This window comes from Oncorhynchus keta, chromosome 3 (genome assembly GCF_023373465.1).
Source record: "Oncorhynchus keta strain PuntledgeMale-10-30-2019 chromosome 3, Oket_V2, whole genome shotgun sequence".
NCBI lineage: Eukaryota > Metazoa > Chordata > Actinopteri > Salmoniformes > Salmonidae > Oncorhynchus > Oncorhynchus keta.
This window is the reverse complement of record NC_068423.1, coordinates 7797249-7866926: the sequence shown is the minus strand read 5'-3', so window position 1 is coordinate 7866926 and position 69678 is coordinate 7797249. Positions and strand designations below refer to the sequence as shown.

The window sequence follows — 69678 nt, the reverse complement described above, 5'->3', positions numbered from 1 at the left end:
GGATGAGAAGCGTGCCCTGTTACTCAGGCCCACATGCTCGGATATGCATATAATTGGTAGATGTGGATAAAAATCACTCTAAAGTTTCCAAAACTGTTAAAATCCTGTCTGTGAGTATAACAGAACTGATACGGCAGGCGAAAACCTGAGGAAAATCAATCCAGGAAGTGGGATTTTTTTGATGTGGGTAGTTTTCAATTGAATGCCTATTGAGTTTCTAATGGGTTCGGACCCAGATTGCAGTTCCTATGGCTTCCACTAGATGTCAACAGTCTTTAGACATTGTTTCAGACTTCTTTTCTGAAAAATTAAGAAGAACGAGACCTTTCTGTCAGTGCTTAGGAAGCATGCAATGCTGGTTTGCGAGCGTGACCGAGTGCGCACCCTTCGTTGTTTTTCCTTTCTATTGAATACGCTATTGTCCGGTTGAAATATTATCGATTATTAAGACAATCGACAACCTGAGGATTCATTTTAACATGGTTTGACATGTTTCGACAAACTTTATCGGTACTATGAGGATGTCTTCAGACTAAGCTGTTTTGGTTCTGGGAGTGTTTTGTCCACAGTTCGAACATGTCATGGAAAGTCAAGTAAAATGCATGATCAGAAAGACAGTGGAGTGAAGAAATGTGAACATTAAAGCATCGCCATAACAGGGACTTGAACTCTGGACCCTCAGATTAAAAGTCTGATGCTCTACCGACTGAGCTATCCGGGCTCTGCTTTTGCTTATTTTCATACACCTAACCTGCCGGGTAGAGGCACGTGCTGACGAGGGGGCATTGTCAGATGGTACAGTTCCCCAGAGAACCAGGTCTTCATTCCAAATGATACAGTCAACAAAATCTGAACTAGGCATCCCCTCCAAAAAACACATTGTACAAGATCTCGTGGCGCAAAGGTAGTGCGTCTGACTCCAGATCAGAAGGTTGTGTGTTCAAATCAAGTCGTGTTCAGGGTTTTCATGTGTGCATTATCTGCCTTCTTTACACAGCGAAGTCAATGAATCAGCACATTAACAAATGTGGCTTTACATAAACCACCAAACCAATGCTGCTTAAGATGACAATTGTCTCTCACAGAAGCATGGCACACTGCAAATTCCTAAATCAGATGATGCTGTGTGATTGACAGACTTAAATCATTATTCGAACAAGGAGTTCAACTTCTTTTGGCTTGGAGGCAGAATTTCGGCATATGGATGAGAAGCGTGCCCTGTTACTCAGGCCCACATGCTCGGATATGCATATAATTGGTAGATGTGGATAAAAATCACTCTAAAGTTTCCAAAACTGTTAAAATCCTGTCTGTGAGTATAACAGAACTGATACGGCAGGCGAAAACCTGAGGAAAATCAATCCAGGAAGTGGGATTTTTTTGATGTGGGTAGTTTTCAATTGAATGCCTATTGAGTTTCTAATGGGTTCGGACCCAGATTGCAGTTCCTATGGCTTCCACTAGATGTCAACAGTCTTTAGACATTGTTTCAGACTTCTTTTCTGAAAAATTAAGAAGAACGAGACCTTTCTGTCAGTGCTTAGGAAGCATGCAATGCTGGTTTGCGAGCGTGACCGAGTGCGCACCCTTCGTTGTTTTTCCTTTCTATTGAATACGCTATTGTCCGGTTGAAATATTATCGATTATTAAGACAATCGACAACCTGAGGATTCATTTTAACATGGTTTGACATGTTTCGACAAACTTTATCGGTACTATGAGGATGTCTTCAGACTAAGCTGTTTTGGTTCTGGGAGTGTTTTGTCCACAGTTCGAACATGTCATGGAAAGTCAAGTAAAATGCATGATCAGAAAGACAGTGGAGTGAAGAAATGTGAACATTAAAGCATCGCCCGAACAGGGACTTGAACCCTGGACCCTCAGATTAAAAGTCTGATGCTCTACCGACTGAGCTATCCGGGCTCTGCTTTTGCTTATTTTCATACACCTAACCTGCCGGGTAGAGGCACGTGCTGACGAGGGGGCATTGTCAGATGGTACAGTTCCCCAGAGAACCAGGTCTTCATTCCAAATGATACAGTCAACAAAATCTGAACTAGGCATCCCCTCCAAAAAACACATTGTACAAGATCTCGTGGCGCAAAGGTAGTGCGTCTGACTCCAGATCAGAAGGTTGTGTGTTCAAATCAAGTCGTGTTCAGGGTTTTCATGTGTGCATTATCTGCCTTCTTTACACAGCGAAGTCAATGAATCAGCACATTAACAAATGTGGCTTTACATAAACCACCAAACCAATGCTGCTTAAGATGACAATTGTCTCTCACAGAAGCATGGCACACTGCAAATTCCTAAATCAGATGATGCTGTGTGATTGACAGACTTAAATCATTATTCGAACAAGGAGTTCAACTTCTTTTGGCTTGGAGGCAGAATTTCGGCATATGGATGAGAAGCGTGCCCTGTTACTCAGGCCCACATGCTCGGATATGCATATAATTGGTAGATGTGGATAAAAATCACTCTAAAGTTTCCAAAACTGTTAAAATCCTGTCTGTGAGTATAACAGAACTGATACGGCAGGCGAAAACCTGAGGAAAATCAATCCAGGAAGTGGGATTTTTTTGATGTGGGTAGTTTTCAATTGAATGCCTATTGAGTTTCTAATGGGTTCGGACCCAGATTGCAGTTCCTATGGCTTCCACTAGATGTCAACAGTCTTTAGACATTGTTTCAGACTTCTTTTCTGAAAAATTAAGAAGAACGAGACCTTTCTGTCAGTGCTTAGGAAGCATGCAATGCTGGTTTGCGAGCGTGACCGAGTGCGCACCCTTCGTTGTTTTTCCTTTCTATTGAATACGCTATTGTCCGGTTGAAATATTATCGATTATTAAGACAATCGACAACCTGAGGATTCATTTTAACATGGTTTGACATGTTTCGACAAACTTTATCGGTACTATGAGGATGTCTTCAGACTAAGCTGTTTTGGTTCTGGGAGTGTTTTGTCCACAGTTCGAACATGTCATGGAAAGTCAAGTAAAATGCATGATCAGAAAGACAGTGGAGTGAAGAAATGTGAACATTAAAGCATCGCCCGAACAGGGACTTGAACCCTGGACCCTCAGATTAAAAGTCTGATGCTCTACCGACTGAGCTATCCGGGCTCTGCTTTTGCTTATTTTCATACACCTAACCTGCCGGGTAGAGGCACGTGCTGACGAGGGGGCATTGTCAGATGGTACAGTTCCCCAGAGAACCAGGTCTTCATTCCAAATGATACAGTCAACAAAATCTGAACTAGGCATCCCCTCCAAAAAACACATTGTACAAGATCTCGTGGCGCAAAGGTAGTGCGTCTGACTCCAGATCAGAAGGTTGTGTGTTCAAATCAAGTCGTGTTCAGGGTTTTCATGTGTGCATTATCTGCCTTCTTTACACAGCGAAGTCAATGAATCAGCACATTAACAAATGTGGCTTTACATAAACCACCAAACCAATGCTGCTTAAGATGACAATTGTCTCTCACAGAAGCATGGCACACTGCAAATTCCTAAATCAGATGATGCTGTGTGATTGACAGACTTAAATCATTATTCGAACAAGGAGTTCAACTTCTTTTGGCTTGGAGGCAGAATTTCGGCATATGGATGAGAAGCGTGCCCTGTTACTCAGGCCCACATGCTCGGATATGCATATAATTGGTAGATGTGGATAAAAATCACTCTAAAGTTTCCAAAACTGTTAAAATCCTGTCTGTGAGTATAACAGAACTGATACGGCAGGCGAAAACCTGAGGAAAATCAATCCAGGAAGTGGGATTTTTTTGATGTGGGTAGTTTTCAATTGAATGCCTATTGAGTTTCTAATGGGTTCGGACCCAGATTGCAGTTCCTATGGCTTCCACTAGATGTCAACAGTCTTTAGACATTGTTTCAGACTTCTTTTCTGAAAAATTAAGAAGAACGAGACCTTTCTGTCAGTGCTTAGGAAGCATGCAATGCTGGTTTGCGAGCGTGACCGAGTGCGCACCCTTCGTTGTTTTTCCTTTCTATTGAATACGCTATTGTCCGGTTGAAATATGATCGATTATTAAGACAATCGACAACCTGAGGATTCATTTTAACATGGTTTGACATGTTTCGACAAACTTTATCGGTACTATGAGGATGTCTTCAGACTAAGCTGTTTTGGTTCTGGGAGTGTTTTGTCCACAGTTCGAACATGTCATGGAAAGTCAAGTAAAATGCATGATCAGAAAGACAGTGGAGTGAAGAAATGTGAACATTAAAGCATCGCCCGAACAGGGACTTGAACCCTGGACCCTCAGATTAAAAGTCTGATGCTCTACCGACTGAGCTATCCGGGCTCTGCTTTTGCTTATTTTCATACACCTAACCTGCCGGGTAGAGGCACGTGCTGACGAGGGGGCATTGTCAGATGGTACAGTTCCCCAGAGAACCAGGTCTTCATTCCAAATGATACAGTCAACAAAATCTGAACTAGGGATCCCCTCCAAAAAAACATTGTACAAGATCTCGTGGCGCAAAGGTAGTGCGTCTGACTCCAGATCAGAAGGTTGTGTGTTCAAATCAAGTCGTGTTCAGGGTTTTCATGTGTGCATTATCTGCCTTCTTTACACAGCGAAGTCAATGAATCAGCACATTAACAAATGTGGCTTTACATAAACCACCAAACCAATGCTGCTTAAGATGACAATTGTCTCTCACAGAAGCATGGCACACTGCAAATTCCTAAATCAGATGATGCTGTGTGATTGACAGACTTAAATCATTATTCGAACAAGGAGTTCAACTTCTTTTGGCTTGGAGGCAGAATTTCGGCATATGGATGAGAAGCGTGCCCTGTTACTCAGGCCCACATGCTCGGATATGCATATAATTGGTAGATGTGGATAAAAATCACTCTAAAGTTTCCAAAACTGTTAAAATCCTGTCTGTGAGTATAACAGAACTGATACGGCAGGCGAAAACCTGAGGAAAATCAATCCAGGAAGTGGGATTTTTTTTGATGTGGGTAGTTTTCAATTGAATGCCTATTGAGTTTCTAATGGGTTCGGACCCAGATTGCAGTTCCTATGGCTTCCACTAGATGTCAACAGTCTTTAGACATTGTTTCAGACTTCTTTTCTGAAAAATTAAGAAGAACGAGACCTTTCTGTCAGTGCTTAGGAAGCATGCAATGCTGGTTTGCGAGCGTGACCGAGTGCGCACCCTTCGTTGTTTTTCCTTTCTATTGAATACGCTATTGTCCGGTTGAAATATGATCGATTATTAAGACAATCGACAACCTGAGGATTCATTTTAACATGGTTTGACATGTTTCGACAAACTTTATCGGTACTATGAGGATGTCTTCAGACTAAGCTGTTTTGGTTCTGGGAGTGTTTTGTCCACAGTTCGAACATGTCATGGAAAGTCAAGTAAAATGCATGATCAGAAAGACAGTGGAGTGAAGAAATGTGAACATTAAAGCATCGCCCGAACAGGGACTTGAACCCTGGACCCTCAGATTAAAAGTCTGATGCTCTACCGACTGAGCTATCCGGGCTCTGCTTTTGCTTATTTTCATACACCTAACCTGCCGGGTAGAGGCACGTGCTGACGAGGGGGCATTGTCAGATGGTACAGTTCCCCAGAGAACCAGGTCTTCATTCCAAATGATACAGTCAACAAAATCTGAACTAGGCATCCCCTCCAAAAAAACATTGTACAAGATCTCGTGGCGCAAAGGTAGTGCGTCTGACTCCAGATCAGAAGGTTGTGTGTTCAAATCAAGTCGTGTTCAGGGTTTTCATGTGTGCATTATCTGCCTTCTTTACACAGCGAAGTCAATGAATCAGCACATTAACAAATGTGGCTTTACATAAACCACCAAACCAATGCTGCTTAAGATGACAATTGTCTCTCACAGAAGCATGGCACACTGCAAATTCCTAAATCAGATGATGCTGTGTGATTGACAGACTTAAATCATTATTCGAACAAGGAGTTCAACTTCTTTTGGCTTGGAGGCAGAATTTCGGCATATGGATGAGAAGCGTGCCCTGTTACTCAGGCCCAGATGCTCGGATATGCATATAATTGGTAGATGTGGATAAAAATCACTCTAAAGTTTCCAAAACTGTTAAAATCCTGTCTGTGAGTATAACAGAACTGATACGGCAGGCGAAAACCTGAGGAAAATCAATCCAGGAAGTGGGATTTTTTTTGATGTGGGTAGTTTTCAATTGAATGCCTATTGAGTTTCTAATGGGTTCGGACCCAGATTGCAGTTCCTATGGCTTCCACTAGATGTCAACAGTCTTTAGACATTGTTTCAGACTTCTTTTCTGAAAAATTAAGAAGAACGAGACCTTTCTGTCAGTGCTTAGGAAGCATGCAATGCTGGTTTGCGAGCGTGACCGAGTGCGCACCCTTCGTTGTTTTTCCTTTCTATTGAATACGCTATTGTCCGGTTGAAATATGATCGATTATTAAGACAATCGACAACCTGAGGATTCATTTTAACATGGTTTGACATGTTTCGACAAACTTTATCGGTACTATGAGGATGTCTTCAGACTAAGCTGTTTTGGTTCTGGGAGTGTTTTGTCCACAGTTCGAACATGTCATGGAAAGTCAAGTAAAATGCATGATCAGAAAGACTGTGGAGTGAAGAAATGTGAACATTAAAGCATCGCCCGAACACGGACTTGAACCGTGGACCCTCAGATTAAAAGTCTGATGCTCTACCGACTGAGCTATCCGGGCTCTGCTTTTGCTTATTTTCATACACCTAACCTGCCGGGTAGAGGCACGTGCTGACGAGGGGGCATTGTCAGATGGTACAGTTCCCCAGAGAACCAGGTCTTCATTCCAAATGATACAGTCAACAAAATCTGAACTAGGCATCCCCTCCAAAAAACATATTGTACAAGATCTCGTGGCGCAAAGGTAGTGCGTCTGACTCCAGATCAGAAGGTATTGTGTTCAAATCAAGTCGTGTTCAGGGTTTTCATGTGTGCATTATCTGCCTTCTTTACACAGCGAAGTCAAAGAATCAGCACATTAACAAATGTGGATTTACATAAACCACCAAACCAATGCTGCTTAAGATGACAATTGTCTCTCACAGAAGCATGGCACACTGCAAATTCCTAAATCAGATGATGCTGTGTGATTGACAGACTTAAATCATTATTCGAACAAGGAGTTCAACTTCTTTTGGCTTGGAGGCAGAATTTCGGCATATGGATGAGAAGCGTGCCCTGTTACTCAGGCCCAGATGCTCGGATATGCATATAATTGGTAGATGTGGATAAAAATCACTCTAAAGTTTCCAAAACTGTTAAAATCCTGTCTGTGAGTATAACAGAACTGATACGGCAGGCGAAAACCTGAGGAAAATCAATCCAGGAAGTGGGATTTTTTTTGATGTGGGTAGTTTTCAATTGAATGCCTATTGAGTTTCTTCCTAATGATGTCAACAGTCTTTAGACATTGTTTCAGACTTCTTTTCTGAAAAATTAAGAAGAACGGACCCAGATTGCAGTTCCTAGGCTTCCATAGATGTCAACAGTCTGGTTTCAGACTTCTTTTCTGAAAAATTAAGAAGAACGAGACCTTTCTGTCAGTGCTTAGGAAGCATGCAATGCTGGTTTGCGAGCGTGACCGAGTGCGCACCCTCCGTTTTTTTCCTTTCTATTGAATACGCTATTGTCCGGTTGAAATATGATCGATTATTAAGACAATCGACAACCTGAGGATTCATTTTAACATGGTTTGACATGTTTCGACAAACTTTATCGGTACTATGAGGATGTCTTCAGACTAAGCTGTTTTGGTTCTGGGAGTGTTTTGTCCACAGTTCGAACATGTCATGGAAAGTCAAGTAAAATGCATGATCAGAAAGACAGTGGAGTGAAGAAATGTGAACATTAAAGCATCGCCCGAACAGGGACTTGAACCCTGGACCCTCAGATTAAAAGTCTGATGCTCTACCGACTGAGCTATCCGGGCTCTGCTTTTGCTTATTTTCATACACCTAACCTGCCGGGTAGAGGCACGTGCTGACGAGGGGGCATTGTCAGATGGTACAGTTCCCCAGAGAACCAGGTCTTCATTCCAAATGATACAGTCAACAAAATCTGAACTAGGCATCCCCTCCAAAAAACACATTGTACAAGATCTCGTGGCGCAAAGGTAGTGCGTCTGACTCCAGATCAGAAGGTTGTGTGTTCAAATCAAGTCGTGTTCAGGGTTTTCATGTGTGCATTATCTGCCTTCTTTACACAGCGAAGTCAATGAATCAGCACATTAACAAATGTGGCTTTACATAAACCACCAAACCAATGCTGCTTAAGATGACAATTGTCTCTCACAGAAGCATGGCACACTGCAAATTCCTAAATCAGATGATGCTGTGTGATTGACAGACTTAAATCATTATTCGAACAAGGAGTTCAACTTCTTTTGGCTTGGAGGCAGAATTTCGGCATATGGATGAGAAGCGTGCCCTGTTACTCAGGCCCACATGCTCGGATATGCATATAATTGGTAGATGTGGATAAAAATCACTCTAAAGTTTCCAAAACTGTTAAAATCCTGTCTGTGAGTATAACAGAACTGATACGGCAGGCGAAAACCTGAGGAAAATCAATCCAGGAAGTGGGATTTTTTTGATGTGGGTAGTTTTCAATTGAATGCCTATTGAGTTTCTAATGGGTTCGGACCCAGATTGCAGTTCCTATGGCTTCCACTAGATGTCAACAGTCTTTAGACATTGTTTCAGACTTCTTTTCTGAAAAATTAAGAAGAACGAGACCTTTCTGTCAGTGCTTAGGAAGCATGCAATGCTGGTTTGCGAGCGTGACCGAGTGCGCACCCTTCGTTGTTTTTCCTTTCTATTGAATACGCTATTGTCCGGTTGAAATATGATCGATTATTAAGACAATCGACAACCTGAGGATTCATTTTAACATGGTTTGACATGTTTCGACAAACTTTATCGGTACTATGAGGATGTCTTCAGACTAAGCTGTTTTGGTTCTGGGAGTGTTTTGTCCACAGTTCGAACATGTCATGGAAAGTCAAGTAAAATGCATGATCAGAAAGACAGTGGAGTGAAGAAATGTGAACATTAAAGCATCGCCCGAACAGGGACTTGAACCCTGGACCCTCAGATTAAAAGTCTGATGCTCTACCGACTGAGCTATCCGGGCTCTGCTTTTGCTTATTTTCATACACCTAACCTGCCGGGTAGAGGCACGTGCTGACGAGGGGGCATTGTCAGATGGTACAGTTCCCCAGAGAACCAGGTCTTCATTCCAAATGATACAGTCAACAAAATCTGAACTAGGCATCCCCTCCAAAAAACACATTGTACAAGATCTCGTGGCGCAAAGGTAGTGCGTCTGACTCCAGATCAGAAGGTTGTGTGTTCAAATCAAGTCGTGTTCAGGGTTTTCATGTGTGCATTATCTGCCTTCTTTACACAGCGAAGTCAATGAATCAGCACATTAACAAATGTGGCTTTACATAAACCACCAAACCAATGCTGCTTAAGATGACAATTGTCTCTCACAGAAGCATGGCACACTGCAAATTCCTAAATCAGATGATGCTGTGTGATTGACAGACTTAAATCATTATTCGAACAAGGAGTTCAACTTCTTTTGGCTTGGAGGCAGAATTTCGGCATATGGATGAGAAGCGTGCCCTGTTACTCAGGCCCACATGCTCGGATATGCATATAATTGGTAGATGTGGATAAAAATCACTCTAAAGTTTCCAAAACTGTTAAAATCCTGTCTGTGAGTATAACAGAACTGATACGGCAGGCGAAAACCTGAGGAAAATCAATCCAGGAAGTGGGATTTTTTTGATGTGGGTAGTTTTCAATTGAATGCCTATTGAGTTTCTAATGGGTTCGGACCCAGATTGCAGTTCCTATGGCTTCCACTAGATGTCAACAGTCTTTAGACATTGTTTCAGACTTCTTTTCTGAAAAATTAAGAAGAACGAGACCTTTCTGTCAGTGCTTAGGAAGCATGCAATGCTGGTTTGCGAGCGTGACCGAGTGCGCACCCTTCGTTGTTTTTCCTTTCTATTGAATACGCTATTGTCCGGTTGAAATATTATCGATTATTAAGACAATCGACAACCTGAGGATTCATTTTAACATGGTTTGACATGTTTCGACAAACTTTATCGGTACTATGAGGATGTCTTCAGACTAAGCTGTTTTGGTTCTGGGAGTGTTTTGTCCACAGTTCGAACATGTCATGGAAAGTCAAGTAAAATGCATGATCAGAAAGACAGTGGAGTGAAGAAATGTGAACATTAAAGCATCGCCCGAACAGGGACTTGAACCCTGGACCCTCAGATTAAAAGTCTGATGCTCTACCGACTGAGCTATCCGGGCTCTGCTTTTGCTTATTTTCATACACCTAACCTGCCGGGTAGAGGCACGTGCTGACGAGGGGGCATTGTCAGATGGTACAGTTCCCCAGAGAACCAGGTCTTCATTCCAAATGATACAGTCAACAAAATCTGAACTAGGCATCCCCTCCAAAAAACACATTGTACAAGATCTCGTGGCGCAAAGGTAGTGCGTCTGACTCCAGATCAGAAGGTTGTGTGTTCAAATCAAGTCGTGTTCAGGGTTTTCATGTGTGCATTATCTGCCTTCTTTACACAGCGAAGTCAATGAATCAGCACATTAACAAATGTGGCTTTACATAAACCACCAAACCAATGCTGCTTAAGATGACAATTGTCTCTCACAGAAGCATGGCACACTGCAAATTCCTAAATCAGATGATGCTGTGTGATTGACAGACTTAAATCATTATTCGAACAAGGAGTTCAACTTCTTTTGGCTTGGAGGCAGAATTTCGGCATATGGATGAGAAGCGTGCCCTGTTACTCAGGCCCACATGCTCGGATATGCATATAATTGGTAGATGTGGATAAAAATCACTCTAAAGTTTCCAAAACTGTTAAAATCCTGTCTGTGAGTATAACAGAACTGATACGGCAGGCGAAAACCTGAGGAAAATCAATCCAGGAAGTGGGATTTTTTTGATGTGGGTAGTTTTCAATTGAATGCCTATTGAGTTTCTAATGGGTTCGGACCCAGATTGCAGTTCCTATGGCTTCCACTAGATGTCAACAGTCTTTAGACATTGTTTCAGACTTCTTTTCTGAAAAATTAAGAAGAACGAGACCTTTCTGTCAGTGCTTAGGAAGCATGCAATGCTGGTTTGCGAGCGTGACCGAGTGCGCACCCTTCGTTGTTTTTCCTTTCTATTGAATACGCTATTGTCCGGTTGAAATATGATCGATTATTAAGACAATCGACAACCTGAGGATTCATTTTAACATGGTTTGACATGTTTCGACAAACTTTATCGGTACTATGAGGATGTCTTCAGACTAAGCTGTTTTGGTTCTGGGAGTGTTTTGTCCACAGTTCGAACATGTCATGGAAAGTCAAGTAAAATGCATGATCAGAAAGACAGTGGAGTGAAGAAATGTGAACATTAAAGCATCGCCCGAACAGGGACTTGAACCCTGGACCCTCAGATTAAAAGTCTGATGCTCTACCGACTGAGCTATCCGGGCTCTGCTTTTGCTTATTTTCATACACCTAACCTGCCGGGTAGAGGCACGTGCTGACGAGGGGCATTGTCAGATGGTACAGTTCCCCAGAGAACCAGGTCTTCATTCCAAATGATACAGTCAACAAAATCTGAACTAGGGATCCCCTCCAAAAAAACATTGTACAAGATCTCGTGGCGCAAAGGTAGTGCGTCTGACTCCAGATCAGAAGGTTGTGTGTTCAAATCAAGTCGTGTTCAGGGTTTTCATGTGTGCATTATCTGCCTTCTTTACACAGCGAAGTCAATGAATCAGCACATTAACAAATGTGGCTTTACATAAACCACCAAACCAATGCTGCTTAAGATGACAATTGTCTCTCACAGAAGCATGGCACACTGCAAATTCCTAAATCAGATGATGCTGTGTGATTGACAGACTTAAATCATTATTCGAACAAGGAGTTCAACTTCTTTTGGCTTGGAGGCAGAATTTCGGCATATGGATGAGAAGCGTGCCCTGTTACTCAGGCCCACATGCTCGGATATGCATATAATTGGTAGATGTGGATAAAAATCACTCTAAAGTTTCCAAAACTGTTAAAATCCTGTCTGTGAGTATAACAGAACTGATACGGCAGGCGAAAACCTGAGGAAAATCAATCCAGGAAGTGGGATTTTTTTGATGTGGGTAGTTTTCAATTGAATGCCTATTGAGTTTCTAATGGGTTCGGACCCAGATTGCAGTTCCTATGGCTTCCACTAGATGTCAACAGTCTTTAGACATTGTTTCAGACTTCTTTTCTGAAAAATTAAGAAGAACGAGACCTTTCTGTCAGTGCTTAGGAAGCATGCAATGCTGGTTTGCGAGCGTGACCGAGTGCGCACCCTTCGTTGTTTTTCCTTTCTATTGAATACGCTATTGTCCGGTTGAAATATTATCGATTATTAAGACAATCGACAACCTGAGGATTCATTTTAACATGGTTTGACATGTTTCGACAAACTTTATCGGTACTATGAGGATGTCTTCAGACTAAGCTGTTTTGGTTCTGGGAGTGTTTTGTCCACAGTTCGAACATGTCATGGAAAGTCAAGTAAAATGCATGATCAGAAAGACAGTGGAGTGAAGAAATGTGAACATTAAAGCATCGCCCGAACAGGGACTTGAACCCTGGACCCTCAGATTAAAAGTCTGATGCTCTACCGACTGAGCTATCCGGGCTCTGCTTTTGCTTATTTTCATACACCTAACCTGCCGGGTAGAGGCACGTGCTGACGAGGGGGCATTGTCAGATGGTACAGTTCCCCAGAGAACCAGGTCTTCATTCCAAATGATACAGTCAACAAAATCTGAACTAGGCATCCCCTCCAAAAAACACATTGTACAAGATCTCGTGGCGCAAAGGTAGTGCGTCTGACTCCAGATCAGAAGGTTGTGTGTTCAAATCAAGTCGTGTTCAGGGTTTTCATGTGTGCATTATCTGCCTTCTTTACACAGCGAAGTCAATGAATCAGCACATTAACAAATGTGGCTTTACATAAACCACCAAACCAATGCTGCTTAAGATGACAATTGTCTCTCACAGAAGCATGGCACACTGCAAATTCCTAAATCAGATGATGCTGTGTGATTGACAGACTTAAATCATTATTCGAACAAGGAGTTCAACTTCTTTTGGCTTGGAGGCAGAATTTCGGCATATGGATGAGAAGCGTGCCCTGTTACTCAGGCCCACATGCTCGGATATGCATATAATTGGTAGATGTGGATAAAAATCACTCTAAAGTTTCCAAAACTGTTAAAATCCTGTCTGTGAGTATAACAGAACTGATACGGCAGGCGAAAACCTGAGGAAAATCAATCCAGGAAGTGGGATTTTTTTGATGTGGGTAGTTTTCAATTGAATGCCTATTGAGTTTCTAATGGGTTCGGACCCAGATTGCAGTTCCTATGGCTTCCACTAGATGTCAACAGTCTTTAGACATTGTTTCAGACTTCTTTTCTGAAAAATTAAGAAGAACGAGACCTTTCTGTCAGTGCTTAGGAAGCATGCAATGCTGGTTTGCGAGCGTGACCGAGTGCGCACCCTTCGTTGTTTTTCCTTTCTATTGAATACGCTATTGTCCGGTTGAAATATTATCGATTATTAAGACAATCGACAACCTGAGGATTCATTTTAACATGGTTTGACATGTTTCGACAAACTTTATCGGTACTATGAGGATGTCTTCAGACTAAGCTGTTTTGGTTCTGGGAGTGTTTTGTCCACAGTTCGAACATGTCATGGAAAGTCAAGTAAAATGCATGATCAGAAAGACAGTGGAGTGAAGAAATGTGAACATTAAAGCATCGCCCGAACAGGGACTTGAACCCTGGACCCTCAGATTAAAAGTCTGATGCTCTACCGACTGAGCTATCCGGGCTCTGCTTTTGCTTATTTTCATACACCTAACCTGCCGGGTAGAGGCACGTGCTGACGAGGGGGCATTGTCAGATGGTACAGTTCCCCAGAGAACCAGGTCTTCATTCCAAATGATACAGTCAACAAAATCTGAACTAGGCATCCCCTCCAAAAAAACATTGTACAAGATCTCGTGGCGCAAAGGTAGTGCGTCTGACTCCAGATCAGAAGGTTGTGTGTTCAAATCAAGTCGTGTTCAGGGTTTTCATGTGTGCATTATCTGCCTTCTTTACACAGCGAAGTCAATGAATCAGCACATTAACAAATGTGGCTTTACATAAACCACCAAACCAATGCTGCTTAAGATGACAATTGTCTCTCACAGAAGCATGGCACACTGCAAATTCCTAAATCAGATGATGCTGTGTGATTGACAGACTTAAATCATTATTCGAACAAGGAGTTCAACTTCTTTTGGCTTGGAGGCAGAATTTCGGCATATGGATGAGAAGCGTGCCCTGTTACTCAGGCCCACATGCTCGGATATGCATATAATTGGTAGATGTGGATAAAAATCACTCTAAAGTTTCCAAAACTGTTAAAATCCTGTCTGTGAGTATAACAGAACTGATACGGCAGGCGAAAACCTGAGGAAAATCAATCCAGGAAGTGGGATTTTTTTGATGTGGGTAGTTTTCAATTGAATGCCTATTGAGTTTCTAATGGGTTCGGACCCAGATTGCAGTTCCTATGGCTTCCACTAGATGTCAACAGTCTTTAGACATTGTTTCAGACTTCTTTTCTGAAAAATTAAGAAGAACGAGACCTTTCTGTCAGTGCTTAGGAAGCATGCAATGCTGGTTTGCGAGCGTGACCGAGTGCGCACCCTTCGTTGTTTTTCCTTTCTATTGAATACGCTATTGTCCGGTTGAAATATTATCGATTATTAAGACAATCGACAACCTGAGGATTCATTTTAACATGGTTTGACATGTTTCGACAAACTTTATCGGTACTATGAGGATGTCTTCAGACTAAGCTGTTTTGGTTCTGGGAGTGTTTTGTCCACAGTTCGAACATGTCATGGAAAGTCAAGTAAAATGCATGATCAGAAAGACAGTGGAGTGAAGAAATGTGAACATTAAAGCATCGCCCGAACAGGGACTTGAACCCTGGACCCTCAGATTAAAAGTCTGATGCTCTACCGACTGAGCTATCCGGGCTCTGCTTTTGCTTATTTTCATACACCTAACCTGCCGGGTAGAGGCACGTGCTGACGAGGGGGCATTGTCAGATGGTACAGTTCCCCAGAGAACCAGGTCTTCATTCCAAATGATACAGTCAACAAAATCTGAACTAGGCATCCCCTCCAAAAAACACATTGTACAAGATCTCGTGGCGCAAAGGTAGTGCGTCTGACTCCAGATCAGAAGGTTGTGTGTTCAAATCAAGTCGTGTTCAGGGTTTTCATGTGTGCATTATCTGCCTTCTTTACACAGCGAAGTCAATGAATCAGCACATTAACAAATGTGGCTTTACATAAACCACCAAACCAATGCTGCTTAAGATGACAATTGTCTCTCACAGAAGCATGGCACACTGCAAATTCCTAAATCAGATGATGCTGTGTGATTGACAGACTTAAATCATTATTCGAACAAGGAGTTCAACTTCTTTTGGCTTGGAGGCAGAATTTCGGCATATGGATGAGAAGCGTGCCCTGTTACTCAGGCCCACATGCTCGGATATGCATATAATTGGTAGATGTGGATAAAAATCACTCTAAAGTTTCCAAAACTGTTAAAATCCTGTCTGTGAGTATAACAGAACTGATACGGCAGGCGAAAACCTGAGGAAAATCAATCCAGGAAGTGGGATTTTTTTGATGTGGGTAGTTTTCAATTGAATGCCTATTGAGTTTCTAATGGGTTCGGACCCAGATTGCAGTTCCTATGGCTTCCACTAGATGTCAACAGTCTTTAGACATTGTTTCAGACTTCTTTTCTGAAAAATTAAGAAGAACGAGACCTTTCTGTCAGTGCTTAGGAAGCATGCAATGCTGGTTTGCGAGCGTGACCGAGTGCGCACCCTCCGTTGTTTTTCCTTTCTATTGAATACGCTATTGTCCGGTTGAAATATTATCGATTATTAAGACAATCGACAACCTGAGGATTCATTTTAACATGGTTTGACATGTTTCGACAAACTTTATCGGTACTATGAGGATGTCTTCAGACTAAGCTGTTTTGGTTCTGGGAGTGTTTTGTCCACAGTTCGAACATGTCATGGAAAGTCAAGTAAAATGCATGATCAGAAAGACAGTGGAGTGAAGAAATGTGAACATTAAAGCATCGCCCGAACAGGGACTTGAACCCTGGACCCTCAGATTAAAAGTCTGATGCTCTACCGACTGAGCTATCCGGGCTCTGCTTTTGCTTATTTTCATACACCTAACCTGCCGGGTAGAGGCACGTGCTGACGAGGGGGCATTGTCAGATGGTACAGTTCCCCAGAGAACCAGGTCTTCATTCCAAATGATACAGTCAACAAAATCTGAACTAGGCATCCCCTCCAAAAAACACATTGTACAAGATCTCGTGGCGCAAAGGTAGTGCGTCTGACTCCAGATCAGAAGGTTGTGTGTTCAAATCAAGTCGTGTTCAGGGTTTTCATGTGTGCATTATCTGCCTTCTTTACACAGCGAAGTCAATGAATCAGCACATTAACAAATGTGGCTTTACATAAACCACCAAACCAATGCTGCTTAAGATGACAATTGTCTCTCACAGAAGCATGGCACACTGCAAATTCCTAAATCAGATGATGCTGTGTGATTGACAGACTTAAATCATTATTCGAACAAGGAGTTCAACTTCTTTTGGCTTGGAGGCAGAATTTCGGCATATGGATGAGAAGCGTGCCCTGTTACTCAGGCCCACATGCTCGGATATGCATATAATTGGTAGATGTGGATAAAAATCACTCTAAAGTTTCCAAAACTGTTAAAATCCTGTCTGTGAGTATAACAGAACTGATACGGCAGGCGAAAACCTGAGGAAAATCAATCCAGGAAGTGGGATTTTTTTGATGTGGGTAGTTTTCAATTGAATGCCTATTGAGTTTCTAATGGGTCGGACCCAGATTGCAGTTCCTATGGCTTCCACTAGATGTCAACAGTCTTTAGACATTGTTTCAGACTTCTTTTCTGAAAAATTAAGAAGAACGAGACCTTTCTGTCAGTGCTTAGGAAGCATGCAATGCTGGTTTGCGAGCGTGACCGAGTGCGCACCCTTCGTTGTTTTTCCTTTCTATTGAATACGCTATTGTCCGGTTGAAATATTATCGATTATTAAGACAATCGACAACCTGAGGATTCATTTTAACATGGTTTGACATGTTTCGACAAACTTTATCGGTACTATGAGGATGTCTTCAGACTAAGCTGTTTTGGTTCTGGGAGTGTTTTGTCCACAGTTCGAACATGTCATGGAAAGTCAAGTAAAATGCATGATCAGAAAGACAGTGGAGTGAAGAAATGTGAACATTAAAGCATCGCCCGAACAGGGACTTGAACCCTGGACCCTCAGATTAAAAGTCTGATGCTCTACCGACTGAGCTATCCGGGCTCTGCTTTTGCTTATTTTCATACACCTAACCTGCCGGGTAGAGGCACGTGCTGACGAGGGGGCATTGTCAGATGGTACAGTTCCCCAGAGAACCAGGTCTTCATTCCAAATGATACAGTCAACAAAATCTGAACTAGGCATCCCCTCCAAAAAACACATTGTACAAGATCTCGTGGCGCAAAGGTAGCGTGTCTGACTCCAGATCAGAAGGTTGTGTGTTCAAGTCACGTCGTGGTCAGGGATTTCATGTGTCCATTATCATCTGCCTTCTTTACACAGCGAAGTCAATGAATCAGCACATGAACCAATTTGGCTTTACATAAACCACCAAACCAATGCTGCTTAAGATGACAATTGTCTCTCACAGAAGCATGGCACACTGCAAATTCCTAAATCAGATGATGCTGTGTGATTGACAGACTTAAATCATTATTCGAACAAGGAGTTCAACTTCTTTTGGCTTGGAGGCAGAATTTCGGCATATGGATGAGAAGCGTGCCCTGTTACTCAGGCCCACATGCTCGGATATGCATATAATTGGTAGATGTGGATAAAAATCACTCTAAAGTTTCCAAAACTGTTAAAATCCTGTCTGTGAGTATAACAGAACTGATACGGCAGGCGAAAACCTGAGGAAAATCAATCCAGGAAGTGGGATTTTTTTTGATGTGGGTAGTTTTCAATTGAATGCCTATTGAGTTTCTAATGGGTTCGGACCCAGATTGCAGTTCCTATGACTTCCACTAGATGTCAACAGTCTTTAGACATTGTTTCAGACTTCTTTTCTGAAAAAGTAAGAAGAACGAGACCTTTCTGTCAATGCTTAGGAAGCATGCAATGCTGGTTTGCGAGCGTGACCGAGTGCGCACCCTTCGTTGTTTTTCCTTTCTATTGAATACGCTATTGTCTGGTTGAAATATTATCGATTATTAAGACAATCGACAACCTGCGGATTCATTTTAACATGGTTTGACATGTTTCGACAAACTTTATCGGTACTATGAGGATGTCTTCAGACTAAGCTGTTTTGGCTCTGGGAGTGTTTTGTCCACAGTTCGAACATGTCATGGAAAGTCAAGTAAAATGCATGATCAGAAAGACAGTGGAGTGAAGAAATGTGAACATTAAAGCATCGCCCGAACAGGGACTTGAACCCTGGACCCTCAGATTAAAAGTCTGATGCTCTACCGACTGAGCTATCCGGGCTCTGCTTTTGCTTATTTTCATACACCTAACCTGCCGGGTAGAGGCACGTGCTGACGAGGGGCATTGTCAGATGGTACAGTTCCCCAGAGAACCAGGTCTTCATTCCAAATGATACAGTCAACAAAATCTGAACTAGGCATCCCCTCCAAAAAACACATTGTACAAGATCTCGTGGCGCAAAGGTAGTGCGTCTGACTCCAGATCAGAAGGTTGTGTGTTCAAATCAAGTCGTTTTCAGGGTTTTCATGTGTGCATTATCTGCCTTCTTTACACAGCGAAGTCAATGAATCAGCACATGAACCAATTTGGCTTTACATAAACCACCAAACCAATGCTGCTTAAGATGACAATTGTCTCTCACAGAATCATGGCACACTGCAAATTCCTAAATCAAATGATGCTGTGTGATTGTGATTGACAGACTTAAATCATTATTCGAACAAGGAGTTCAACTTCTTTTGGCTTGGAGGCAGAATTTCGGCATATGGATGAGAAGCGTGCCCTGTTACTCAGGCCCACATGCTCGGATATGCATATAATTGGTAGATGTGGATAAAAATCACTCTAAAGTTTCCAAAACTGTTAAAATCCTGTCTGCGAGTATAACAGAACTGATACAGCAGGCGAAAACCTGAGGAAAATCAATCCAGGAAGTGGGATTTTTTTTGATGTGGGTAGTTTTCAATTGAATGCCTATTGAGTTTCTAATGGGTTCGGACCCAGATTGCAGTTCCTATGGCTTCCACTAGATGTCAACAGTCTTTAGACATTGTTTCAGACTTCTTTTCTGAAAAATTAAGAAGAACGAGACCTTTCTGTCAGTGCTTAGGAAGCATGCAATGCTGGTTTGCGAGCGTGACCGAGTGCGCACCCTCCGTTGTTTTTCCTTTCTATTGAATACGCTATTGTCCTGCTGAAATATTATCGATTATTAAGACAATCGACAACCTGAGGATTCATTTTAACATGGTTTGACATGTTTCGACAAACTTTATCGGTACTATGAGGATGTCTTCAGACTAAGCTGTTTTGGTTCTGGGAGTGTTTTGTCCACAGTTCGAACATGTCATGGAAAGTCAAGTAAAATGCATGTTCAGAAAGACAGTGGAGTGAAGAAATGTGAACATTAAAGCATCGCCTGAACAGGGACTTGAACCCTGGACCCTCAGATTAAAAGTCTGATGCTCTACCGACTGAGCTATCCGGGCTCTGCTTTTGCTTATTTTCATACACCTAACCTGCCGGGTAGAGGCACGTGCTGACGAGGGGGCATTGTCAGATGGTACAGTTCCCCAGAGAACCAGGTCTTCATTCCAAATGATACAGTCAACAAAATCTGAACTAGGCATCCCCTCCAAAAACACATTGTACAAGATCTCGTGGCGCAAAGGTAGCGTGTCTGACTTCAGATAAGAAGGTTGTGTGTTCAAGTCACGTCGTGTTCAGGGATTTCATGTGTGCATTATCTGTGTTCTTTACACAGCGAAGTCAATGAATCAGCACATGAACCAATGTGGCTTTACATAAACCACCAAACCAATGCTGCTTAAGATGACAATTGTCTCTCACAGAAGCATGGCACACTGCAAATTCCTAAATCAGATGATGCTGTGTGATTGACAGACTTAAATCATTATTCGAACAAGGAGTTCAACTTCTTTTGGCTTGGAGGCAGAATTTCGGCATATGGATGAGAAGCGTGCCCTGTTACTCAGGCCCACATGCTCGGATATGCATATAATTGGTAGATGTGGATAAAAATCACTCTAAAGTTTCCAAAACTGTTAAAATCCTGTCTGTGAGTATAACAGAACTGATACGGCAGGCGAAAACCTGAGGAAAATCAATCCAGGAAGTGGGATTTTTTTTGATGTGGGTAGTTTTCAATTGAATGCCTATTGAGTTTCTAATGGGTTCGGACCCAGATTGCAGTTCCTATGGCTTCCACTAGATGTCAACAGTCTTTAGACATTGTTTCAGACTTCTTTTCTGAAAAAGAAAGAAGAACGAGACCTTTCTGTCAATGCTTAGGAAGCATGCAATGCTGGTTTGCGAGCGTGACCGAGAGCACACCCTTCGTTGTTTTTCCTTTCTATTGAATACGCTATTGTCTGGTTGAAATATTATCGATTATTAAGACAATCGACAACCTGAGGATTCATTTTAACATGGTTTGACAAACTTTATCGGTACTATGAGGATGTCTTCAGACTAAGCTGTTTTGGCTCTGGGAGTGTTTTGTCCACAGTTCGAACATGTCATGGAAAGTCAAGTAAAATGCATGTTCAGAAAGACAGTGTTAGTGAAGAAATGTGAACATTAAAGCATCGCCCGAACAGGGACTTGAACCCTGGACCCTCAGATTAAAAGTCTGATGCTCTACCGGCTGAGCTATCCGGGCTCTGGTTTGCTTATTTTCATACACCTAACCTGCCGGGTAGAGGCACGTGCTGACGAGGGGGCATTGTCAGATGGTACAGTTCCCCAGAGAACCAGGTCTTCATTCCAAATGATACAGTCAACAAAATCTGAACTAGGCATCCCCTCCAAAAAACACATTGTACAAGATCTCGTGGCGCAAAGGTATTGCGTCTGACTCCAGATCAGAAAGTTGTGTGTTCAAATCACGTTGTGTTCAGGGATTTCATGTGTGCATTATCTGCCTTCTTTACACAGCAAAGTCAATGAATCAGCACATGAACCAATGTGGCTTTACATAAACCACCAAACCAATGCTGCTTAAGATGACAATTGTCTCTCACAGAAGCATGGCACACTGCAAATTCTAAATTAGATGATGCTGTGTGATTGACAGACTTAAATCATTATTCGAACAAGGAGTTCAACTTCTTTTGGCTTGGAGGCAGAATTTCGGCATATGGATGAGAAGCGTGCCCTGTTACTCAGGCCCACATGCTCGGATATGCATATAATTGGTAGATGTGGATAAAAATCACTCTAAAGTTTCCAAAACTGTTAAAATCCTGTCTGTGAGTATAACAGAACTGATACGGCAGGCGAAAACCTGAGGAAAATCAATACAGGAAGTGGGATTTTTTTTGATGTGGGTAGTTTTCAATTGAATGCCTATTGAGTTTCTAATGGGTTCAGACCCAGATTGCAGTTCCTATGGCTTCCACTAGATGTCAACAGTCTTTAGACATTGTTTCAGACTTCTTTTCTGAAAAATTAAGAAGAACGAGACCTTTCTGTCAGTGCTTAGGAAGCATGCAATGCTGGTTTGCGAGCGTGACCGAGTGCGCACCCTTCGTTGTTTTTCCTTTCTATTGAATACGCTATTGTCCGGTTGAAATATGATCGATTATTAAGACAATCGACAACCTGAGGATTCATTTTAACATGGTTTGACATGTTGACAAACTTTATCGGTACTATGAGGATGTCTTCAGACTAAGCTGTTTTGGCTCTGGGAGTGTTTTGTCCACAGTTCGAACATGTCATGGAAAGTCAAGTAAAATGCATGTTCAGAAAGACAGTGGAGTGAAGAAATGTGAACATTAAAGTATCGCCCGAACAGGGACTTGAACCCTGGACCCTCAGATTAAAAGTCTGATGCTCTACTGACTGAGCTATCCGGGCTCTGGTTTTGCTTATTTTCATACACCTAACCTGCCGGGTAGAGGCACGTGCTGACGAGGGGGCATTGTCAGATGGTACAGTTCCCCAGAGAACCAGGTCTTCATTCCAAATGATACAGTCAACAAAATCTGAACTAGGCATCCCCTCCAAAAACACATTGTACAAGATCTCGTGGCGCAAAGGTAGCGCGTCTGACTCCAGATCAGAAGGTTGTGTGTTCAAGTCACGTCGTGGTCAGGGATTTCATGTGTCCATTATCATCTGCCTTCTTTACACAGCGAAGTCAATGAATCAGCACATGAACCAATGTGGCTTTACATAAACCACCAAACCAATGCTGCTTAAGATGACAATTGTCTCTCACAAAAGCATGGCACACTGCAAATTCCTAAATCAGATGATGCTGTGTGATTGACAGACTTAAATCATTATTCGAACAAGGAGTTCAACTTCTTTTGGCTTGGAGGCAGAATTTCGGCATATGGATGAGAAGCGTGCCCTGTTACTCAGGCCCACATGCTCGGATATGCATATAATTGGTAGATGTGGATAAAAATCACTCTAAAGTTTCCAAAACTGTTAAAATCCTGTCCATGAGTATAACAGAACTGATACGGCAGGCGAAAACCTGAGGAAAATCAATCCAGGAAGTGGGATTTTTTTGATGTGGGTAGTTTTCAATTTAATGCCTATTGAGTTTCTAATGGGTTCGGACCCAGATTGCAGTTCCTATGGCTTCCACTAGATGTCAACAGTCTTTAGACATTTTTTCAGACTTCTTTTCTGAAAAAGTAAGAAGAACGAGACCTTTCTGTCAATGCTTAGGAAGCATGCAATGCTGGTTTGCGAGCGTGACCGAGTGCGCACCCTTTGTTGTTTATCCTTTCTATTGAATACGCTATTGTCCGGTTGAAATATTATCGATTATTAAGACAATCAACAACCTGAGGATTCATTTTAACATGTTTGAAAAAACTTTATCGGTACTATGAGGATGTCTTCAGACTAAGCTGTTTTGGCTCTGGGAGTGTTTTCTACACAGTTCGATCATGTCCAGGAAAGTCAAGTAATATGCATGTTCAGATGGACAGTGTAGTGAAGAATGTGAACATTAAAGCATCGCCCGAACAGGGACTTGAACCCTGGACCCTCAGATTAAAGTCTGATGCTCTACCGACTGAGCTATACGGACTCTGCTTTTGCTTATTTTCATACACCTAACCTGCCGGGTAGAGGCACGTGCTGACGAGGGGGCATTGTCAGATGGTACAGTTCCCCAGAGAACCAGGTCTTCATTCCAAATGATACAGTCAACAAAATCTGAACTAGGCATCCCCTCCAAAAACACATTGTACAAGATCTTGTGGCGCAAAGGTAGCGTTTGACTCCAGATCAGAAGTTTGTGTGTTCAAGTCACGTCGTGGTCAGGAATTTCATGTGTCCATTATCATCTGCCTTCTTTACACAGCGAAGTCAATGAATCAGTACATAAACCAATGTGGCTTTACATAAACCACCAAACCAATGCTGCTTAAGATGACAATTGTCTCTCACACAAGCATGGCACACTGCAAATTCCTAAATCAGTAATTGACAGAATTAAATCATTATTCGAACAAGGAGTTCAACTTCTTTTGGCTTGGAGGCAGAATTTCGGCATATGGATGAGAAGCGTGCCCTGTTACTCAGGCCCACATGCTCGGATATGCATATAATTGGTAGATGTGGATAAAAATCACTCTAAAGTTTCCAAAACTGTGAAAATCCTGTCCATGAGTATAACAGTACTGATACGGCAGGCGAAAACCTGAGGAAAATCAATCCAGGAAGTGGGATTTTTTTGATGTGGGTAGTTTTCAATTTAATGCCTATTGAGTTTCTAATGGGTTCGGACCCAGATTGCAGTTCCTATGGCTTCCACTAGATGTCAACAGTCTTTAGACATTTTTTCAGACTTCTTTTCTGAAAAAGTAAGAAGAACGAGACCTTTCTGTCAATGCTTAGGAAGCATGCAATGCTGGTTTGCGAGCGTGACCGAGTGCGCACCCTTTGTTGTTTATCCTTTCTATTGAATACGCTATTGTCCGGTTGAAATATTATCGATTATTAAGACAATCAACAACCTGAGGATTCATTTTAACATGTTTGAAAAACTTTATCGGTACTATGAGGATGTCTTCAGACTAAGCTGTTTTGGCTCTGGGAGTGTTTTCTACACAGTTCGATCATGTCCAGGAAAGTCAAGTAATATGCATGTTCAGATAGACAGTGGAGTGAAGAATGTGAACATTAAAGCATCGCCCGAACAGGGACTTGAACCCTGGACCCTCAGATTAAAAGTCTGATGCTCTACCGGCAGAGCTATCTGGGCTCTGGTTTGCTTATTTTCATACACCTAACCTGCCGGGTAGAGGCACGTGCTGACGAGGGGGCATTGTCAGATGGTACAGTTCCCCAGAGAACCAGGTCTTCATTCCAAATGATACAGTCAACAAAATCTGAACTAGGCATCCTCTCCAAAAACACATTGTACAAGATCTCGTGGCGCAAAGGTATTGCGTCTGACTCCAGATCAGAAAGTTGCGTGTTCAAATCACGTTGTGTTCAGGGATTTCATGTGTGCATTATCTGCCTTCTTTACACAGCAAAGTCAATGAATCAGCACATGAACCAATGTGGCTTTACATAAACCACCAACCCAATGCTGCTTAAGATGACAATTGTCTCTCACAGAAGCATGGCACACTGCAAATTCCTAAATTAGATGATGCTGTGTGATTGACAGACTTAAATCATTATTCGAACAAGGAGTTCAACTTCTTTTGGCTTGGAGGCAGAATTTCGGCATATGGATGAGAAGCGTGCCCTGTTACTCAGGCCCACATGCTCGGATATGCATATAATTGGTAGATGTGGATAAAAATCACTCTAAAGTTTCCAAAACTGTTAAAATCCTGTCTGTGAGTATAACAGAACTGATACGGCAGGCGAAAACCTGAGGAAAATCAATACAGGAAGTGGGATTTTTTTTGATGTGGGTAGTTTTCAATTGAATGCCTATTGAGTTTCTAATGGGTTCAGACCCAGATTGCAGTTCCTATGGCTTCCACTAGATGTCAACAGTCTTTAGACATTGTTTCAGACTTCTTTTCTGAAAAAGTAAGAAGAACGAGACCTTTCTGTCAATGCTTAGGAAGCATGCAATGCTGGTTTGCGAGCGTGACCGAGCGCGCACCCTTCGTTGTTTTTCCTTTCTATTGAATACGCTATTGTCCGGTTGAAATATTATCGATTATTAAGACAATCGACAACCTGAGGATACATTTAAACATGGTTTGACAAACTTTATCGGTACTATGAGGATGTCTTCAGACTAAGCTGTTTTGGCTCTGGGAGTGTTTTGTCCACAGTTCGATCATGTCCAGGAAAGTCAAGTAATATGCATGTTCAGAAAGACAGTGGAGTGAAGAAATGTGAACATTAAAGCATCACCCAAACAGGGACTTGAACCCTGGACCCTCAGATTAAAAGTCTGATGCTCTACCGACTGAGCTATCCGGGCTCTGCTTTTGCTTATTTTCATACACCTAACCTGCCGGGTAGAGGCACGTGCTGACGAGGGGGCATTGTCAGATGGTACAGTTCCCCAGAGAACCAGGTCTTCATTCCAAATGATACAGTCAACAAAATCTGAACTAGGCATCCCCTCCAAAAAAACACACTGTACAAGATCTCGTGGTGCAAAGGTAGCGCGTCTGACTCCAGATCAGAAGGTTGTGTGTTCAAATCATGTCGTGGTCAGGGATTTCATGTGTCCATTATCTGCCTTCTTTACACAGCGAAATCAATGAATCAGCAAATGAACCAATGTGGCTTTACAGAAACCACCAAACCAATGCTGCTTAAGATGACAATTGTCTCTCACAGAAGCATGGCACACTGCAAATTCCTAAATCAGATGATGCTGTGTGATTGACAGACTTAAATCATTATTCGAACAAGGAGTTCAACTTCTTTTGGCTTGGAGGCAGAATTTCGGCATATGGATGAGAAGCGTTCCCTGTTACTCAGGCCCAGATGCTCGGATATGCATATAATTGGTAGATGTGGATAAAAATCACTCTAAAGTTTCCAAAACTGTTAAAATCCTGTCTGTGAGTATAACAGAACTGATACGGCAGGCGAAAACCTGAGGAAAATCAATCCAGGAAGTGGGATTTTTTTTGATGTGGGTAGTTTTCAATTGAATGCCTATTGAGTTTCTAATGGGTTCGGACCCAGATTGCAGTTCCTATGGCTTCCACTAGATGTCAACAGTCTTTAGACATTGTTTCAGACTTCCTTTCTGAAAAAGTAAGAAGAACGAGACCTTTCTGTCAGTGCTTAGGAAGCATGCAATGCTGGTTTGCGAGCGTGACCGAGTGCGCACCCTTCGTTGTTTTTCCTTTCTATTGAATACGCTATTGTCCGGTTGAAATATTATCGATTATTAAGACAATTGACAACCTGAAGATTCATTTTAACATGGTTTGACATGTTTCGACAAACTTTACCGGTACTATGAGGATGTCTTCAGACTAAGCTGTTTTGGCTCTGGGAGTGTTTTGTCCACAGTTCGAAAATGTCATGGAAAGTCAAGTAAAATGCATGTTCAGATAGACAGTGTAGTGAAGAATGTGAACATTAAAGCATCGCCCGAACAGGGACTTGAACCCTGGACCCTCAGATTAAAAGTCTGATGCTCTACCGACTGAGCTATTCGGCCTCTGCTTTTGCTTATTTCATACACCTAACCTGCCGGGCAGAGGCACGTGCTGACGAGGGGGCATTGTCAGATAGTAATTTTCCCCAGAAAACCAGGTCTTCATTCCAAATGATACAGTCAACGAAATCTGAACTAGGCATCCCCTCCGAAAAACACATTATACAAGACCTCGTGGCGCAAAGGTAGGGCATCTGACTCCAGATCAGAAGGTTGCGTGTTCAAATCACGTTGTGGTCAGGGATTTTATGTGTGCAATATCTGCCTTCTTTACACAGTGAAGTTAATGAATCAGCACAATAACCAATGTGGCTTCACAGTACCAATCATGCACAAAAATGACCAAATCAATGCTGCTTGATTGCCCTCTTGGAACTACCCTCTTGGAGAATTGTCATCAACTGACAACGGTCAAAAAATATTACTAGAATATAGTCATGAAATCACATGTGAAACACATCTTACCCTTTTGTTAATCACCCTGTCATCTCAGATTTACAGCCAAAGCAAGACAAGCATTTGTGTAAGTTTATCGATAGCCTAGCATAGCATTATGTCCAGCTAGCAGCAGGAAGCTTGGTCACGAAAATCAGAAAAGCAATCAAATTAAATAGTTTACCTTTGATGAGCTTCGGATGTTTGCACTCACGAGACTCCCAGTTAGATAGCAAATGTTCCTTTTGTTCCATAAAGATTATTTTTATAGCCGAAATTCCTCCGTTTGTTCTTCATGTTTGGCTTAGAAATCGACCGGAAATTGCGGTCACGACAACGGCAAAAAATATTCCAAATTAGATCCATAATATCGACAGAAACATGGAAAACGTTTTTCAAATATCTATTCGATAATATATCAACCGGGTCAGTTGGCTTCTTAGTAGGAGCGAGAGAAACAATAGCCGCATTTGTCTATTACGCACAAATCACTCTGAGAGCCACCAGGTGACCACTTACGCAATGTTGTCGCTCACGCTCATTTTTCAAAATAAAAGCCTGAAACTATGTCTTGTGACACTAGACACATTAGAGAAGCAATAGAAAAATGAATCTGGTTGATATCCCTTTCTCTGCTCAATAGGGATGCATAGGAACGCAGAGGTTTCTAAATAAGAGTCACTTCCTGATGGGATTTGTCTCAGGCTTTCGCCTGCAATATCAGTTCTGTTATACTCACAGACAATATTTTTACAGTTTTGGAAACTTTAGAGTGTTTTCTATTCTAAGCTGTCAATTATCTGGTCCTGAAAAATAGCCTGTTTACTTTGGGAACGTTATTTTCCAAAAATGAAAATAGTGCCCCCTAGTTTCAAGAGGTTAACTTGTTGTTTATCCAGCCACCGTGCCAGATTTCAAAAAGGCTTTAAGGCGAAAGCAAATCATGCGATTATCTGATGACAGCGCTCAGCACACAAAACATTGCAAACAGTTAGCAGCCAAGTAGATTTGTCACAAAAGTCTGAAATAGCAATAAAATTCCCTATGGGGAAAAATGAATGGCGGAAATATGGTTGGAACCATTTCCTTGTTTGACCACTATGTTTTATGGGTATTATGACTCATACTGTGGTACTCTATTGTACCTACACAAATAACTGGAGTTGGTCAGCTTTTGACAGCTTAATCCTTTGTCTCTGCATGATCATTTGCCTCCAACTAGTCACTAGCATGAGAAATCTGCAGATTGTTTTGTCTTAGCATACTGGCTTTAGATAAATAAATACAAATGTGGGCGTTAGCAGCTGTAGATGTTGCACCGGTTTCTTTCATAGCCCTAGTTTGTGTCTTTCTGGTTCAACTCCACTAGCCCCAGAAAAATGTACATTTATTATGTTTTAATAGTTTTTCTCTTACTGTACTGACAAGGTAAAGGTGGTTTAATTTCACCATGCATTGGAACAGCATTGGAACGTTTGCACTCTCAATGCCCCCTCGTCAGCACGTGCCTCTACCCGTCAGGTTAGGTGTATGAAAATAAGTAAGCACAGAGCCTGGATAGCTCAGTTGGTAGAGCATGGGACTTTTAATCTGAGGGTCCAGGGTTCAAGTCTGTGTTTGGGTGCTGCTTCAGTGTTCACACTCACAGAGCCAAAACAGCTTAGTCTGAAGACATCCTCATAGTACCGGTGAAGTTTGTCAAATGATGTTTATAATTAATCCTCAGGTTGTCAATTTTCTTAATAATTGATCATATTTCAACCGGACAATAGCGTATTCAATAGAAAGGAATAACAAAGAAGGGTGTGCACTCGGTCACGCTCGCAAACCAGCACTGCATGCTTCCTAAGCACTGACAGAAAGGTCTCGTTCTTCTACATTTTTCAGAAAAGAAGCCTGAAACAATGTCTAAAGACTGTTGACATCTAGTGGAAGCCATAGGAACTGCAATCTGGGCCCGAACCTATTAGAAACTCAATAGGCATTCGATTGAAAACTACCCACATCAACAACAACAAAAACACTTCCTGGATTGATATTCCTCAGGTTTTCACCTGCCGTATCAGTTCTGTTATACTCACAGACAGGATTTTAACAGTTTTGGAAACTTTAGAGTGTTTTATATCCACATCTACCAATTATATGCTTATCCGAGCTTCTGGGCATGAGTAACAGGGCACGCTTCTCATCCAAAAAAAGCCGAAATACTGTCTCCAAGCCAAAAGAAGTTCAACTCCCTGTTCTAAGACTGATTTAAGTCTGTCAATCACACAGTATCATCTGATTTAGGAATTTGCAGTGTGCCATGCTTCTGTGAGAGACAATTGTCATCTTAAGCAGCATTGGTTTGGTGGTTTTTGTGCATGATCGGTACCGTAAAGCCACATTGGTTCTTGTGCTGATTCATTGACTTCGCTGTGTAAAAAAGGCAGAGATTGCACACATAAAAACCCTGACCACGACATGATTTGAACACACAACCTTCTGATCTGGATTCAGATGCACTATCTTTGCGCCAAGAGGTGTTGTACAATGTGTTTTTGGAGGGGATGACTAGTTCAGATTTGACTGTATCATTTGGAATGAAGGCCTGGTTCTCTGACAATGCTCCCTCGTCAGCACGTGCCTCTGCCCGGCAGGTTAGGTGTATGAAAATAAGTAAAAGCAGAGCCCGGATAGCTTAGTCGGTAGAGCATCAGACATTTATTCTGAGGTTCAAGGGTTCGGGCGATGCTTTAATGTTCACCTTTCTGAACTTGCTTTTTCCATGACATGTTCGACCTGTGGACAATACACTCCCAGAGCCAAAACAGCTTCGTCTGAAGACATCCTCATAGTACCTTCTCCAGAGAAGTAGTTTCTTGTGTTGTATTTTGAAGCTACATAACCTTGAGACTCCCAAGTGGTGCAGCGGTCTATGGAACTGCATCTCAGTGCTACAGGCGTCACTACAGACTCCCTGGTTCAAATTAGGGCTTCGTTTCTATCAAAGTGCTTTATTACGTTATCATAGTTTCCGTATGCCGTTTCTGCTGTAGCTCACTGTATGTATGGGATCATAATATATACCTTATAACGTGACACATTCTAACGTGGAACGTTACACATTTTATAACCTTTATGGTGTTATAGTCAATCGTGCTTACGTAGCTACATTATTCTATTAGCTCTGTAAAACAAGGCTAGTTGCATCAGAGAACTATTAGCTTGTGTTTTATTTTGAAGCTACCCTGGCCTTATGACTCCCAAGTTGCGCAGCGGTCTATGACACTGCATCTCAGTGCTAGAGGCTTCACTGGCTGTGATTGGGAGTCCCATAGTGCAGTCCACAATTGCCCCAGCGTTGTCTGAGTTTGGCCGGTGTAGGCCATCATTGTAATTAATAATTTGTTCTTAAATGACTTGCCCAGTTAAATAAATAAAACATATGACCATGGTTTGTGTATTTGGTCTATTCAGCATAGCTCTGTTCTGCCCTGCCTTGCCCCCTTGTGGAACTCAAAAGTTAGCTTCTTACTGTTATAACTCAAATCTGTGATTTTGTCAATGCAAGAGACGATTTTTTATAGCAGTGTTTATTATATAATACTTCTTTGTAGTATTGTTTTATTGCTATATCCTTATATTGTATTCTAATGAATAATTCATCTTTAATCTGTACTTTCAGAAACAACAAACAGTATTTGCCAATATCATAACTGGAATTGGACATCTTTGGAGCTGAAGAATGAGGCCAGCTTTTGTATGCTAACCTACACTCCTTAACAGTTGTACTGGATGAAAACACAGCAAGAAAACACACAGGCCAATATGTAATAGTCATCTATTTTATTGCAGTATTGGTAGTTGGTTCAACAACTTGTTTTACTAGAGGACAAAAAACTGAATATGCATAACCCATATTTAATATCCATGCAGTGACTGAACAACAACTCTATTTCCACCCCCACCACTAAAGGCATAGTATCTGCACCTGTCAGGTCAGTCAGTCACTTATTGTTGCAGATGTGCTCAATAATGCTTGAGCATGCATGTGATACTCCTCAAAGCATGGTGAAATACATAGAGGTGTATCACAAGCTAAACACATGTATTTTGTCATATTCCTCTGCTTACTTCTCCTGGCGCCAGACAGCCAGACTTTGCAGTGCCTCCGTGTGTGACTACCTTGAGCAGCAGTTTGAGGGACTTTGCAGGGAAAATGCCGTGCAGTGAGGCGTAGGGGATTGTCTACAGCAGGACGACCCCCAGTGGATGGGCGCCGAGGGGTGTGGTGCTCCTCCAGCAGCTCTCTCATGAGGTTCTCTCTGTATTTTTGGTAGGTAATTACTTTACCTATGAGGGAGTGGGGAGGATGAGGATGATGAGGCAGTAGGTAGGTGGGTGAGATATTGTCACTATAATTGCATAATGGATTTGTATGTGAACTGTACATCCAATTACAAAAATACCTTGTTCAGTAATCACCTGTTAGTTGGCGGTGAACTATGCTGCCGCTGAGGACAGCAGTGGCGATCAGATGGAAAGATATCTTCTTATCCCACTTGGTCGTTTTCCGAGCGCATTCCACAAAGCTGTTTATCATGTCCGCCTTATCCACGGCCCCCATTTTGAGGTAATAATCACTCCTGGCTCTCTCTTCTCCTGTAGCTCCAAGGCATAGCGATTGGTCTCCTCTACTATGTTTCCCACCAGCTCCTCTGTCAGAAACAACTTGAAGCACTCTGCCTCAGTTGAAAATGGCAAGGGGCGTTGCACTCCAGACTGGGACTCGTCAAAGCAAACAGCAGGGCCAGGAGGGGTGAAATGACTGGTGGCCTTCCAGCTACCACAGAACTCCTGTACTTCATCCACTGTCGGTCTGCCTCCATCACCACCAGCATCGTCAAAGGGACCTGGTACTTCATCAGTGGACAAGGGAACCTCGGATTCAGGGTTCTCAATGGCTACAAGGCTGGGGGGCAGCTCCTCACTGTCACTGTCAGAATCTGATTCCTGACTTTCATACTCAGACTCATTGTCAGAATTTAAAAAAAATCTCCAGAATTTCCACATTTGTGAGTTGTCTCCTTTTGAAAGACATTGCTAATGCTACAACTTAGCTCACTAACAGTGTGGGAAAATCTTTGGAGGGAGTTGAAAGTCCGTGTTGCCCAGCAACAGCCCAAAAACATCACTGCTCTAGAGATCTGCATGGAGGAATGGGCCAAAATACAAGCAACAGTGTGTGAAAACCTTGTGAAGACTTACAGAAAACGTTTGACCTCTGTCATTGCCAACAAAGGGTATATAACAAAGTATTGAGATAAACTTTTGTTATTGATCAAATACTTATTTTCCACCATAATTTGCAAATAAATTCATAAAAAATCCTACAATGTGATTTTCTGATTTTTTTTCCCTCAGTTTGTCTGTCATAGTTGAAGTGTACCTATGATGAAAATTACAGGCTTCTCTCATCTTTTTAAGTGGGAGAACTTGCACAATTGGTGGCTGACTAAATACTTACTAAATACTAAATACTTGGAGGGGATGCCTAGTTCAGATTTCGTTGACTGTATCATTTGGAATTAAGGCCTGGTTCCCTGGGGAAATGAACCATCTGACAATGCCCCCTCGTCAGCACGTTCCACTGCCCGGCAGGTAAGGTGTATGAAAATAAGCAAAAACAAAGCCCGGATAGCTCAGTTGGTAGAGTATCAGACTTTTATGGGTAAGGCGTATCTTTATGCAATACATCCCTCTCTCCGGATTACAGTCAAAAACTCTCACCTTCACCATACTCCACCTCCTTCCATACTGGGTGAGTGGATTCATATAGCCCTCTCTCTCCGTATGAGCTATGACCTGTGTCCACGACCAACATGGGGACCTGCACCAATATATACCATAATGGCTCAGAGTCCTAGACTGCCATGTAGTTAGAGACCCCGTTTGGCCTACATAAAACTCCATTGCGACATCCTTCCCAACCTCTACTCTAACTTCCTGTCTACCCAGATCTAGGGATCTCTTATGCTTGTTTGGAACAAAATCCTCATCGTCTAAACCATGGGTCAAATTACCACTCTCCGCATTCTCAGGTGGGACGTGGTGTATCAGGAATATGGCTCCCACGATAAGACAGCTCAGACCAAACAGCACTCCGGTGAAGCCCCACCCTTTTCTGGAAAACATATCAGCAGCCAGAGGCCAGAACATACTTCCACTTCTATGAACAAGCACAGGGATGGAATGACGGGGTCAGGGAGTCTTCTTCAGAGAGATCGCCCCCAGATCCTATTGATTCCAGTTCTCCTCTCTAACACTGTGATTGTTCGACAGTGTCAGAGTGTCTTACCATTTTGCAATGTGTGATATGAATCCAGGTAGTTATTTCAGCTATTCTCACAGCCAAGGCTGTCACCAGGAGTACTTGGTATAGTCCCTCCCACCGTGGCTGCTTCCAGTCTATTCTCCTCAGGGACTGGATTGAGTGAATCACATTGTCCTGTAATTCACATGTAGAGCATAAAATCTTGGACATACAGGTTTGGTTAACAAACAGTCTTCTATTTGTTCTATCTAATCATGTCCGCCAAGTAAGTTGGGAACACTATATAAAAAAATCCCATCCCATCCTCGCTTTGATACATGGCTTCGCCCCTGTATCAATATATATCTACTTTAATAAGAATTACCTGTGCTGTTTTCTATGGGCCTGGGCGTATATGGGCTTGTCTATGTAATAAGTTAACGTTCTCTCCTTGTTTATTTAACATGCCCTAGTCAAAGCAACTATTTCGGCCTGTTGTGCCGAATACTTTCCGGGCAACGCTTCCGCAGATAACACCTTATTTCCAGAAACCAGCTAAGCTTTCATTCCCCGTTTTGTCTCCCCACAGTAACTTATCTACTCACCTTCTAAACCTTCTCCTATCTGCTCTCAAACCTTCAAGGTCTCACAACTGTGGATTGTTTTAAAAAACATGTCCATGGTGGCAATTTCTAAATCCTCACATAGGTTAATTAGGTCATCTCGATCCTATCAATAATCCTGAATCACCACAGATCTCATATATCCCTGTCCACTTTATACTATTTAAATACAAATCATCTACTGATAAAATGAAACCAAAACGAACATTACCCATATCACATGCTGTCTGTACTAATGAAATCCCTCCTTCTGGAGTCTATTGTATTTTATCTAACAATAACATGGGTTAACCTCTAAACCAGTCACATCAATAATTTAATATATGTTGCATAGTGTGGGATACATTATCTACAGCAATTTTACCATCCCTAAGAACCGCAACATATTTATTTTCATAAATAATCTTAATGCTTATAAAATCAATATTTTTCTATCTCAATGTATTTTCCTGCCCTGTTTGCTTAAAAGAATTGCTGTCCCTAGTGAACTGCTTATCTCTCCACCTCTTCTAGCTCGGCTGCTTGCCCCCACCCTACTAAGTTCTGTTTAATGGGACGGCTTATCTCGGGACGCATTCCACTGAGGAAAGCCATTTTTAATTGTTGACTATCCCCGGCAGTGGAGGGGCCTTGAGTCCCTCCACTGCCGGGGATTCTTCTAACCCAATATTCTCCCGGAGCGATATATATATATATAAAACATACTACTACTGGTCAAAAGATAAAACTACAGTTTCAAATAACATGACCAGATCACAGTTACTACTCTGGAACCATCCACCAAGATAACTTATTGTACCCTTATGTCCATCGGAGGAGAGACTCAAGAAAGTCTGCCCTTAGTCCAAGGCTATGCCATTTCTTTCTTTTCATTGGTTCAAATTACAACTATGTCAAGGAACTATAAACTCGTAAATAATTATCAGTTACTCAATTTACCTTAAAATCAGTATCACAAATGACCACAAATTCATTATCCAAATGGCCCCCCGTGAGGCTGGTCAGACAAGGGAGAGCCATGATAGAGGTCAGAGGTTATAACACCCTTTTACAGTCGTATTCCATACAATATTAGACAAATTAAAGAACCCTTTATCTAAAGAGGTCACGTGTTTAGTGAAAAACTCAGAAAACAAAATTCTAATATTCTATATGTGAATGTACCCTTTAACTCAGAAAACAAAACTTCTAATATTCTATATGTGAGTGTATCCCTTTAAGATATCTTGTCGCTGGGCTGTACTAATGCAATCCCCTCACACCCAAACGTTTACCACAAACAAAACCTAATAATTATAATAATTATAATGTACTCCCTCAAATCATTAGTTTTACATTTCCTTAATGGTTATATCTAAAACCCATTCAGTCTCTCTTCAAACAGTCTCCCCAAAATGCTTGATAGGAAAACCCTGCCATTAGACACACAACTGTGATAGACGTGCACTGTCCCTGTAAAATAAAACCAGCTCCACTGGCATGTTAGTATACCTTAACTTTCTGTTAATTTCACTGGTGTTACCTAAACAATGAAACAAAAAATTAATAAATACGACTCCAGTCTCAATACATTATTCCAGGCGATCATTTGGAAAACACAACGTATTACATCGAAATTGCCTCGCTATTATTTAGAATTAATTAGTCTCTCAATTCAACCGAAAAACAAACTATTAAAACGTTCAGTTTATATCTTAAACAAGCAGTAATAACCATAGCTTTCCTGGCAAACCCTATAAATAGTTGAATTATGATCATAATGAATTTTAGTCTATCGGTGCCAAGGCTGAGATACAAACCCGAGTCTCCCGCGCTATAGGCAAATACTTTACCAACAAACCACCAACGCTATGGAACTGAATGAGACAAAAATAGCCCTACTTTAAATGTCCAAGAGTTTCCCCAGCGAGGATTCTCCCTACTCTCACTCTCCTTGTCTCTGCCTCTCTTTCTCTCCCGATTGTCATCTATCTCCCCCTTTCTTCTGACCGTCTCTATCCACTTTTCTCGACTTTCTATCCATTTTTCTCGACTTTCTCAATAAGTTTGCTGAATCCTGTCCTAGTTCGGTTAAATATTTTCTGACTTTCCCTAGGGCAGCTAGCCCTATCCTTTTCTCCTCCTGCTCTACCCCTCCCTCGGCTCCAGGAGGTTCCCCATATGGGAGTGGTGGGGGTGGGACGGGAAGCCCTGGCTGCCGTCGTCTCACCACCACGATTTCATCATCGGGATTCTCTCTCCACGCCTGATCAATCAGGGTTGGGTACAATTTAGGCTTATGAGAGAACTCCAGAGGAGCCGTGGGAGTTATGGTTCCTCTTTCCCCTGCATCCTGTCGCCTGTTCATCCTACCTCCTAGTTCCTGGCTACTTACATCTTCCCTCTTTTTTTACTTCCTTTTTCTTTTCTCTTTCTGCTCTCTTCCTCGCTTCGGCTAACCATACCATCGCTGTGTCTAGCCCCTCTGCCTGTTGCTTATCTGTCTTGTCTCCACATGTCTTACGCATTCGCCGTATCATCAGTTCCAACTTTTCTACATCCAAACTCCCTTCAAATTCCGGAACCTCCATTGAGGATTTACTACTCATGTTTAGTAGAACCTTGTGGTTTCTAAGCTTATTCTCTATGTGTATCTATTTCTATGATCTGTGTGTGCTTTTTACCATTCTCCAAGTACTATAGGAGCTCTCCTGAACCTATGTTGAGAAATACCCCTTTAATCTTTCCTAGAATTTTACAATAATTAACTATGTATCCTGATACATTATTTAGATCATACACTTTATACAACTATAAGGTCTCCTTATGACTTTTGACTGATAAATATATCTATCTTCTTCTTCTTCTGTGTGTGTAAAACTGATCTCTTATTTCACTACTCCCTATGTGTGTGCTCACACCACTCAATGTGTATTTTGCTATCTCTTAACCTCTGTTTTTTTTGTGTGTTTTTTTTCCCTTTTTTCCTTGAAACTTTATCTATAGAGGTGTCGATCGGACATTAGGCCTCACCCGTATACAACTATAAGCTGTTTTCCAGGGGTCGTGAATCCCTAGTCAGCCGCCAATTTTTCTGTTGTTGCTTGTTCTTTTGACGTTAATACCTCACTCCGCTATATTAGGTTTCTCTTCTCTCTTCTTTAGTTTACACAGGCAGTGCAGTGTCCACAGATAGTCTTGGTGTCACTAGTACCTCGCGTAATTTACGAACCTTCTAATACAGTGGGGCAAAAAAGTATTTAGTCAGCCACCAATTGTGCAAGTTCTCCCACTTAAACGTAATTTTCATCATAGGTACACTTCAACTATGACAGACAAAATGAGAAAAAAAATCTAGGATTTGTAATGAATTTATTTGCAAATTATGGTGGATTTACACACATGTATTATAATAATCTATTGATTCAAATTAATTTCATACAATCACATGATATCAGACCTATGGTTTCAGGACTGTAACATTCTAATAATTTATTAAAACACATTTCCTGATGACAGGCATACCTATAACATGATGCAGCCACCACCATGCTTGAAAATATGCAGTGTTACCCAGTTATTTGTTGGATTTGCTCCAAACAATGCTTTTTGTATTCAGGACATAAAGTATATTTCTTTGCCACATTTTTTTGCAGTATTACTTTAGTGCTTATTGCAAACAGGATGCCTGTTTTGTAATATTTTTCACTCTGTCATCTAGGTTAGTTTTGTGGAGTAACCAGAGTGTAGTTGATCCATCCTCAGTTTTCTATCACAGCCGTTCAACTGTTTTAAAGTCACCATTGGCCTCTGTGAAATCCCTGAGCGGTTTCCTTCCTCTCCAGCAAATGAGTTAGGAAAGACGCCTGTATTTTTGTAGTGACTGGGTACATTGAAACACCATTGTTACGTTCCCCAGTGTCTGTGTTGTGGGTTTGTATGTGTGTATTTCAGGAAATGGCTTCCTGGATTCCCATAAGCAGCTGATTGGTCGGCCCCATTGATGATTGGAGCTGGTTGTTGCTCAGAGAAAGCTTCTTGGTATGTCCTGTGTTGTTCAGAGAGAGCTTCTTGGTATGTCCTGTGTTGGTGGTTGTTCAGAGAGAGCTTCTTGGTATGTCCTGTGTTGGTGGTTGTTCAGAGAGAGCTTCTTGGTATGTCCTGTGTTGTTCAGAGAGAGCTTCTTGGTATGTCCTGTGTTGTTCAGAGAGAGCTTCTTGGTATGTCCTGTGTTGTTCAGAGAGAGCTTCTTGGTATGTCCTGTGTTGTTCAGAGAGAGCTTCTTGGTATGTCCTGTGTTGTTCAGAGAGAGCTTCTTGGTATGTCCTGTGTTGGTGGTTCTTGGTATGTCCTGTGTTGTTCAGAGAGAGCTTCTTGGTATGTCCTGTGGTTGTTCAGAGAGAGCTTCTTGGTATGTCCTGTGTTGTTCAGAGAGAGCTTCTTGGTATGTCCTGTGTTGGTGGTTGTTCAGAGAGAGCTTCTTGGTATGTCCTGTGTTGGTGGTTGTTCAGAGAGCTTCTTGGTATGTCCTGTGTTGGTGGTTGTTTAGAGAGAGCGTCTTGGTATGTCCTGTGTTTCGTTGTTGGTCTGTATAATTTGTAAAGTATTTTGTAGCCGGTCCTGCTGATGTTTGTGTATGCCAAAGGACTGTTGTTTTGTTAAGTGAAATTTTTCACTTTACGGTTGTAATTCTGTTTAATTTGTTCCCAGGGGGGGGAAGGCACCTTGGGAGTGTTTTAGGCAAGAGGCCTGCGGGCATACATATACCCGTACTATGTCTATGCACACTAGGTAAGACCTGGGCAGACCATCCCGTATTTTGGTTAGTGCGCCAGTTGGTGCTAGTTAGGTAAATTGTGGGTAGGCAGGACAGGGGACTCTAACTTTTTACTTTGGTTCCATGCAGACCCTTTTTCCCCAAATTACCTTGTGAAGGAATAAATAAATTCCCTGTTAACGGTAATATATTCTGCCTGTTATCCTTACCCGCACCTAGTCACATACCTCTCTCACTCCACGGGCATGCGCAGCACCCATCCAAGTGTAATTATCAACTTCACCATGCTTAAAATGGTATTCAATGTCTTTATTTACCCACCTATCAATAGGTGCCCTTCTTTGCAAGGCATTGGAAACCCTCCCTGGTCTTTGTGGTTGAATCTGTTTGAAATTCACTGCTCAACTGAGGGACCTTACAATTACCTGCATGTTTGGGGTACAGGGATGTGGTAATAATTCAAAAATCCTGTTAACCCTCCTGTTGTGTTCCCGGTCGAGTTGAACCGATTTACAGGTTCTCTCTGAAAATGTAGTTATTTTAATATTTATTTTAATATGATTGTCGTAAGGTTCCATGACTTTGTCCACACAGTGCATCTGAACACACAAAATACATTGAGATTTTTTATACATTTTGGGTGTTTAATCTAACTTCTGTACACCTGTGGTGTTTCCGGTCAAAAATGACCAGTCATTAGAAATGTGTGGGTGAGACTACAATTAGTGTATAAAATTTAGTTCAGGCACATGCCAATTCATCAGATGGACACACTCCCTCTCCCAGACCGCCACATGGATGTGTGTTTGAGCGCACACACACACACACACACACACACCTCACTCCCCTTCTTCGCTCCCATGGGAACCCAACAGGGACCTTTTCCCCCAGGGGAACTAGACCTGTTGGCATTCCCACAAACAATTGCAACATTGTTTCAATAATATACAGTACTTTTCACACAGCTCTAGTATATAAAGCTTTTTTGAGGCCTTGTTCACAATTCATTCTGTGGCAGCACAATGACAATGATGTACTGTATGTGAGGCTCTTGATCATGACAATGGGGAGGAGAGAGTCCAGGAAACTGACAGTGAGGTAGTCTGATAAATAGCACAATATGTTTCATCTGAGTATTTGTTAGTCAAAAGGATCCATATATTGTGCTGTTTTTTTACTCAAAGATGATTTGTATAAGTTCAGGTCAATAAATAGCAAATAGAAGTTCAAATCTTGTAATATTCACAAGAACTTAAGTTGATAAGATCTAACAGGTGATATGTATTTATAATAGGGAGGTCATTTTGGACCGGGAACACAATGAATTAACATGAAATGAACACAACAGGAGGGTTAAACACGTACTGCAGAGTCCATGCAATTTGTTACTTAAGCACGTTCACTCCTGAATTTCATGCTTGCCATAGAAGGGATTGAATACTTAAGACGCAAGACTTCATTTGTAAAAATCTCTAGAAACATAATTCCACTTGCACATTATGGGGGATTGTGTGTAGGCCATTCAATTTAATCCATACAACAAAATGTGGAAAAAGTCAAGTGGTGTGAATACTTTCTGAAGGCACTTTGAGATTGGCTCTTCAGGCAGTCGTTGGGTTGCTAGCCTTGTACGTAGCATATAGCTAGCTCTGCATGGCTGTGTATATTTGAGTATTACCAGTTAGGCTATTCTACTTTTCTTTGGTAAACAACACACCTATGCTCAAGTGTGAAATCATGTTTCACAATATACTAAAATAACTTTGCTATTATTTAAGTCATGTTGGAATTAAGATTGTTATACTGCACAATTTGCAATGAATGAGAATTCTCTTTGACGTAACTCCTTGCTAACAAACCACAAAGTCATACCAAAAGTTGGTGTAATGGTTTATATGCATTTCTATTAAGTCTCTCCCTCTCCATTTTGAGGGAAAGCCTCATGAAAAAAAATAGACAAGTAAATTCCCAATCCAATATCCAAGAATATATTTAAATCTGCTCAAATCAGTCAAAAGTGACAATCCTCGTGAAAATGACCACTTTCTTTAACTTGTCAGTGTAAACCTAACAGTGATGTATCAGCCAGGCATGCTTTCAACTTAGGTCATCAGAAATAGAAACTCCCACATCATTTGAGCCCTTCAAAAAAGTTAATGGCTCACCATTGGGGGGGTGGGGGTGTAATGGATTATATTATTGGGAAATATAGAGATCAACTTTCGATAAAACTCAAGCAAAAAAAATGTTTTAAAAGCTTCTCTCTCTCTCTCAAAATAAACGGAATGGATATGTAGGAAAATGGTGCCGACAGATAGGGCTTCCATGCTTCTAGCTTACAAGCATTTCGCTACACCCGCAATAACATCTGCTAAACACATGTGACAAATACAAATTGATTTGAGCTGTTTGGTTTTCCCGAAAACATGTATGCACACAACACACACACTAACTTCAGTCCATTTTCCTATAGCCCTCTGAAGCAGCCCACTGGTCAGAGCAAGGTCTTTCTCTTATTTGTGGCAGGTGTGTGTGTGTGTACATGGACAGCCACTGTGTCCTACAGAAAAGCCATAGACTGGCACTGCCCCTTCATGTCTTAGGAGGGGTGGTTGATAGGGAGGGCACTTCAGATATTACTCCATCGTTTAGTCTGTTTTTACCCCCTCCATCCCCCATCCCACTATCCAGAAGGGAGGGCGTTTGAGTAATGTGGCCCCCACAGGGGTCTTCTGGGGTGGCGTTGGGTGCCTCAGTTCGAGGCACTGCTGTTGTAGGCGCTGGAGGTGGAGGGCGTGGAGCCCGACACCAACGGCCCGGCTGCAGTGGCCAGGGCCTTGCGGAAGGGGGGCATGAGGAAGGGGTCTTGGGCCAGCTGCAGCACGTCAATGCGCTCCTCCTTGCGGTAGGCCAGGCAGCGGCGGATGAAGGCCTGATGGAGAGAAATAAAAGGCACCGAAGTGAGACGTTTATTTCTATTTTTATAGATTGTAGATTGTGGCATCCATCAATGTAATTGTCTGGATCATTTCCAAATCCCCCCATAGATACACACACAACCAGTCAAATGTACGCACTACTCATTCAGGGTTTCTTTATTTTTACTATTTTCTACATTGTAGAATAATAGTGAAGATAAACTATGAAATAACATATGGAATCATGTAGTAACCCAAAAAGTGTTAAACAAATCAAAATATATTGTAGATTCTTCAAAGTAGCCACACTTTGCCTTGATGACAGCATTGCATTCTCTCAACCAGCTTCATGAGTTAGTCACCTGGAATGCATTTCAATTAACAGGTGCGCCTTGTTAAGTTACATTTGTGAAATTTCTTTCCTTCTTAATACATTTGAGCCAATCAGTTGTGTTGTGAGAAGGTAGGGGTGGTATACAGAAGATAGCCCTATTTGGTAAAAGACCAAGTCCATATTATGGCAAGAACAGCAAAAATAAGCAAAGAGAAATGACAATCCATCATTACTTTAAGACATGAAGGTCAGTCAATATGGAACATTTCAAGAACCTTTTCAATTTCTTCAAGTGCAGTTGCAAAAACCAAGCGCTATGACGACACTGGCTCTCATGAGGACCGCCACAGGAAAGGAAGAGTTACTTCTGCTGCACAGGATGAGTTCATTAGAGTTAACTGCACCTCAGTCAAAATAAATGCTTCAGAGTTCAAGTAACAGACACATCTTAACATAAACTGTGTGAATCGGACCTTCATGGTCGAATTGCTGCAAAGAAACCACTACTACAAGGACACCAATAAGAAGAAGACTTGATTGGGCAAGAAACACAAGCAATGGACATTAGACCAGTGGAAATCTGTCCTTTGGTCTGACGAGTCCAAATTTGAGATTTCTGGTTCCAACCACTGGTCTTTGTGAGATGCGGTGTGGGTGAATGGATGATCTCATGTGTGGTTCACTCCGTGAGGCATGGAGGTGTGATGGTTTGGGGGTGCTTTGCTGGTGAATTCAAGGCACACTTAACCAGCATGGCTACCACAGCGATACGCCATCCCATCTGGTTTGTGCTTAGTGGGACTATCAATTGTTTTTCAACACCACAATGGCCCAAAACAAAACTCCAGGCTGTGTAAGGGCTATTTGACCAAGAAGGAGAGTGATGGTGCTGCATCAGGTGACCTGGTCTCCACAATCACCCAAACTCAACTCAGATGGTTTGGGATGAGTTGGACCGCAAAGTGAAGGAAAAGCAGCCAACAAGTGCTCAGCATATGTGGGAACTCCTTCAAGACTGTTGGAAAAGCATTCCAGGTGTAGCTGGTTGAGAGAATGCCAAGTGTGCAAAGCTGTCATCAAGGCAAAGGGTGGCTACTTTGTTTAACACTTTATTGTTGCTACATGAATCCATATGTTATTTCATAGTTTTGATGTCTTCACTATTATTCTACAATGTAGAAAACAAAAATAAAGAAACCCTTAAATGAGTAGGTGTGTCCAAACTTTTGACTGGTACTGTGTGTGTGAGAAACACATATATATACACACACACACTGCTCAAAAAAATGAAGGGAACACTAAAATAACCCATCCTAGATCTGAAGGAATAAAATATTCTTATTAAATACTTTTTTCTTTACATAGTTGAATGTGCTGACAAAAATCACACAAAAATTATCAATGGAAATCAAATGTATCAACCCATGGAGGTCTGGATTTGGAGTCACTCAAAATTAAAGTGGAAAACCACACTACAGGCTGATCCAACATTGATGTAATGTCCTTAAAACAAGTCAAAATGAGGCTCAGTAGTGTGTGTGGCCTCCACGTGCCTGTATGACCTCCCTACAACGCCTGGGCATGCTCCTGATGAGGTGGCGGATGGTCTCCTGAGGGATCTCCTCCCAGACCTGGACTAAAGCATCCGCCAACTCCTGGACAGTCTGTGGTGCAACGTGGCGTTGGTGGATGGAGCGAGACATGTCCCAGATGTGCTCAATTGGATTCAGGTCTGGGGAACAGGCGGGCCAGTCCATAGCATCAATGCCTTCCTCTTGCAGGAACTGCTGACACACTCCAGCTACTTGAGGTCTAGCATTGTCTTGCATTAGGAGGAACCCAGGGCCAACCGCACCAGCATATGGTCACACAAGGGGTCTGAAGATCTCATCTCAGTACCTAATGGCAGTCAGGCTACCTCTGGCGAGCACATGGAGGGCTGTGCGGCCCCCCAAAGAAATGCCACCCCACACCATGACTAACCCACCGCCAAACCGGTCATGCTGGAGGATGTTGTAGGCAGCAGAACATACTCCACGGCGTCTCCAGACTCTGTCACGCCTGTCACATGTGCTCAGTGTGAACCTGCTTTCATCTGTGAAGAGCACAGGGCGCCAGTGGCGAATTTGCCAATCTTGGTGTTCTCTGGCAAATGCCAAACGTCCTGCACGGTGTTGGGCTGGTAGCACAACCCCCACCTGTGGACGTCGGGCCCTCATATCACCCTCATGGAGTCTGTTTCTGACCGACACATGTGCATTTGTGGCCTGCTGGAGGTCATTTTGCAGGACTCTGGCAGTGCTCCTCCTTGCACAAAAGCGGAGGTAGCGGTCCTGCTGCTGGGTTTTTGGCCTCCTCCACGTCTCCTGATGTACTGGCCTGTCTCCTGGTAGCGCCTCCATGCTCTGGAAACTACGCTGACAGACACAGCAAGCCTTCTTGCCACAGCTCGCATTGATGTTCCACCCTGGATGAGCTGCACTACCTGAGCCACTTGTGTGGGTTGTAGACTCCGTCTCATGCTACCACTAGAGTGAAAGCACCGCCAGCATTCAAAAGTGACCAAAACATCAGCCAGGAAGCATAGGAACTGAGAAGTGGCCTTGTCACCACCTGCAGAACCACTCCTTTATTGGGGGTGTCTTGCTAAATGCCTATAATTTCCACCCGTCTATTCCATTTGCACAACAGCATGTGACATTTATTGTCAATCAGTGTTGCTTTCTAAGTAGACAGTTTGATTTCACAGAAGTGTGATTGACTTGGGAGTTACATTATGTTGTTTAAGTGTTCCCTTTATTTTTTTGAGCAGTGTATATATAAAAAAAAAATATTAAAAAAAGGTTAAAATAATGGGGAGATTTGATTATCCAATGTCAAGTCCTAGCTGATGGAGATCAGATACACCCTCCTACCCTGAAACACACACACGCTGATCCCCCTTTGTGACCAAACCTTTTGAATACTTTGTGACAAGTTAAAGGAATGGTGGATGGTTCACTCAAGATACAATTCAATCTGGGTAAATGATTGTAAAGGGATGAGAGGTTGATTCCATGGTTTAGCTGACTTTGAGAGTGAGTGTGTGTGCATGGAGAGAGAATGTTGCAAACGTATGTGTATGTGTGTGTGTGTGTGTGTGTTTACAAATGTGTGTTGCGTACCTTGGCTTCTGTGGTGACCACAGGTTTGGGGGGAAACTGCACCTCTTTGGCTTTCAGTATGGTGTTCTCCTGTAATATGTCCTGCTGGGACTGGTTGTGTCCAAATGGCTGGAGAGAGGAATAAAATTAAAGAGATTTACAGAGGGAGACAAAGGCGATAGAGGGGGGAAAAGAGGCAGGACATCTTTGAAAGACTACAAACTCCAAGACTTTCAAGAGCATTGTTGCTTGAGAAGGAGAACGGTCGAAGGGACTAGCAATTAAATACTTCAAAGTGTAAAGTTTCAGTAGCCTCGCTAGAACAGCTGGTTCTAGAGTAACGTTTCAGACGGTGACGTTTGTCAGGAACGATGTTAGCAAGACATCGCAAGGACGCACAGCGTTGCGAAGGGGAATCCATTCAAGAGTTCTACTTGAGCGTGGTGTGTTTACCTTGCGTCCGTAGAGGCTCTGGTAGAAGATGACCCCCACCGACCACACATCCACCTTGTTGGAGATCTTGGGGGGTTCCTTGCCGACCACAAAACACTCTGGGGGCAGGTACCTGCAGAGGGGGCATTATAAATTAGTAATGTATACTAAACAAATATTTAACGCAACATATAAAGTGTTGATCTCGTGTTTCACAGGCGGATTTAAAAAGAACCCAGAAATGTTCTATGCGCACACTGTTAGAAACCGTGTCAGGGAAAGACATCAGTATGCTCCTCTTGATCCTCATCAGGGTCTTGACCTTATTGCAGTTTGGCGTCGTAACAAGACTTCAGTGGGCAAATCCTCGCCTTCGATTGCCACTGGCTCCCTGGAGAAGTGTGCACTTCGAGGATGAATCCCAGGTTTCAACTGTACCAGACAGATGTCAGTATAGCGTCGTGTGGGTGAGGTTTGCTGACATCAACGCTGTGAACAGAGCGCCCAATGGTGGCAATGTAGTTTTGCTATGGGCAGGAATAAGCTACGGACAACGAACACAATTGCATTTTATCGAGGGCAATTTGAATGGACAGAGATACCATGATAAGATCCTGAGGCCCATTGTCGTGCCATTCATCCACCGCCATGTCGGCCCTGTGTGGCAATGATCTGTACACAATTCCTGGAAGCTGAAAATGTCCCAGCTCTTCCCCCATTGAGCTTGTTTGGGATGTTCTGGATCGACAGTGCGTTCCAGTTCCCGCCAATATCCAGCAACTTTGTACAGACACTGACTGACTGGTTTACTGATCCACGCACCTACCTTACAATTTTTTTAAATTTTTTATCTGTGAACTACAGATGCATATCTGTATTCCCGGTCATGTGAAATCCATAGATTACAGCCTAAAGAACTTCAATTGACTGATTTCCCAATATGAACTGTAACTCAGTAAAATCTTTTGAAAGTGTTGCATGTCGTTTTTTTTTTTTTTTTTCTCCATTGTAATTGAGTGTGTGAATGTTAAAATGTTTCCAATGCTGGCTGTTGTATGTGCGTTTTTGCTTGTGCACGCTTGCAAGTGTGTGTAAAGTGCGTACCAGTAAGTCCCTGCTCCCTGGGAGGTCAGCTCCATCCCGTCCACAGAGTTGTAGCTGTCGTCATCCATGATCTTGGACAGACCGAAGTCGGTGATCTTTATCTCGCCGCACGCCGTGCCGTTCACCAAGAGGATGTTGCCTATGGAGAGAGAGAGAGAGGGAGAGAGAGATGGGAAATGTAGTGAAACGCATAACACACATTATGATGCATCTTTTGATTGAGGTTATTTGTGATAAGCAGTTAATTGTATTTCAGCGCGTAGTAGCCCCGAAATACAGTATTAGCCCACGGAGAGAAGCACGAGATGAATCAACTTTCTAAAGGTCAGCGTTTTCCCTGTTAGTTAACAATATAGTTAGTTAACAATATCAACATTTCCCTTTACTGTGGCAGTTGTGATCAAATCAACAATATTAGCCACTTTCAACACAACATACCGAAACAAAAACAAACTATGCAAGACTTATTAGTATGCAAAACTAACTTTCCCCCTTCTGATGACCAGGTGGCGAATCGCATCTCTGCATGTCTGGCAGACATATCAGTGTGGATGACGGATCACCACCTCAAGCTGAACCTCGGCAAGACGGAGCTGCTCTTCCTCCCGGGGAAGGACTGCCCGTTCCATGATCTCGCCATCACGGTTGACAACTCCATTGTGTCCTCCTCCCAGAGCGCTAAGAACCTTGGCGTGATCCTGGACAACACCCGGTCGTTCTCAACTAACATCAAAGCGGTGGCTCGTTCCTGTAGGTTCATGCTCTACAACATCCGCAGAGTACGACCCTGCCTCACACAGGAAGCGGCGCAGGTCCTAATCCAGGCACTTGTCATCTCCCGTCTGGATTACCGCAACTCGCTGTTGGCTGGGCTCCCTGCCTGTGCCATTAAACCCTTACAACTCATCCAGAACGCTGCAGCCCGTCTGGTGTTCAACCTTCCCAAGTTCTCTCACGTCACCCCGCTCCTCCGCTCTCTCCACTGGCTTCCAGTTGAAGCTCGCATCCGCTACAAGACCATGGTGCTTGCCTACGGAGCTGTGAGGGGAACGGCACCTCAGTACCTCCAGGCTCTGATCAGGCCCTACACCCAAACAAGGGCACTGCGTTCATCCACCTCTGGCCTGCTCGCCTCCCTACCACTGAGGAAGTACAGTTCCCGCTCAGCCCAGTCAAAACTGTTCGCTGCTCTGGCCCCCCAATGGTGGAACAAACTCCCTCACGACGCCAGGACAGCGGAGTCAATCACCACCTTCCGGAGACACCTGAAACCCCACCTCTTTAAGGAATACCTAGGATAGGATAAGTAATCCTTCTCACCCCCCCCACCCCTAAAAGATTTAGATGCACTAGTGCAAAGTGGCTGTTCCACTGGATGTCATAAGGTGAATGCACCAATTTGTAAGTCGCTCTGGATAAGAGCGTCTGCTAAATGACTTAAATGTAAATGTAAGAGATTTTGTTGTAGGCAGAACACATTGGAATAGGATTCTATTGCATTGACTTGCACAACTCAGCACGTACTCTACATAGAACAGACCAGTGCGGCATAACCAATCAGAGCTGCAGTGGGCCTACATGCAAATAAACCATTGCCATGTATGGATCTGTGCCACTTACTTTGAACTGGACTGTTTACACCATGAGCGGTTGTGAGTAGATGCGCTTGTTTTGAGATCAAAGCAGGAACTGCATGTAGCCACGTGCAAATTTAGTTAATATTCTTTGATAGTTCGGATGTTATTAGCCCAGTTATAGATGATATTAGCCCAGTTATAGATGATTTGTAGTCAGCAAGGAGGGAGTGTACATTTGTAGCCATCATTTCTAGCCATCAAATCGAGTCAGGTAAAGAACTTTTGTCATAAATGGACCTCTAGGATACGTGGGACGTTAGCGTCCCACCTGGCTAACATCCAGTGAAATTGCAGAGCGAGAATTCAAACTACAGAATTGTAAATATTTAACATTCTTGAAAATACACATGCAATATGTCAAATTAAAGCTTAACTTCTTGTTAATCCAGCCACGGTGTCAGATTTCAAAAAGGCTTTACGGCAAAAGCAAACCATGCGATGATCTGAGGACCCCATGAAACAAACAGACAATCATATTTCATCCCACCAGGCGCGACACAAAACTCAGAAATAACGATATAATTCATGCCTTACCTTTTTACCTCTGTCAAAACAGTACACTTCACACTACCCTCGTTCTGAACAGGGCTACTTCTTCATTACACAAAGGAAAAACCTCAACCAATTTCTAAAGACTGTTGACATCCAGTGGAAGCGATAGGAACTGCAAGCATATTTCTATTAAAATCGGGCTTGCCATAGAAAACTAATGGGAAACAGATTGACGGGGTTTCACCTGCCAAATAAGTTGTTATACTACCAGACATCATTCAAAAATAATTCAAACTTCAGAGTGTTTTCTATCAAATACTACCAATTAGATGCATATCCTAGGCCTGAGTATAGCAGGCAGTTTACTTTGGGCACCTCAATCATCCAAACTTTTGAATACTGCCCCCTATCCAGAAGAAGTTAAATGGCCAGTGTTGTATTTTGAGACAGGCTTGAATAAGCTAAGCAGCCAATAGGCAGAGGGAAGCATAATTTGTCTCATTCTCTGTAATAATGGTATAGGAATAACTCATTTTATTTGGTAAAGTGGTTTCTTGCATCAAAACAACATTTTCAGTCAACTCCTTGTCTGAAAGGACAAGTGGATAAACAGGTTAATGTCAAGCCCAGCATGTCTTTTATCAAAAGACTCATGGCCTGCAGGCCTGCATCAAACACCACACATTGTCTGTTACTGTAGCCTGAATGATAGAAACCCTATATTAAATTCCATATTAAAATGTTATGGGATGTCTTTTCTCCATAGTTTTTCATGTTAGGCCACTCTGGTAGGCCTACATTATGATCAAATAGCCACAGTAGTCTACTTGGGCACTTAAAACAGGTACAGCCTCAGTGTTCGCAGTAACCTCACGCTGGAAGTTGCACAGAATTTTCACAACGTTCAAGTTTGCGCTCAGCGGACCTGAAAATAGCTCAATGCTGAAATAAATTGAGGGAATATTGCATATGATAAATACATTTTACCTTGAACTTTATTTGGTGTGTATGCTACAAAATACTATTAAAAAAGGGAAGACTTCCTCCCGGGTGGCGCAGTGGTTGAGGGCGCTGTACTGCAGCGCCAGCTGTGCCACCAGAGACCCTGGATTCGCGCCCAGGCTCTGTCGTCCGGGTTAGGGAGGGTTTGGCCGCTAGGGATATCCTTGTCTGATCGCGCACCAGTGACTCCTGTGGCGGGCCAGGCGCAGTGCGTGCTAACCAAGGTTGCCAGGTGCACGGTGTTTCCTCCGACACATTGGTGTGGCTGGCTTCCGGGTTGGATGCACGCTGTGTTAAGAAGCAGTGCGGCTTGGTTGAGTTGTGTATCGGAGGATGCATTACTTTCAACCTTCGTCTCTCCCGAGCCCGTACGGGAGTTGTAGCGATGAGACAAAACAATTGGATACCACGAAATTGGGGAGAAAAAGGGGTAAATACATTTTTTTTTAAAGGGAAGACTATAGTGGACCTTAACTTAAACCCAGATATGCTTGGACATCACAGCAGGGTCAAACAATCAATACTTTCAAATCAGCTGCATTCAATTTAGTTTAATGGAATAGTATCAAAGGTGAAAAATCCAAGCTAAATCTAGCGCACCTCAAATACCGTCAAGTGTTCACACACACACACACACACACACACACACGACCTGGTCACTCCTGTACAGCTCAAGCCTACTCCTGCAACGATTAAGGTTAGGATTATCGGGGGCAGGTTAGAGTAAGGGTTGTCAGGAGCTGACCGTGGCCTGACTGACCTGGCTTGAGGTCATAGTGGATGATGGGCGGACGGATCTCGTTGAGGTATTTGAGGGCGTTAACGATCTGCATGATGATGGAGCGGCCCTCCTTCTCAGACATCAGCTTGTGCTGCTTCAGGTAGAAGTCCAGGTCGTTGCCCTCGCAGAACTCCAGCACTGTGCAGAACCTGGGGAAGAAAACACAGAGTGAAGCCGTATAAAATTAGGAGAAGAAAACTAGAATAATGGAAGTCACCATACAGACACCGAACTAAGGGCTAAATTGACTATGAATAAAAGCATGGATGAAAGTTCCTATCCATCCATGGGTTAGTGATGGAGTGACTTACGAGTCTGTGTCCAGTGAGAAGTAGTCATAGAGTTTGACTATTCGGGGATGGTCCAGTTCCTTGTGGATCCTGTACTCTCTGCAGGCATGCCTGAAACAAACATGGATGCACTACGGTCAAACACTGTAGTGACTCAACACAGCGCACACACACTACATGTCTACAGTGTCGGACCTAAGCATTCACATGAAGACACACAGCCGAGAACATCTTGGAAAATCCCTACAACCGGATAATGGATGTACAGATTAAGGGGGTATTACATCAACCATCCAAGGAGTTTGTGTGTGATTTAACTTAAAATAATAGTTTATGGGCTGATTAAAATATTTAAAAACACTGCCAACGACTGAGGTAGCGGAGTTGGAGGCAACATTATCTATACGCAAAACAACTGATTTAATCTTAGAATTTTTCTTGGATGATATCTATGAGAAGGCAGAAATTATTTACTCAAATCTAAAGTAAAAAGCGAGAAACTGTGTTGTATATGATACAACCGGCAACAGCAGCGCATCAAACTTGTTTTCCATAAAGTGCTTTCCAGTCTACTTCAAATTATTATTCTGTGTGCCGAGACGGCTGTTTGGCGGACACAAAATGTCAGTCCAGCTGCAGGTTTCCTTACTTGTGGTAGTTCTCCTTCTTCTCGTCCCTCCAGTTCTTGTTGAGCTGGTGGATCTTAACCGCCACGTATCTTTGCTCCGTTAGATCAAAGGCCTAGGGATGAACACAGAGTCAGACCAAAACAATGATATAGAGCAATATTCAGTTCATTACATGTATGGACTTAGGATGCCTTTTGTAAATTGCCTCCAGTGTTACAGAGTGCGCTCTGGGTCATTCGTAAATTCAGAGCGTTGTCAGATTGTCCGTTCACTCGGAGCGCATAGAGGGCACACTGGACGCTCTGGCCAAGGAGTAGGGTTAATCTGAGGGTTCTCAAGTTAACTGGCTTAAATTGGCTAGTTTGCTAGCTACTTCCAGAAACAAAATCAGAGAACACCTCACTCAGACCATTTTACTCATCCTAGCAGGGCTGGTTAGACTGTTTTCATGTTATATAGGTTCAGTGACAAAGCTGTTTGCTGAGGTTTACTGACACAAAGACTAAAAAGTGGTCACCTTGTAAACTTCACTGAAGCCACCTCGTCCCAGTAGATATAATAGCAGGTATCGATCGTTCAACGTGGGGTGGTCTTTAAATCTGATGAGAGGGGGAGACCACTGGTCAGTTTCTGAATGAGGATTGAGCAAAGGAACAGGTACATGCTACATTCCAGGAGGATAAAGATACAACAGGACAGTCCACTCCAAAATGTTCTGTACTCTTGCTGGTCCTAGAGAGCTACAGGATGTGCTGGCTTTTGCTCCACTAACCCACTAGATTCAAATAATTAAGTTCTTCAATCTGCAGGTTGGCATTTATTGTCATGAATCTTGCCCTGGAGGCAGCTCTCCACCTGGCGTGGCCACAAAGTCAACAAATCGAATTCTAACCTCAACCACACTGCCAATTCTGATGCTTATCCCTAACCTTAAATTATGGTTACATTTTTGTTTTCATGAATTTTTACAATATAGCCAATTATGACTTTACAGCTGGCCCAGCTAGCGGAAATCTCTCAGTTCTGCCTCCAGGGCAAGATTCATGACAAACGTCAACCTGCCTTCAATCTTCAGGACCATGATAAGATAAATCTACTTTGTAGTGAGAACGAGTTTGGTAATTGGAATGGAATGCAGAAAAAGAGAGGAAGGCCAAGGGGAGCGTACGTGGAGTTGTCCTCATTGTGGATCCTCTTCAACTCCCGGATGTGGAGGTTCCTGACGCGCTCCAACCTCTCCAGCTCTGCCTGGATCTCTGCCTCCTCCTACAGGAGACACACACACACACACACGTTAGTCACTCAGTATCACACACTCTTCATATAACAATCATGTCTAATGACAGTACTGTTTGGATTTATTGTGTATTGCATTTCCTCTGTTTCTTTTCAGCGGAGACGGACAGTACCTTCTTTAGATGCCCAAGCCGGAGTTTGAAAATCTCCTCCTGCTCGTGATATTCTGCAAGCGACAGCCTGTGGTTCAAAGACAAAAGGGGCAACTATAAAACAAAGTCATCTTCTTTCGGTTTTCGTCCCTATTGAAGACTGCCTCAGGCGCTTAATCAACGGACCAGCTACACCTGTGTGGAAGCTTGCTGTTCAGCACCTGAACAACTTGGATGTGCATATTTGACGCTTGTTGGATTCTAGCTTGAAATATCTTTATTCATGCTACCTTACTAGAACGTATTGATTACTTTCCATGTATAATGAATGTATATGTTTGTGTCAGTGGAGGGTGGATAAGAACTAGGTGTATGGAAAGTTACTGGGTGAGAAATGGGGAGGAGGCAGGACGTTTACAGTCGGTCAAACATGTTATTGTTAAATCTCATGGATCCTATGGAGGAAGGCAAAGGGCAACAGTCTGGTTTTAGTTACTGATAAGGTAAGACAGCCATGGAGTAGGGAGGAGTGAGGAATTTGGGCCGAGGTCAGGACAGATGAAGTGAGAAGGAACAGTTCTGTTACACACATATACGCCCACCAAGGTTCTAACAGGGAGGCGTGGCCATGACTACACCAGTGAGAGGAACCAATTAAGTTCCTGACTAGCAATCGAGAAGTATTGGCTGTCTAGATGTGCAAGGAGTTGACTCTGCCTAGTAGGAGGGTATAAAATATATGTGCTTGTGTAAAAATGTCTTGGTCTTTACAGCTATATGACCCAGTGGGTGAATAAACTTGATTTGAGCTTTTCCTAGTCATCCGTTTGAGTTTTTAACTCTGTTAAGAACCTAACACCCTCTTCATTAATGGCTCTCCCACACGCTGTGATTTTTTGTAAAGGCTAATGTCTTCTGATATCCTCCACTGTAAGAGAGAAAGAACATCTGGAACATTTTGAAGATTTGCTATCAGAAGAGTGCTCACACTTTGCGACTCTGTCCGTGTCATTTCCACTATTATGAATAAAGTTGAGTAAAGTATTGTTGCAGATCATCCATTCTGTTGACCAGATACTCAAGCGGCCGCTCTAACAATCAAATGAAATGTCTTCAAAAACGGAAGGCAGTCGGGAGGAAAGATCAGGTGGGAGTTGGACCATTCTAGCCAATGAGAGGGCAGATACGCATGGGAATAGACAACTCTGATATAAAGTGTTTTTTCCCCTCAAAGTTGCAGGGATATCATGGGTCTTACTTATATCAATACACTAGTAACAATCTAAACATTACAAAACATATATTTATTCAAATAAGCCTCACGTAGCAAATAAGCCATTGCAATTTTCTGGGACCAAATTTGACAAGCTCTCAATGACCTCCATATATAAAAACGTCTGGCTTGGTTAGTGGGGAAAAAATGAAATAAGATGCACCACCTTCTGGAGAAGATTTTGTGCCCAGTTATCCCACTCGGTTCGCCTTAGTCATCTTCCTCAAATGACGCAATCTTTGCAAAAGGTAGGAAATCTGATTTCATTGGTCCTCAACTCGCAGCTCAGACACTTCATTCAGGATAAATGGAGTTAGCCTGCCCCAGAGCAGGTTAGTTTTGAAGGTTTCTTTGCCATAGACATTTACCTGGCTAAAAGGTGGGACTTTTTCATGGTACCGGTTATCCCAAGTACTCAGAGTTGAACAAAGTTACCTTGCCAACTCCTGCAGAACTGTGACAGAAAATTCAGACATTTGGTTTTGTCCGGGGCTTGCAAGTGCAATAAATTGGATGTCGTTGACCCTGCCATACTGTGACTCATGAGCTCCCGTTTTTCACGAACAACCTAAAGATCATTAAAAAAAGCTGCGACACATGAATTGTGCCACTATCGTTCCAAACTCTTACTGTGGGGGCTTGGCATAAGTCAACGACACTGGCCAAATCAACCCCTATTCCCTCTACACTTGTGGAGACCTGAGAGGATTTAACAGGTGTAAGCAATATCGTAATAGCTTCAACTTGTCCTCTAATAAGCTAGGTGGAAGTTTCACCATATTGCCTATATAAATCAAATCGTCTAAAATTCCTAAAAGGGCATTGGGACACCCTTTCCCTATATCTGTGTCGTGTTCATAAGGACACTCAAGGGTAAACATTTTGCAACAGAAAATGAGAAGGAGCCTTTCTTATTGGACAAGTTCATGTAGTCCCTCCCCGTTTTCCTTTGTTTTATTCCATTTTGTTCCTAATGAACATGACCCACTCAAAGATAAGCCAGAGGTACAATTCGTCCTTACGCTTCGTTGTCTTGTCCGTTGGTCTTGCTCTTGCGTTTGTTGGTGCCGGAGCTGTTGGGGGCGGTTGGAGGCTCCATGGTGTTGGGGGTGGTGAGGAGGGTGAGGCTCTGGGCCGTGGTGGTGGTGGTGGTAGAAGGCTTCCTCTTACCCAGCAGCTTCCTCTGTCTCTCTATGTCCTCCCTCTGAGAGTTTATCCTCTCCTGCTGCCTGGGAACACACACAGAGGCAGACACAATGAGGGGCAATGAGGATGGCACAGTGCTGGGCCATTGAAATCATAGTCCTATTTATTTCTATGCATTAGGAGTAAAGTGTATGTATGTGTGACTCTAGGCTGTGTGTGTTCACTTGAAGAGGTTGTGTGTGTGTACTGACTTGATGAGGTTCTGGAAGGCATATCCGTCAGTCCACTGCTCGGTGAAGGAGGCTCCGTGTCTCACGGTGGTGAAGTGGCCCAGTCGCAGGCGGTCCTGCATGCTTTTGTCCCGGCACGTCCTCTTCTCCTGCTTCGACTGGACACACACCGCTGATTACAATGATTTACTTTAATCAGGGGCTGATTTTGACCTATGACACCAGGTGAGTAGAATCTCCGGCCAATTAATTAAAATGGCAATTCCGCCACTTTTCAACCTCAATCATTATCTCCAGCACCATATCAGTGTCTACACATGTGAAAACAGCGTGTTTCTATGATCTATGGTAAAAAAAATAAAAAATAGTTCCTAAAAAAAATGTTCTGTGAAGTAAGAAAAAGTGTTTTTCAAAACCTGCAATATGTTTCTAGCCAGAAGGAGGATATTTTCTTTCTCTCCACATCTCCGTGAAACTCGTGTTGGAAAATCAGTTTTAACCTTTGATGACATCGGGTAGAACTTAACTTTATATATTTACTCCCTACAAAACATAGAAATGCACCTTTTTACATATGTAGACACTGGTATTGTGCTGGAGATAACGAACATGAGATTGTAAAGTGGTGGAATTGCCATTTAACTACCAGGTAGCTTGTACTCTGGACCTCCAAGGGTTAGAATTTACCTTGAGCCAGGTTGTGCTTCTTCTGCGGTGTGAACAGACCCTTATGCCACTCGGTATCGATTTTGCACTAAGTACTGCTCGTTTTTAAGTTTAACCATATCAGTTTGTTGTTTTGGACATTTAGAACCAAGGGTGTCCATGGAAATACAGACACTCACCTTCTCGATAAGCAGCTTTTTGCTCATGGTCACACACTTGTTGAGGCGCTCCTTGTACCGCTCCAGCGCCCTCTGCTGCTCGTCTATCTGGCGCCGCAGGTCACAGTTAGCCTAAAAAAAAAAAGAACCGTTAGGAATTTTATGAATAATGACTAAACAATATCTACATTTTAAATAAAACTATAACTAAATACACTCTACTGTTTTACTATATCTGATTAATAATATTAACTCATAAGGAAGGGATTGTGTAGATTGAAACAGGGGGTAATTAAAACATAATAAATACCATTCCAGCTAGGTTGGGGAGGAAATGGATTGTGGGTTTTAAGTAAGCAGAAAGGATCGTTAACCTATGGTTGAACCGACTCAACTTAGCTTTGGGATGTTTAGATAAGGCAGCGAGTGTTTTCCTGGGTTTTCCATTATCTGGAACTATCTTCTAAATAGTGATAGATGAAGGTGAAGATTCCAGAAGTGAATCTTGATAAGTGTGTGTCTGGAGTGAGCGAGCGAGGGGGTTGGAATCAACTTTTGAACCTGTTTTGTCCTGATCAATAGGAGGAAGAACATTTTATAACCTATGACGTCATATTTTGTATATAAACTGTTGTTTTTGGTTCCATGGCAGAGAGCTCTGAGAATAAATACTATTATCTAATTTTGGTAAGACTGGTCTCTGTCTATTTCATGCAAATATGAATCTTACAAATTCTTATAAAATAGACTGAGTGATTTAATTAATGTACACATTTAGGAATTATGAAATTCCAATGACACCGGTGTTTGTATAGAGTAGTAATTTTGCCTCCCTAGTTATCAGACACCTACAGCTACTATCACAGTAACTACCCAACATCATTCGACAATTACTTTGAGATGTATATAGATTATTATATATATTTTTTTAAAGGTAAACTCAGATGATGTGCAAATAAAAAAGCAACGTTTTGGTCACATTAAACATTTTGGATTCTCCTACAGTTTTTCTTCTAACGGGTAACTCCAATGCCGTATAAAGAGATAAAGATGTGAAACAATGTCTTACCCTCAATAAGTCGTCTATCCGTCCTTCCTTCTTCTCTAGGTCAGAGTTCTTGTTGTTCTCTAATGCTGTCAGCTTCTCAAGCGTCAAGTCAGACTGGGGTGTGTGTGAGAGAGTGAGTGAGTGAGTGGGAGGAGAGAGAGAGAGAGAGAAAAAGAGATGGGAAAAGAGAGGGAGGAGAGAGATTAGTACTAAAGGCACTAATGACACAAGGGACAATCCATCCATCAATAGGGTTGATTAATCAACAAATGCGTAGTTCGGCTGGTGGTCAATAACCAGCTTTCCAATTATTTCCAAGTTTAGGATAGGATTACTTCAACTGCCTAGTATGGAGTGGCACAACAACAGTGCGTTCTGAAATGGCAGAAGTGGATGTGAGCTGTGCCAAGGGGAGACAACTGTCTAGCCATGCCAGGTAAGGTGGGAGGCCAGGCAGGGTTGTTTACCTGAGTAGATTTGTGGCAGGATGAGGAGTGGAGCAGAACAGGCTTCAGGGAGCTGGAGGAGGAGAAGGGCTCGGCGGGAGCTGCTGAGCCTGTGGACGACGGACTGCCCTGCTGCACCTAATGAGATAGAAGGGGGGAGAAATATTTCAGACTGTTCCCATCGATCTACACTGAGAGTCATGTTAGTCGTTAAGTGAGGGAGCATAAAGAGGGCTGGTGCTCACCGCCACTGGGGGGTTAGAGTGTGAGTGTTGACAGGAGGAGCGCACCAGGGGAGGGATGCCCCGCGCCAGACTGGTGGCAGGGCAACTACCACCAGCAAACTGAGTCAAAGCATGTGCGCATGAGAGAAACAGAGAGAAATGATTGAGCCATTGAAGGATGAAAGTACAAGCACAGACAAAGAGCCTGAAGAAACGGTGTATTTCAAATCAAGTGTGTTAAAGTGCTTCACGTGAAGGTAATGAGATATCAAGACAGCCATATGTTAGAAAAAAAGCTACGCACATCATGAATTTCTCACTCACCTCAAAATAATCGCTAATTTTGTGACTTCTGGCGCCTCCCTTATCGTACTGCTCTCCTTTCCTCTTCCTGGTTCTCTGGTCACTGGGCTTCTTCTCTGGTGTCTAAGCAACGGAATCACACAGTACACACTGGAGGAAAGACAACTACACAATAACTTGTGTCCATCTTTTCTGGGTTACCTCATTTCCATTGATCGTGTGTGTGTGTGTGGAACTATACTTGTGGGGACACCAGAATAGTAAACAGAAAAATGTACCAACTGGGGACATTTTGTTAGTCCCCACAAGGTCATATGCTATTTCTAGGGGGTTTAGGGTTAAGGAGCTAGGTTTATGTTTTTTGGGTTAAGGAAAATAGTATTTTGAATGGGACTGAATTGTGTCCCCACAAGGTTAGTTAAGCAAGACTGACTGTGTGTACACACACACACACACACACACACACACGGAAGCTCCTAAGAGGAGGAAGGGGAGGACCATCCGCAGTGAATTTATATATATATATTTTTGAAAGTTATAACTTTATTTGGTGTAGCCGGAGAACAGCTAGTTTTCGTCCCCCTCTGGGTACATTGACTTCCTTGCAAACTGTTGGACTAATGATTACACCCTCGACCAGCTAGATGCAGGGAAGAGTGTGCAAGGTGGTATTGAATGTGTCGCTGCCTGGATTACTCAAATGTTTCTCTCTACCTGTTGTAGAGACCTCATGATGGGTATAGGGAACATTTGAGTATCATGTAGTAGCCTAAACTTAAGACGTTACATTGAGCTGGGTGAATGGAACATGAACGACAGTCAGCCAATCTGCTGTTCTAGAAATAAGGCGGCCCTGGCACACGCATGTAGTCATACTGACCTCCAGCTCCTTGTCGCTCAGAGAGCCCACGCTGCACAGGCTCTGGTTGGACGACTCATTTATTCCCGAACCCTGGAGGAAACAACAATACATTGGTCAACAAGAAAATGGATGTTATACCCTTCTGTCCTGCAATACCTTCTGTCCTGCAATACCTTCAGAAAGTACTCAGACCCCTATTCTTTAGCCACATCTTGTTGTGTTAGACTTAAAGTTTTAAAATAAATAAGAAATACATTTATAACCTTTTCATCCTAAATACAAAGCATTATGTTTGGGGCGAATCCAAAACAACACTTCATTGAGTACCACTGGTCATATTTTCAAGCATGGTGTTGGCTGAATAATGCTATGGGTATGCTTGTCATCGGCAAGGAATAGAGTTTAGGATGAAAATAACAGAACATAGCTATAAGCACAGGCAAAATCCTACATGAAAACCTGGTTCAGTCAGCTTTCCACGAGACACTGGGAAATTAATTCACCTTTCAACAGCACAATAACCTAAATGCAAGACGAAATCTACACGAGTTGCTTTACAAAAAAAAAAAGTAAATGTTCCTGAATAGTCTAGTTACAGGTTAGACTCAAATCTACTTAAAACTATCACAAGACCTGAAAATGGTCTTCTAGCAAAAACCAACAACCAATTTGACAGCGCTTGAAGAATTTTTAAGAGAATAATGGGCAAATATTGTATAATCCACATGAGCACAGCTCTAAGAGATTAACCTAAAGACAGATGTAATTGTTGCCAGGTGCTTCTACAATGTATTGACTCAGGGGTGTGAATGCTTATCTAATTGAGATTTTATGCATTTCACTTTCAATACATTCACTAAAATGTCTAAAAACATGTTTTTTAACTTTCTTTCTGAAGGCACTGTGTGTAAGACAGGTTAACTGAATGAGTATCACACAATAATGTATTTAAACCACACACAAATACATACAGTTGAAGTCGGAAGTTTTCCATATACCTTAGCCAAATACATTTAAACTCACAATTCCTGACATTTAATCCAAGTAACAATTCCCTGTCTTAGGTCAGTTAGGATCACCACTTTATTTTAAGAATGTGAAATGTCAGAATAATAGTAGAGAATGATTTATTTCAGCATTTTTCTTTTTTCCCCCATCACATTCCCAGTGGGTCAGAAGTTTACATAAACTCAATTAGAATTTGGTTGCATTGCCTTTAAATGGTTTAACTTGGCTCAAACATGTCAGGTAGCTTCCCACAATAAGTTGGGTGATTTTTGGCCCGTTCTTCATGACAGAGCTGGTGTAACCGAGTCAGGTTTGTAAGGCCTCCTTGCTCGCACACGCTTTTTCAGTTCTGCCCACACATTTTCTATGGGACTGAGGTCAGGGCTTTGTGATGGCCAGTCCAATACCTTGACATTGTTGTCAAGCCATTTTGCCACAACTTTGGAAGGATGCTTGGGGGTCATTGTCCATTTGGAAGACCCTTTTGTGACAAAGCTTTAACTTCCTGACTGATGTCTTGAGACGTTGCTTCAATATATCCAGATAATTTCCCCTCATGATGCCATCCACTTTGTTAAGTGCACCAGTCCCTCCTGCAGCAAAGCACCCCCACAACATGATGCTGCCACCCCCGTGCTTCAAGGTTGGGGTTGTGTTCTTCAGCTTGCAAGCCTTCCCATTTTTCCACCAAACATAATGGTAATTATGGCCAAACCAATTCTTGTTTCATCAGACCAGGGCACATTTCTCCAAAAAGTACAATCTTTGTCCCCATGTGCAGTTGCAAACCGTAGTCTGGCTTTTTTATGGCGGCTTTGGAGCAGTGGCTTCTTCCTTGCTGAGCGGCCTTTCAGGTTATGTCGATATAGGACTTGTTTTACTGTGGATATAGATACTTCTGTACCTGTTTCCACCAGTATCTTCACAAGATCCTTTGATGTTGTTCTTGGATTGATTTGCACTTTTCGTGCCAAAGTACGTTCATCTCTAGGAGACAGAACACGTCTCCTTCCTGAGCGGTGTGACGGCTGCGTGGTTTATACTTGCGTACTATTGTTTGTACAGACGAACGTGGTACCTTCAGGCATTTGGAAATTGCTCGTAAGGATGAACCAGACTTGTGGACTACAATTTTTTCTAAGGTCTTGGCTGATTTCTTTAGATTTTCCCATGATGTCAAGCAAAAAGGGCACAGAGTTCGAAGGTTGGCCTTGAAATACATCCACAGGTACACCTCCAATTCACTCAAATGTTGTCAATTAGACTTTCAGAAGCTTCTAAAGACATTACATAATTTTCTGGAATTTCCAAGCTGTTTAAAGGCACAGCCAACTTAGTGCATGTAAACTTCTGACCCACTGGAATTGTGATGCAGTGAATTATAAGTGAAATAATCTGTCTGTAAACAACTGTTGTAAAAATTACTTGTCCAAACAGACTTATCAAAACTATAGTTTGTGAACAAGAAATTTTGTGGAGTGGTGGAAAAATGAGTTTTAATGACTCCAACCAAAGTGTATGTAAACGTCCTATTTCAACTGTACGTACATACCAGCCAAAAGTTTGGACACCTACTCAATAAAGGATTTTTCTTAATTTTTTACTATTTTCTTCACTGTAGAATTATAGTGAAGACATCAAAACTATGAAATAACACATGGATTAATGTAGTAACCAAAAAGTGTTGAACAATTCAAAATATATTTGAGATTCTTCAAAGTAGCCACCCTTTGCCTTGACAGTGTTTCCCACTCTAGGCATTCTTTCAACCAGCTTCATTAAGGTAGTCACCTGGAATTAATTTCAATTAACAGATGTGCCTTGTTAATTTGTGGGATTTCTTTACTTCTTAATGTGTTTGAGCCAATCAGTTGTGTTATGACATGGTAGGGGTGGTATACAGAAGATAGCCCTATTTGAAGAATCTTAAATACATTTTGGATTTGTTTAACACTTTTTGGTTACTACATGATTCCTTGTGTTATTTCATAGTTTGGATGTCTTCAGTACTATTCTACAATGTAGAAAATAGTAAATAAAACAAAATAAATTAAAACACAATGAGTAGGTGTGACTTAATATGGTACAAGTCTGTCTCCCCTATTAATTTGGGGTTGGAGTGAACTTTAATTAGCAACACTGGCCCTTGGTAACATCAAGCAGTGTGGGCTCCTTGTCTTGCTGACTATTCCATTGGTGGGTGGGTGTGCATGGTGTGTGACCGGTGGAGTGCCTTGCCACAGAGTGCTGCTGAGACAGCTGATGATTGATAAAATGCTAACTGGATGCCAGGGCAGCACTGTCACACACACACAGAATGGATGCAGACACAATTGAATGGAGAGACAGACCTTGGCCACTCCGACTCCTGTGAAGCGAGCCTCAAGCAGCTCCTGCCGCCGAGGGTCCAGGCTGTGCAGTTCTTCCATCATGTCTACGGAAAGGAGAGAGAATGTGTTAGTTAAAGAGTACAATCTTGGTTTCATCAGACTAGAGAATCTTGGAAAACTCTAAGCAGGCTGTCATGTGCTTTTACTGAGGAGTGGCTTCCGTCTAGAAACTACACGGTTGTCAAAACATCAAGCAAGGGAAAGCGTTCATGAAAAAGACCTTGTAAGTACTAAACTCCCCTATGGGAAAAACATTTTTTTGAAAAAACGATTGGACCCATTTCCGCATTTGACCGCTAGGTTTTATGGGTATTATGACGAAAACACTGGTATAAAAGACTGTACAGTATGAAGATAGGCAGAAGCTGCTTCTCCAATATGAATCCCCGATCACACTTGTAGGTGATGTCATAGAGACGTTGGTTTGCTAAGCTCATGCGCAGAAACATGTCTTCAGGTCTAATGGTCGTCTCGCACCGAACTGCGCATGTGCAGGCCATCAATTTAATTGCGCTCATTTGACATGGACTGATGCCCCAGGTAGCGGAGTTTGTTCATTTTAGAACATTCCATTGGTCCTCCCGGGGCACCAGGCTATGTAAAATGAACTCCACCGTCAGTGTTGCCATGTTAGCAGTTTTCCTGCAAAATTGGGCTACTTTGGAAAATGTATTGGTCGCGGGTTACGGGTTTTTGGGCTACTTATAAGTTTCACAGCACCCACCATGGCATTTCTCAATAATTTAATATATATATATATATATATATATATATATATATCACTGTGACATGCTGCTGCTAACTATCAGGCGGTGAGGCTGTTGCTGAGTGAATGGCGAGCAGGGCTACCATTTGAAACAATAAAAATGTTTACATGACGAGTCCTAGCAAATCAATTTGTGCCACTTGTGTAGCCTACCTGGAGCTATCAAACTGATTGAATAAATAGCCTATAACTTGAGAGTAATATTACATTAGCCTTGTGTTATTATGCAATTATTAACAACCATGTTTAGTTAATTAAATTGGAAGTTATCAAAGCCCTATCTGCAATTGTTAGAAGGCATTAGATTGACTTAACAGTCCAAATAGGCTACAGGTAAAAAATCAAATCTAAATACTGGCTGTTGTTGACAAGCATATTCAGATCAAACATATCATTAATATTTAATTCAGTGATTGAAATTACAACCCCATCCACAGCCTATTCCAGCAGGCTGCTATTGGGAAACAAGCATTTCTTACCTCAAAATCACCAAACTATTAATGTTGAATAAATTAGTCTTAATTTGGACTAAGCAGGCTGATAGATCATTCAGTTGGCATCTTTCCTGGGTTACTGTAGACTGATGTAGGCCTATCAAGGGCTGTAGGCTACCTGCATCTATCTAAGCAAACCAAGGCAAAGTTGAATTACAATCATACACCCAGATTTTTGCCTGTAGCCTATGCCTATTGAAATGACAAGTCAATCTCGCAAAATAGGACATTTATAACTGTTTGTAGTCTCAACATCTGTCACAATTGCCAGAAAATAGCCTAACATTATTATATATATTTAAGTTCATCTAGGTGTTTTTTGCACAAAGAAGATTAAGATACTCTGTACAACTTTCATCACTCAAACTCCCCTGTCGGATTTATCTAGTCATGCACATGCACAAAAGGGACTTATTTAAGCAATAAGGCCTAGGGGGTGTGGTATATGTCCAATATACCACGGCTAAGGGCTGTTCTTATGCACGACACAACGTGGAGTGCCTGGATACAGACCTTAGCCGTGGTGTATTTTCCATATATCACAAAACCCTGAGGTGCCTTATTGCTATTATCAACTGGTTACCCACGTAATTAGAGCAGTAAAAATAAGTGTTTTGGTAACCAGTTTAAAACAGGGAAAGGGGTCAGTTGAAACTGAAATGTGTCTTCTGCATTTGACCCAACCCCTCAGAATGGTGTGGGGGACTGCCATAATTGACATCCACATCTTTGGCACCGGGGGAACAATGACCTGGTGAGTTTAAATGGGGTGAATGATCTTTTCTCTTGCGATATACTCGAATGAGTATATTATGTCATGTCAGTTCACAAGAATTATAACTTTGATGAAAACCTAATTTTGCTTCTAAAGTAGGTAGGTACAAGTTACGTTGGTATTCCTTAACTGGCTCAATAACGTAATGGGAAAACAATTATTGTATAAAATGTGGCAATTTAGCTCCTTAACCCCTTTGGGCAGGTTTTGAATGGTCATTGGATTAGAATTGTTAGCTACAACTGGCAACCCTGTTTACCGTTGAGATTTCAACAAACCATTTCTTGTGGCCCTGTGCCCAAGATAATTTAGAGGGCAAATTTCTTATGACTAATGTTTTATTGTCTAAACACGGTCTAATCTGTTATGATCCACCTGGCTCAAAATGTATCCAAGACAAATAATCCTAAAACATACAGTACCAGTCAAAAGCTGACACACTCATTCAAGGGTTTTTCTTATTTCATAGTTATGATATCTTCACTTTTATTCTACAATGTAGAAAATAGTAAAAAATAAAGAAAACCCCTCGAATGAGTAGGTGTCCAAACTTTTGACTGGTACTGCATGTAGCTAGAACATCCACTCACCCTCTCTTCGCATCAAACATGCATACAAGTTATGTAGTTAGTTTGATAACTATATAGTTACCTATATGGTACTCTCAATCCCAGAACTAAAATATCGTGTTATTGCGTCAGATGCTCGATTGTGTCAGCTAAATGCAGCTGTCCACGAGAGATTATGGTAAACTAATCATTATAAGATTGACAAAGCAATGTATGACATTGTCGCTACTACATTTTGTCTGAGGATGCTGTCCAGACAGCATGGTGTGGCACTGTGGTGGTCTGCTGTGTACAACATTTGCCATGTTCTTAGTTAGGGTAACTAACTAGATCTGAGATGTAAGTTTCCAATGCACGGCTAACTTAACGAACCTCAGCCAGGTCCGTAACTTGTGGGTAAGTTAGTTAAGTTAGCTAACCAAGTCAGTGCTAACTACATAACGTTAGCTAACACCAGCTAATACAGCCACATATTGATTGTAGGAATGGAAAAAAAGTATTACTACTTAAATTTGGCTACTAGTAGTTATAATTACGCTACTCTGTCTAAAGCACTGCTTTAATAGCTAGCTCGGCTAACTATAGTTAGTTATTGAGGAGGCTGGCTAACGTATGTAGTCATTCGAAACAACTTTGTTTACCTGTAGCGCTGTCGCTTGCAAGGTCCGTGGGGGGGAGGGTCTTTCAGTCCCTCGAGCTCAGGCGATAGTGAAGTTAACTAGCTGCTGATGTCCCGTTGTCTCTCAAAAACACCCTACACTTAAAACACCCCAAAAAAAACGTCCACTCCATCTGTTGACTTCTCTTTCCCTCGGAACACCAGGAGGCCGAGAATCCTCGGGGTTTCCAAGCCCGCCTTGCAGGCTGTAGCCCATGCACAAGCAACTCCCAGCTCGAGGGTTGTTGTTGTAGTTTCTTTGGAAAAGGGCCTTTCTTCTTTAGTAAAAAAAAAAAAAAAGTTGAATTAATATGACATTTGTTTTGGCGATTGAATGTCGAAATCCTTCATCTGCCGCTGAAATAAAAAAAACTTTAACTTGTTTCTCTTGCGATAAATTGGTTAACATTAGATTGAATTAGCTACACAATTAGCTAGCATTCGCGAGTCATCGATGAAAGACCAGAGATGGGTGGACTAAATCCATCTGCGTGCTCGACAGACAGGGTGTGCTAGCTACCTCGCATCGACAGTCTGCTGCGGACATGACCCCGAACTCCCACCAAATTCAGTCAGATCAATTAGATTCTGAGACTGTTTATGCAATGTAAAGAACAAGTGTGATGCAATTTGTTCGGTCTGAATCGAACAGGGAGGGGGAACCACTGGCTGCGTATACACAGGCAGCCCAATTCTGATATTTTTTTTCACTAATTGGTCTTTTGACCAATCAGATCAGCTCTGGTAAAAATACGATTTAATAATGTCTAATGTCATTGCTTAAAAGACAAATTAGTTAGACAAATTAGACAAATATTTTTTTTTCACTTAATTGGTCTTTTGACCAATCAGATCAGCTCTGGTAAAAATCCGATTTAATAATGTCTAATGTCATTGCTTAAAAGACAAATTAGTGGGGGGGAAAAAATCTAAATTCGTCTGTCGTGTGTAAACGCTGCCCAAGAGAGCGCACAACCCTAACCCATAGTAGGTAGAGTGGTTGCAGTTTGCATTCAAAAAATGAAGTTGTAGTGGGCCGTGCATGGGTGATTTAATATGCATGAGCTCTGTCAAAGTGTTCCTGGATTACATAACCATGTCAATAATGATGTTGCCCAATGCTCGCCTGTCCAGACAGAATGGACTATTCCCACTACTGAGCGGCAACCCAGTATTAATAGCACAAACTCATGGCGCATCGAACTCCATCAATGCCACCCACACCCCTTCTGAATTCCTTAACTCGATGCTCTCGCAGTTTGTGCTATTAGTTCAAATAAACATAACTGCGAATTTGGACGTAGCTAGCTATTTTACAGTGAAAGCGAGGTAAATTATCGGATAAGACATTACCAATTATTTAGTATTTTCTGTCATTCTAGACTTGTATTGTAATCAGTTATGTTTATTGCATTGTCATCTTCTTCACTGGAAGTGATCTTCATTCACTCTGGACAACGTTGTTGTATGTAACGTTAACTTGCCGGCTCCTTGAAGCGTGTAGGTGTTTTAGCTACAGTAACGGTTTAAACATATATACTCGCTGTTTATATAATATTAGGTAAAATGACAGTCAATAATATCAATCGTGTAAGCACATGGAAATACTTGTTAGCGAAGTATTTATTTCAGACTCAATGACTGAATTGGCGGGTTGTGAGTGACGGACTGTGAAACTTATTTTCCCTTAATATTAATAACCGTGTTGTGCCTATAAGCCCCCTCCCCCTTCTTGTGAACGCGCACGCACTCAATTCTTCATTGCTGCAGATTGCTTGCTCGTTAAGATTTCTGATCACGTTCCGCTGCGTTTCATTTTATTTGTGTCGGTTTGGTCGTTGGGGATGCACTAGTAATGTCTGCAGTTTTCGGTCAGGCTATTGTTTCAAGTGTATAAATAAATCTCTTTGCCAAAATTCGTTGTGTCTTCCATGTCTTATTCGACTGGTAATTGTTCTGAAATGTTTATTGCTTGCCTACATTTGACTTCCTCCTCATGTTTAATATAACACACGTACATTAATTATTATATTCGGTTGCCTACCGTGAAGTTTTTTCTATAGAAAGTATTTGACTCTGATGTGTGCCATATAAAGTATTTGACTCTACCCTCAAAATGAAGGAAAATTAGAAGGGGGGAGGATTTCGGCAGGGCTATTTTCTTGCCTGCCGAATAGGGAACAGGGAACAAGGGAATAGTATAAGTTTCTTTTAACATAATTATTTAAATACATGTGTTTTAGTGGCCATCTAGTCAGAAGTTGGATCAAAGATAACCTTGAAAGATCCATATAAATGTTTTTTTTTTTTAAATTTAATCTACAATTATATTAAATTAGAGATGTAACATACCAGTGTTTTGGAGGAGAGTTACTGCTACTACTTACAATCAACTACTCCTTCAGAACACATTCAGCAAACTGGGGAAAACATTTGATGGGCATTTCAGTTTCCCCCAACAAAATGATGTAACACTTAAGATTATAATTTGCAAGTATACAACGACACAGCTATAATATAATATAATGACAGTTCTGTTTTGCCTTTTAGTCAGTATACTTTCAGTAGGTTCATTGTACATTACTTATACTCTCATACTTACTTTCAAGGCAAAGACCCTACAAGAAGTAACATCTTGTTGGCATGTGTGAGGAAGGGTACCACACGCCCATCTGGAGATATTACACCCCTTCTCTCTCAGGAATGATCAGAGCATATATGTTAATACAAGTACAGCATTTTGAAACACTTTATTGATTACAGTATAGAGATTAATAACAGAGGGTAATCTGAGAATGCAGCGATTCCAGCAGAGTGTGAGTTGAAGTAACATGTGATGTGATCATCTCGGATTATCTAACATCTGAGAATGGACAGGTATTCCCTCGGATGAAGAGCATCTCCGTCTTGCTTATTATGTGCTGTCATACAGGTGGAAATGTCACCTGCATATCTGATGTAGGAAAAGAAATAAGAGGGAAGTTGAGTGTCCTGTGAATATGTTTTATGTATATGTACTGTTCATTTGTGTGTGTGTATGTGTATATATATATCTTGGTATATATATTTTTTTATTATTATCATTATTGTGTTTTGTGGTTGAGGGGTGAGGGGTGAGGGAAGCTTGGATGGATATGGTGGTGCTGGGGGTGTCCTATTGGGTGCGGAGTGTCATGGATCCCTCTGGAACTTTCATTGCGCACACCTGGCCCCTATTCCCACTGATTGTATTTGTACATATGTG

At 42.1% G+C, this 69678-nt stretch overlaps 1 protein-coding gene and 23 non-coding genes across 25 annotated transcripts; 1 reads left to right on the top strand and 23 right to left on the bottom strand.

The window, feature by feature from the left end:
• Nucleotides 1-648: 648 nt before the first annotated feature.
• Nucleotides 649-721, bottom strand: trnak-uuu (transfer RNA lysine (anticodon UUU)). Its single transcript has one exon. It is a non-coding gene; the product is annotated as a tRNA-Lys (tRNA).
• A 1129-nt stretch (nucleotides 722-1850) lies between these two features.
• trnak-uuu (transfer RNA lysine (anticodon UUU)) lies at nucleotides 1851-1923 on the bottom strand. Its single transcript has one exon. It is a non-coding gene; the product is annotated as a tRNA-Lys (tRNA).
• Nucleotides 1924-3052: 1129 nt separating this feature from the next.
• trnak-uuu (transfer RNA lysine (anticodon UUU)) lies at nucleotides 3053-3125 on the bottom strand. The gene has a single exon. It is a non-coding gene; the product is annotated as a tRNA-Lys (tRNA).
• Nucleotides 3126-4254: 1129 nt separating this feature from the next.
• On the bottom strand, nucleotides 4255-4327 carry trnak-uuu (transfer RNA lysine (anticodon UUU)). Its single transcript has one exon. It is a non-coding gene; the product is annotated as a tRNA-Lys (tRNA).
• A 1129-nt stretch (nucleotides 4328-5456) lies between these two features.
• On the bottom strand, nucleotides 5457-5529 carry trnak-uuu (transfer RNA lysine (anticodon UUU)). Its single transcript has one exon. It is a non-coding gene; the product is annotated as a tRNA-Lys (tRNA).
• A 1129-nt stretch (nucleotides 5530-6658) lies between these two features.
• Nucleotides 6659-6731, bottom strand: trnak-uuu (transfer RNA lysine (anticodon UUU)). The gene has a single exon. It is a non-coding gene; the product is annotated as a tRNA-Lys (tRNA).
• A 1175-nt stretch (nucleotides 6732-7906) lies between these two features.
• Nucleotides 7907-7979, bottom strand: trnak-uuu (transfer RNA lysine (anticodon UUU)). The gene has a single exon. It is a non-coding gene; the product is annotated as a tRNA-Lys (tRNA).
• Nucleotides 7980-9108: 1129 nt separating this feature from the next.
• Nucleotides 9109-9181, bottom strand: trnak-uuu (transfer RNA lysine (anticodon UUU)). The gene has a single exon. It is a non-coding gene; the product is annotated as a tRNA-Lys (tRNA).
• A 1129-nt stretch (nucleotides 9182-10310) lies between these two features.
• Nucleotides 10311-10383, bottom strand: trnak-uuu (transfer RNA lysine (anticodon UUU)). The gene has a single exon. It is a non-coding gene; the product is annotated as a tRNA-Lys (tRNA).
• A 1129-nt stretch (nucleotides 10384-11512) lies between these two features.
• trnak-uuu (transfer RNA lysine (anticodon UUU)) lies at nucleotides 11513-11585 on the bottom strand. Its single transcript has one exon. It is a non-coding gene; the product is annotated as a tRNA-Lys (tRNA).
• A 1127-nt stretch (nucleotides 11586-12712) lies between these two features.
• On the bottom strand, nucleotides 12713-12785 carry trnak-uuu (transfer RNA lysine (anticodon UUU)). The gene has a single exon. It is a non-coding gene; the product is annotated as a tRNA-Lys (tRNA).
• Nucleotides 12786-13914: 1129 nt separating this feature from the next.
• Nucleotides 13915-13987, bottom strand: trnak-uuu (transfer RNA lysine (anticodon UUU)). The gene has a single exon. It is a non-coding gene; the product is annotated as a tRNA-Lys (tRNA).
• A 1128-nt stretch (nucleotides 13988-15115) lies between these two features.
• trnak-uuu (transfer RNA lysine (anticodon UUU)) lies at nucleotides 15116-15188 on the bottom strand. Its single transcript has one exon. It is a non-coding gene; the product is annotated as a tRNA-Lys (tRNA).
• Nucleotides 15189-16317: 1129 nt separating this feature from the next.
• trnak-uuu (transfer RNA lysine (anticodon UUU)) lies at nucleotides 16318-16390 on the bottom strand. The gene has a single exon. It is a non-coding gene; the product is annotated as a tRNA-Lys (tRNA).
• Nucleotides 16391-17518: 1128 nt separating this feature from the next.
• On the bottom strand, nucleotides 17519-17591 carry trnak-uuu (transfer RNA lysine (anticodon UUU)). The gene has a single exon. It is a non-coding gene; the product is annotated as a tRNA-Lys (tRNA).
• Nucleotides 17592-18724: 1133 nt separating this feature from the next.
• On the bottom strand, nucleotides 18725-18797 carry trnak-uuu (transfer RNA lysine (anticodon UUU)). The gene has a single exon. It is a non-coding gene; the product is annotated as a tRNA-Lys (tRNA).
• Nucleotides 18798-19932: 1135 nt separating this feature from the next.
• Nucleotides 19933-20005, bottom strand: trnak-uuu (transfer RNA lysine (anticodon UUU)). The gene has a single exon. It is a non-coding gene; the product is annotated as a tRNA-Lys (tRNA).
• A 1120-nt stretch (nucleotides 20006-21125) lies between these two features.
• On the bottom strand, nucleotides 21126-21198 carry trnak-uuu (transfer RNA lysine (anticodon UUU)). The gene has a single exon. It is a non-coding gene; the product is annotated as a tRNA-Lys (tRNA).
• Nucleotides 21199-22324: 1126 nt separating this feature from the next.
• Nucleotides 22325-22397, bottom strand: trnak-uuu (transfer RNA lysine (anticodon UUU)). Its single transcript has one exon. It is a non-coding gene; the product is annotated as a tRNA-Lys (tRNA).
• A 165-nt stretch (nucleotides 22398-22562) lies between these two features.
• trnaw-cca (transfer RNA tryptophan (anticodon CCA)) lies at nucleotides 22563-22634 on the top strand. Its single transcript has one exon. It is a non-coding gene; the product is annotated as a tRNA-Trp (tRNA).
• A 2061-nt stretch (nucleotides 22635-24695) lies between these two features.
• Nucleotides 24696-24768, bottom strand: trnak-uuu (transfer RNA lysine (anticodon UUU)). The gene has a single exon. It is a non-coding gene; the product is annotated as a tRNA-Lys (tRNA).
• Nucleotides 24769-25886: 1118 nt separating this feature from the next.
• On the bottom strand, nucleotides 25887-25959 carry trnak-uuu (transfer RNA lysine (anticodon UUU)). The gene has a single exon. It is a non-coding gene; the product is annotated as a tRNA-Lys (tRNA).
• A 1130-nt stretch (nucleotides 25960-27089) lies between these two features.
• Nucleotides 27090-27162, bottom strand: trnak-uuu (transfer RNA lysine (anticodon UUU)). The gene has a single exon. It is a non-coding gene; the product is annotated as a tRNA-Lys (tRNA).
• Nucleotides 27163-41146: 13984 nt separating this feature from the next.
• On the bottom strand, nucleotides 41147-69172 carry LOC118364726 (serine/threonine-protein kinase tousled-like 2). 2 transcript variants are annotated; one of them, XM_035746434.2, is made up of 21 exons: nucleotides 69037-69172; nucleotides 66418-66712; nucleotides 63134-63216; nucleotides 59793-59864; nucleotides 58934-59035; nucleotides 58631-58729; nucleotides 58407-58523; nucleotides 57961-58053; nucleotides 56913-57023; nucleotides 56089-56225; nucleotides 55714-55920; nucleotides 53440-53506; nucleotides 53199-53296; nucleotides 52548-52629; nucleotides 52051-52142; nucleotides 51423-51512; nucleotides 51091-51260; nucleotides 47200-47338; nucleotides 46117-46228; nucleotides 45685-45792; nucleotides 41147-42200 (listed from the first exon to the last, which is right to left on the bottom strand). In XM_035746434.2, exons 3-21 carry the CDS (start codon nucleotides 63212-63214, stop codon nucleotides 42021-42023), a joined length of 2157 nt encoding a protein of 718 aa, XP_035602327.1. In that variant the 5' UTR covers nucleotides 63215-63216; nucleotides 66418-66712; nucleotides 69037-69172; the 3' UTR covers nucleotides 41147-42020. The 2 variants fall into 2 exon arrangements, with proteins under 2 accessions (XP_035602327.1, XP_035602334.1); XM_035746441.2 differs by lacking the exons at nucleotides 58631-58729; nucleotides 69037-69172 and having other exon boundaries at nucleotides 66418-67110.
• Between the last annotated feature and the right edge of the window lie 506 nt (nucleotides 69173-69678).

What these genes read in the sequence shown, in the direction of transcription:
- LOC118364726 (XM_035746434.2), bottom strand. Translation starts at nt 63,214, where the DNA reads ATGATGGAAGAACTGCACAGCCTGGACCCTCGGCGGCAGGAGCTGCTT. An exon ending in CCTGCCACAAATCTACTCAG is followed by an intron (nt 58,054 to 58,406) that starts GTAAACAACCCT and finishes CACACACCCCAG; the next exon opens with TCTGACTTGACGCTTGAGAA. An exon ending in GGATAGACGACTTATTGAGG is followed by an intron (nt 57,024 to 57,960) that starts GTAAGACATTGT and finishes TTTTTTTTTTAG; the next exon opens with GCTAACTGTGACCTGCGGCG.